At 48.5% G+C, this 72,089-nt stretch overlaps 2 protein-coding genes and 1 long non-coding RNA gene across 4 annotated transcripts in view; 1 reads left to right on the top strand and 2 right to left on the bottom strand.

Annotated features, from left to right (window-relative positions):
- The first annotated feature begins 37,283 nt into the window (after positions 1 to 37,283).
- On the top strand, positions 37,284 to 45,859 carry LOC133347160 (uncharacterized). 2 transcript variants are annotated; one of them, XR_009755688.1, is made up of 3 exons: positions 37,284 to 37,367; positions 39,495 to 39,616; positions 40,460 to 45,859. It is a non-coding gene; the product is annotated as an uncharacterized LOC133347160 (long non-coding RNA). The 2 variants fall into 2 exon arrangements; XR_009755689.1 differs by having other exon boundaries at positions 37,286 to 37,367; positions 39,533 to 39,616.
- Positions 45,860 to 52,013: 6,154 nt separating this feature from the next.
- LOC133347158 (homeobox protein six1-like) lies at positions 52,014 to 55,406 on the bottom strand. Its single transcript, XM_061559193.1, has 2 exons — positions 54,534 to 55,406; positions 52,014 to 53,269 (listed from the first exon to the last, which is right to left on the bottom strand). Exons 1-2 carry the CDS (start codon positions 55,091 to 55,093, stop codon positions 52,795 to 52,797), a joined length of 1,035 nt encoding a protein of 344 aa, XP_061415177.1. The 5' UTR covers positions 55,094 to 55,406; the 3' UTR covers positions 52,014 to 52,794.
- A 14,762-nt stretch (positions 55,407 to 70,168) lies between these two features.
- LOC133347157 (homeobox protein SIX4-like) overlaps positions 70,169 to 72,089 on the bottom strand; it is an 11,723-nt gene continuing 9,802 nt past the window's right edge. Inside the window, 1 exon segment of the mRNA XM_061559192.1 lies at positions 70,169 to 72,089. This exon segment is cut by the window's right edge and continues 1,827 nt beyond it. The gene's annotated coding sequence lies outside the window, so the exon portion shown is untranslated.

Raw genomic sequence — 72,089 nt, 5'->3', positions numbered from 1 at the left:
TGACGCATGCATTATCCATTCAGTGTTTCTGTAGAAGGCAAATGTATTGTTAGACTGGGGGGGGGGGGGGGGGGGGGCAACCAAAGATAATAAGACACATTTTTTCAAAATCGCTAAAACCCTTTCCACCCCCCCCACTTCCCTCAATATTTTCAGAGCCGCACTGCCCGTGAAAACGAGGCGGTGATGAGTAATACATAACGTGACCAGTGCCGGATTCTCCGAGTAGCAAAAGTAGCTACATATTTAGTAGCTACGGGCCCCGCACTTTCAAGCGCCCCGCGCTAAACGCTTTCAAGCTATCAATTCCGGTGCAGTGATTCTGCACTTGCTCTATTACTATAGTACTATACCGCCTTCAACTTTTACGAACGACTGTGTGTTTAAGGTTAGCGATTTATCGTATTATCTGGCTGTAATAGCAAGTGAAAAAAAGTAAAATTACTTTGCTACGCAAGTAAAGAATGTGTTTCAATATTTCGATTTAAAGTTTTCGTGACTGCAGGGATTCATCCTCTTGGTTCTTTTGGTAAAGTCACGTAGAAGGGAAATAATAAAATAATAAAAATAAAACATAATAATATAATAATATATTTTGCTTTCTTTTATTATTTTATTATTTCCCTTCTACGTGACTTTACCGAAAGAACCAAGAAGATGTTTTAATATTGATGTGTTTTATTTATGTATTTAGCGCCGCGTTTATAGCGTATGCTACAGACCCCGCACGAGCTTAATCGGGCACTGGTCACGACGCGGTCTTTGAAGAGCCCCCCACCCCTCCCCGCACGTTGGCCGACCCCCTTGTGTGAGAAGGATGGCGGCGGCCCGTGTCACACACGGCTTGTGTAGTGACAATTGTAGCCACACGATGGCAGTAAGATACAGCAATTGACGTCCAAAGGCGAATGTTCGTGCGACCACGAAGGTTGTCGCGGCAATCGCAGCTCTCCGATTTGTTTGGGTTTGTGCCCGTGCGCTCTTCTTGGTCGCCATGATGTCCGACGCTTCGCTCCACGTGCGTGTAACTTCCGCAGGAACTGTAATCTCCACGCGCTTGCGGCTCCTGCGGGGACATTCATTTACACGTGCTAAGGAGTGAAATAATTTTAACACTGAGGGCTTTCGCAACCAAATATTATCCAAAATAAAGGGTTTTTTTGGAGTTCGATCCCGTTAATTTATAAACAACACGTGCTACAAGCCGAGAGACCACGTCGGAGAGATATGTTTAAGGGTCGTTTACATCGATGAATATGTTGTACGTGAAACCAACATTTTCCTGGCGGAACTGCGTTTATGTATAGCTCATGCTTCTTTATAGTTTCCTATTTATAGGACATCATAATATATACTCTTAGTTTTTTTCGGTAAAGTCACGTAGGTAAAAAACAATAAAATAAAATATAATAATAAATGAAAATAAATCAATTAAATCACGACGTTTCGGAGGCAACACAAGTCTCCGTCTTCAGGTGGGACCATCACAGCTATACTAAGCTGTGACAGGTTGATTTATTTTAATTTAAATATTTTTTTAACCTACGTGACTTTACTGCAAAAACCTAAGAGTATGAATCCTTGCAGTCACGAAAGCTTCAAATCTAGAATCATAATATATATCATTTATGAACAAATGGAGTGTGGAGGAACGGTGGTTTGGGAGAAAAGTTATGGAAGGGGGTGGGAGTGCACGCCTAAGATATTTGGAAAAGGCAAGGGTTGCAGGATCACGTGAAGATTTGGACTTCGAGGTGACCGGTAGATGGCAGAATGAAGAGCGAATTCGTGAAACGGTCTGTGCGCACCTTTGGACATTGTCATCTCTGGGCATGCGTAATAGATTTTCACTCGGTACCCCAGTTTCAATCATGAACGCAAAACTCTCATAAACAAAGAAATTGGCCAAACATACAAACGCAGGACCTTCCCTGAGACTCGGTGGAGGCGGGCTGTTATTCTATACAGAGGGAGACAAATGTGGCTGTGTATCCCGTGGTTATACTGGTAGGAACGAAGTGGACCAGACCACCAATAGATTAATGTGTCCGTCCGTCCGTCCGTCCGTCCGTGGGAGGGGTGGTGTTGAGGGTGGTGTTGGAAATGAAAGACTACGAGTCTTTAAATCTCACAGCGTTTCTTGTCAAAACAAACACTTTTAATTAACGTTACACTAGAATACAGTAATTTTTTCTTTAACTCCTCTATACCCGGTCGATATCTCTGTACCGGTACTAAGTATTATTCCTACCAGCCCACCCCGCAGGGTCCTGTTTATCTAATCTCATTTCTTATTGTTGTTGCTGATGCCACGGCGCTATACAGTACAGTACACACACCACAGTGTTAGACAATGATCATCGATGGTATTCGCAACGGTGCATATTTGCAGAAAACAAATGTTCGCCAAATAAAAACATATGGCCACCTTTTTTGGCGGCGACTATATTTGATTGTTTTACGTGGTTAACTTTTTTTTATTTTCCACGCGAGTGACCCAAGGAGATATAATACGGCACGTGCCGAACGTGGCGCTTGTATCACCAGCCATCGCCATTCCTGCTCGAGTGATTAGTCCTGCCCAAGGCTTCGTGTCTATACGGCCAATGTACGTGATGTGTCACTTGCATATTTTTTCTAATCCATGTTTTCCCCTTCTTGTTTTCCAGTGTAATGTCAAGCGTGCACCCTCCAGTATTAAGCAACGCAAAACAAAACTACTTAGGGTCAATGTAGGCAACTATGAAATCAAAACACATTTTAAGATGTAAAGACAAAATACATAAAGTACTATGTATAAGATATGAAAGCAAAAAACATTAAATTGGGATTAATTGTAATGAAGCCAGCGAAGCAACATGAGCAATTTGAACAATTGGATGCAATTGGGAGAAGTATCCCAGGCAACGTTCTTGAGTAATATCATGGTCGTAGCTAATTGTGAGGACAGCCGACGTCTTTGAGAAAGGACGTGACACAGAAAGGGAGAGAGAATGGCACAATTCACAGCAAAGTTCCACTTAGATATAGACAACAATGAAGTACATTGTAAAGAATGTATCGGACTTTGATACGCACAGATACAAATGTGCCACATGCCGCTAATTACCCGTGATCATGAAACTTTTCGCGAAATTACTTGGGCACTCGCTGGTGATGTCGTCACGTGCAGAGGAAGCCTGCACCACCAGTCAACCGAAATAACAGCCAATTGACGAAAGAACGACAACTTAGTACGGCATACAATTGCGAGTTCTCCTTACTCACTAGGCGTGACTCTATTGGATCCGCAGAAGGCACGGGTTTATTATCATTACTACTACTACTACCATCACGGTCATTAAGGTCGTGAATTCAAAACACCAGCAGACGTACACACACGCGCGCACACACACGCACCCTAATCTCTTATCTCGCCACACCTGTTTCCACCGACGCTTCCGAAGTCGGAGTAATCTGTCGCAGGTAAGCGGGGCTGTAAATGTTTGTACGGGGTCTTTTCTTTTTTTTAAGGACTGCAGGATACTACAATGCACGTGCGCTCGTCATTTCTCGACGGCGATGTGCCCTGTTTATCTCGTCTGTCCATAGAGCGCAGTTGTCTTGCCTTGTCCGCAACATCATCGTCGTCGTCTTCTTGTTTCTTTCGGTAAAGTCACGTAGAAGGGAAATAATAAAATAATAGAAATAAAACATAATAAAATAATTCTCACGACGTTTCGGTCACAACGCAAGCAGCCGTCCTCAGGTGAAGGTCTGTCGGAAAGACGCTGTCTGTCGGAAAGACGCTGTCTTTCCGACAGACCTTCACCTGAGGACGGCTGCTTGCGTTGTGGCCGAAACGTCCCTTCTACGTGACTTCACCGAAAAAACCAAGAAGATAAATCCCTGCAGTCACAAAAGCTTTAAATCGAAATTATCTTCGTCGTCTTCGTCTTCGTCACCATTTGTTTGTATTTCACCGTGCATCGCGTCCTGCAGTCTTCGCTTTTATCTGGATGCTCCAAATTCAAAGCAGAGGAATCCGAAACAATTAGCTGGGAAATAACAATGGCAATAAACGATACAGAGACCCTAAACTGTGCTTGAGACTACTGTACTCGGCTCGGAGAAATAAAAAAAAAACAATTCTAGATATGGAGCAGAGTGATATCTGCTACGAAGAAGGGTAATTTCCTGAAATGGCGCCTATTAAACATCTTCATTTTCTAGCAGTTTAATTGACTCGCGTGTTGTTAATTTGTGATTGTACACCAGTGGTGTTCTTCATTGCAAGGCCCGCTGGCCACTGGCGGCCCCTTTTTAGCGCAGGCCCCCGACAAGAGACAACACGTGCGAAAACAGCGCCGCCCATCGTGCTGCCGTCAAACCCCGATGGTTTCAAAACTGCGTTGTCGGTTCTCGCACTGATGATGTCTTATCTAAAAATTTGTGAAGAACACCGTAGTGCACAACACCGCCAAGCAACTGCCAACAGCTGTCCTGCTTCTTGGTTTTTTCGGTCAAGTCACGTAGAAGGGAAACAATAAAATAATAATAAAACATAATAAAATAATTATCACGACGTTTCGGCCACAACGCAAGCAGCCGTCCTCAGGTGAAGAATGAAACACCATCATTCTTCACCTGAGGACGACTGCTTGCGTTGAATGAAACACCATCATTCTTCACCTGAGGACGGCTGCTTGCGTTGTGGCCGAAACGTCGTGAGAATTATTTTATTATGTTTTATTTTTATTATTTTATTATTTCCCTTCTACGTGACTTTACCGAAAGAACCAAGAAGATGAATCCCTGCAGTCACGAAAGCTTTAAATCGAAAAGCTGCCCTGCTGTTTATTTTTCGAGCGCGACACTTCATTTGCGAGCTGTCCGTCGGTTCCGAAGATGCCGGGCGCCCAAGCGGGGGGGGGGGGGGGGGCACGTACGAGCATTGGGGTCGGCCTCCTCACTTGCGCCAAAGCAGTTGCGATGGCGTGAGTTTATTTTGCTTCGTACCGGAAAAAAAGCCAGCGGCAGATTGTTTGGTTGTTGAAGCTGATCCCGGGCTCAAGAGCGCCAGCCCAGCGATGCATTCCAAGCTGCTCGTATTTTAAACGAGTCGCCGTGCAGCCAACGTACTAAGCACCCTGACCCCTTGTGTATTTAGTGTTGTGTTCTCGGCCTCCTAATGTGATTACGATGAAGGTATGAGTTGCTTGCTATTTGATACCCACCGTACAGTGTCTACTACATATGGATGGGGATTCATTTAGAAACGTGATGCATTTTTTTTTCTTCCCGGAACGCTGCTGCTAGGCTTGACCTCGGAGTAGTCACGGGGATACTCGGTGTCATAAGCTACTAACTACTACTACCACCTGTTTATAATAATGCTAATATTAGTATGTCCTATATTGCTATAGTCATATGAACAGATTTATACAACGTATATATATAGTAGTAGGGTTTAGCCCTTTTAAACTGGTACAAAACTGACACCTTTATTCAAGGCATCATGTTTGCAATAACCACAACACAAGTAGTCAATACATATATATTGCACGCAGTGGCATTGCGGACCGAGTAAGTCGAGACGTGCCAAAACAATTCCCCGGGAGCAGCGATCCTGACTCTTCCTCCTGTCCGGGAGTTGAGCAGTGCGAGGAACGCATCTCAACAAGCGTCGTCTGGATTCCACTTGCACGCAGCCACAGGACTCGAATGCGAGAGGGTACAACCGCTGAGTCTCGGTTGGCACTTCGTGTCACGGACGCTCGCTGCTGCTGCTGCCGCTACTGCGGCGCTGGGGCTCCGTGGTATGCGGGTAGCAGGTGGCAGAGTATCAAAATCCGTCGTCGTTGTTGTTACTCAGGAACTCTGCTCCCACGTCCACGCTCGTACCGCCTTCACCGATATGCGCACTGAGCAGCGTGACGAGGCTGTGGTCCGGCCAACCTCTCACGCACGCAACGAGGTGGTGGGGAGGACACACGGGGGGGGGGTGGGGTGGGGGGGATGTGCATTGCGTGCACGCGAACACTTTGGAACTATCGTCGAGCGCATTCGAATATTCATTCATCGCGCGTAGTCGGCGAAGGACCGTGTGACCTCGTGCGACGGCATTCGCATGAACCGCATCTTGGCTGCCGTGCGCCGGCGACTTTAGTGATTTGTTTTGATCCACGGAGCACGGGGGCTGACCACGGTGGGGGGGGGGGGGGGGGGAGACGACGCCATTCCTGTGAGGGTCGCAGTTCTCACTCCAAACGCCAACGGGCCAACGCAGTTTGCCGCTGGAGTTTGCGCACCAAGACGGGGCGACGGTGTCAAAAAAAGTGGCAGCCGTCTCCCTCGAACTAGGCCATTCGCATCGCTCGGAGATCGGTCGCAGATGCAACGGTGGCATTTGTGACGGACAACTTTAACCGAGAAGATGGATTCTGGCTCAGCAATCATTGGAAGGACGTAATAAACCATTTCGATACACATTAGGGTGTGTAGAATAATACATAGTGTGATATTAAATGTATAAGATATAGGTTGGTTTACAGCAATACAGTATATAATTTAATGTTGGGTTTATCTATGGCAGTATATAGTACGGTATATGCTCGTGTGATGTAAGAGAATAAGGTTTAGATGGAAGCATATTATAGAATTTTTACGAGGTAAAATTGTAATGTATTACTTGCTGTTAGTAACTCAGCTTATTATAGAGTATAGTAAGTATACTGATGGTGCGATGCAGTTTATACTTTAGTTTTTTATGTAGTTTATACTTTAGTTTTCTACGTGTTGTTGAGTAACTGCAGCTACATATCATTAACATTCCTTTCCTTTGTTAATGCTAATCCCTGCACCCCCCTTGGTTGCTGCTGATCCTGCATAATGCATGGGCATAATATGACTTTGACACCCCCCCGCCCAACGCCTACGCATTTTCCATGAATATGCTAAATCCCTCTTCACATGCACATTCTTTTTGTTAAGGCGCTCTTCAACCCCCAATGCAGCTTATATATAAGCTCCTAGTTTGGTAGTGTCTCATTCTTCACCTGAAGACGGCTGCTTGCGTTGTAGCCGAAACGTCGTGAGAATTGTTTTATTATGTTTTATTTTTATTATTTTATTACTTCCCTTCTACGTGACTTTACCGAAAGAAACAAGAAGATGAATCCCTGCAGTCACGAAAGCTTTAAATCGAAATTTGTGACGGAGTCGAGCCATCGGATGCCAAGAAGGCGCCTTTGGCATCGCATGCGGAAGGGCTGCGGCCGATCCGAATCGGCTCGAAGCAATGTCCAGGCCTCCGAAACCAAACAACAAAACTGTCGAGGCACAGCACTGGCGGATTCTCAATTTGGTGCCCAGACTTTATCGTTTCTGGGACCAAATGTGGTTCAAATTATAAAATAATCGCCGATTTTTTCTTTTTAAACAAAGCCAATAATTTCACGAATCACAATGAATTAACTTGGAGCACATTATAACACGAGTCTTTTTGGTCATGTTAAAGATTTGTGGGATGCTGCGTTGGCAGTGGTGCACAAACAACAACAACACTCCGAAATCACGTTGTCTTCAAAGGAGAATACATATCATGGGCGACGTTTCGGACAATGACCCTTCTCTGATCTGGAAGAAGTTTCTTGATGTATTATTATTATTATTTGTGCCTGTGCATCACTGCCAGTGCAGTATCGCAAATATTTTGCAAGATAAATTCACGTGTTTTATAGAATCGTCGTGTGCTTATAAAGACTGTGTTTGATGATTGTTTCAAAGCATCACAATGTTTTTTTAAAAACCGTTAATAATTCAACAATACAATAAGGTGACGTTGCTATCAATGGACCTTTAACATCGCGCACGGCGCAGCAATGTGATTAATATACAAGTGAATAACAACTAAATAAGTATTTGCTTTTATTATGTTCACCGTTTGCACCAAACGTGCCTGACATTTACTGAAAAGTACGCATTGGATATGCATTGGATGCACTGTGTGAACGTGTGACCTGGACCATTATGGATGCTCCAGCATAGGCTGGGCATAATCCTTTTAAAAGGCTTCTCTCCCCCCCCAAAAAACGAGCTAATATCACAGAAGTTCACCTTTTTGGATTCGGGTTACCGCTCGCGGTGAACCCAGTAATGTGATACGTTGCACTTTTCCCCATTTTCTTCTTCATTCCCAGCTGGGTTTGTTGTGGGCGTTTGGCAGGGGGTGGTGGTGGTGGGGGGGAGGGTGTGTGACGGGGGACGTGCGTTGGGAAACGGTGGCAACACAATGAGTGCAGTGATTCTTGCTTTCTGTTTTCCCCGAGTCCGAGTTCGGGTAGGAGGGCGCAGCGCAGCGAGATCACGTGACGCGTAGTTTGACTTCGCAGTCAAAGGTGCAACGTGTTCACCTTTCACAAATGTTTTCTTTGAATTAATCGAGCGGCGTTTGGTCTCGCTGCCGTGTCCCCGTGAGGCTTTAGGTGGCCACATTTAATTTCACCCATGTAATGTTGATTTATTACGCGGCGAATTTAAAGGACCTGCGTGCGTGGGGAGCGTCATGGGGAGCGGCATTGCAACGGTTTAGTGCAGTGCACTACGAACCCAGCGACGCGACTGACGGCCAGATGATCTGAATCGGTCCTGGGCATCCCCTAGGTCGGCTCGGCCTCAAATAAGTACCCGGTTGCGATGTGTAAATATCGCCACTGGGGAGACAAAGGCGGCTGGGCGCGGTGCTGGCCCTCAACCCACTCGTGTGCCGTGCCGGCCTTCATAGGTGCTCACTAACAGTACTTGCCCCAGCAGTCTGTTACAGGCTATACGGGGGATCTTTGTCTTTGTGTCGGTGAGACTCGGGGAAGTTACTGCAGTAATATGAGGTGTTTGGACGGAGGGGGGGGGGGGCGAATGGAATTTGTTCCATAGCTCGCAGCCTCTTCTTGCACACGCAGGGGAGACGCGAGGCAAAGGCAAACGAAGCAAATTCGTCGGGCCCCAAGCAGCTCAAGGGGCTCTGGCTTCATGGAACAACAAATGAAAGTTAGCTAAGTACCAGCTCTACAATTAAAATCCAAATAAACGTAAACAAACTAATTCAACTCTCTCATGGCTATCTTGTCCATCCCTTATCTAATTTCACCTTTTTGTTCTTGTCTTCATCACTCCAGTTTCACGACATCTGTTCCATCTGAATTTCCGACCTCCGATTAGCACGGTTGGCTACGTGCGGTGCGAAAGAAGTTCAACATACACACATACTTTAGCTTCTAATTTTGGTATGTCTCTATCTCTCATCTGTATATGATTTGCACGGGATGAAACGCGTCTTACAAATGTAAATTATTATAATATATTGTGTGATTGAGCAAGGTGGTGGTGGCTATGCACGTGGCATGTGATCCAGCACTGTGTAGGCAGTGAGGGTTGGTGAATTACTGCACAAATGATTGTGAAACTCCCTTCCCCCCAGAAGACGGCAGTACGGCAAGTGGACTAATCGCCGTCTGTTTTAATCTGTACGGGAATACAGCGTTACCCCCTCGCGCGCAAGGGTTTTCTCCCCGGGTTCTCTGGTTTTCGTGCTGCCGCATGTATAATGAACACTCATCATGAATTGTCTGAAAACATTTTAAAATAAAAAAAAAAACCCAGTGTAGAAGCCTTCTGTAAAAGAGTCCTGCAGCTCAGTGTGGCGTTTTTGGATTGAAATAAAGAAATCGGTTATTACAATTGTTATTTCAACTAGGAGTTTTCAAATTTAAATTGGGGTGCAGTGCTCTAAAACCATTTCTGCGTGGCAGGGGAGGTGAGGTGTGGGGGTGGGGTGCGAGCTATGAGCCAACAGCAGCACCACCTCTGTGCTCTTGCGTGAGTGGGGGGGGGCGTCTGTGCGTGTGAGATGAACAGTCGTAGATGATTGACGCTTGTAGGACGTGCACAGCGCCGTACGGAACGTCGTCAACTACCGAATGAATCACTGCGAGGCTGGAAGCGCAGTATGGAACAACAAGCAACGTCTGTGGACAAGCGGAATCATTGCAAAGCTGTAGGTAATTTTCAGATTTTAAAGTTACCAAGGAACTTTTATGTATTTTTTTAAACCAATGACACACCACGGTATATTGTCCTTCCCCCTGCACCTCCGATTCGCACGGTTGGCTATGGTACGGTGCGAACGAAGTTCAACATGCATCACATATGGAAAAGGGAATTAAAGGAACTGGAAAGGTATTAGAGAAGAAGTAAAATGGGAAAAAATGAGGAGAATGAACTGAGGAATGGGATGACAGGAGCGAGAAAGATGAAGATCAGGGCCTGGATGCTTCTGCACGGAACGGCGTCTGTTTTCCAAGGGGGCGGCTGCGAGCCGTTGGAACCGAAACTCGCTGGGTAACTGGCGAAACGCGATTTTCGGGAAGAAGTTCGGAAGACGTTTAATAATGGATAGCGACACCCACATAGACAATGGCGGAGCCAGGATTTCCATTGCGAGAGTCGTGTACCGTATACGCAACTGCGCACAATTCTGTGCGTCACTTATAACTGCTTTGCCGTTACTTATTGCCAAATATTGACTCAGACTATTGTCCTATCATCTCATAGAGTCCCTGGCACGTACTAATATGCTACACAGTGCCAGTGGGGGTCGCAGAATGCCGATTCATTACTAATACACCCCAATGATCAGATCGAAATCCCTAATTTCGATCGGATCATTGGGGGGGGGGGGGGGCACGTGCCACCCCACCCACACTCCACCCACTGGCTCCGCCAGTGGTTCACATGGAGGTGGGAGTAACGAATACAGAAGACTGACACGCTTCATTTAAAATCGCTCAAACTTTTTGATTTGCGCTCCAATTAATGTAATTATTTCGCCGGAATAGTCTTTCAATCCTAGAGAAGTGCCAGCCAAAAACCCCTCAAGAGACATATCACCTCGGCATTTTGTTACGTAAAAAGGCGGACTGTGAGAAGATGATGAACATGACGGCTGTCTATTATTCTCCGTTGCAGAGTGACGGATTCTCTCCCCGTGGAAATTCAAAGAACCTCGCCAGTGGTAGAAATTGGCCAGAACACCCCGGAACGCCGTGGTGGCAGTGGATATGTGAACCCTACGACTCCGCCCCGGAAGGAATGAAGGATTCGTTTGTTTTTTTTCTTTCTTTACTCGACTCACAGATAGACCCTTAGACTCGCCGAGAGACACACAGACGCGCACAGAAACCCACAGGCACGCACGGATACCCACAGACGCGCACAGACACCGACACACGGGAGCGAAGCTCTCCCTCCTAATCCTCCACAGATCTAGTGCACGGTCCAGATCTAGCGGGGGGAATCATGAGATACCCCAGTGGGTTCTTCCCATTTACAGCCCTGGGAACTGGCCAGACTCGACTGTGGTGCGGAAAAAAACATCGAGCTGGGACTCCTTTCCCGTGGGCATCGATGTGCAACACGCTGGCTTGCCAGCTGTATTTAGTCAGCAAAGTGTGGGCTGACACCATCTGTCCCTTCTGTATGACGGGGATATAATGTTGCCCCTTTTGCACGTGTGGGTTTTCTCCGGCTGCTCAGGCTTGCTCCCACATATATGCATGTTGCACTTCTTTCATACCGTACTTAGCCAAACGTGCTAATCGGAGGTGCGGTGGAAGGACAACACACGAAACACGAATACTAAAGTCACTGTTCTGCCGAAACCATGTTCACATTTCGGGAACTGCAGCTCGATTTGCGGTTCCGCGGCTACTGTGAGAAGCAATTCGCACGAATGACGCTAAAATCAAAACTCATCCTAAGAATTATGTTGCATCGTTTCACGTGAGCTCGTGGCCACTTGGAGCGTTCTGCCGAGGGTGCGAGTGGGGTAAACACTCGCGGGGGTTTTGTTTTTGTTGCTCCGCAGCCAGCCAGCAGCTGGAGTCACAAACCTTGCAGCTACTGCTCAATGAACTCTACGTGCTAAAAAAGAACAAATCGCGGTTGATTTGACAAACGGGCTGCACAATGTGCAAACATCGCTCGCCGGCGTTCGCTGATGACGATCAGCTGGGTGTTGGGGACAGGGCCGCAAGGCGAGTGGTCACAACCTGATTGAGATTGAGAGAGAGAAAGAGAAGCATCTCGGTTTAATGTTCGTGGGTTTTTTGTGTGTGACTCCTGCCAGCCATCCACGCTGCTAATGTCACAGTTGAACGCTGTCATTTGTCACCACGAGGTGGGGAAGCTTGTAAGTGGATGGCCGGTACATTAGTTGCGTGCACACCTGCACTTATTCAAATTGATAGATGGTTGTTTTTCTTCCTATCCCTCCCTCCCTCCCTGCCACCCCTCCCCTCCCCTCCTCACCCCCCCCCCCAATTAGCTCATTCTTACAATGCAGTGTACACATGGATGGAGGTGGATGATGAGGGGGTTTTGGGGAGGAGAGGGAGGTGAGGTATGAGGGTGGGTGGGGGAGGTGTGGAGAGGGCCTCTCGTTTGTGGGTCAAGGCAGTTCAAACCCATCTAAACCATTGCATTCTCTCTCAGATTGGTGGGAATATCAGTTGAGACAGGCACGCAGTGAGCGTGTGTGTGTGTTGGGAGCGGTAGTGTAGTGTTTAGAAGGGCTGCGCTACAATCTCAGCGACCTGAGTTCGATTCCCGCTCACGGCCATCACTGACGACGATTATCTGAATCGGTCCTGGGCCTCCCCTAGGTCGACTCAGCCTCAAATTGAAACCTGGTGTGTTGTATAAACGTCGTCACTGGGGAGACAAAGGCGGCCGGGCGTGGTGTTGACCACCTACTCTCTCGTGTACCGTGCTGGTCTTCATAGGTGCTCGCTAACAGCACTTTCCCTCACAGTCTACTAAGGTTATACGGGGGATATTTGTCTTTGTGCTCAATTATATTTTTTTAAACCTAGGACCATAAATTGTGCAGGAAACATTAAATGTAGGTATCTACTCAATTCCCAAAGCATCAGTTATCAGCCATGATCTGCCAACTGCTGGATGAAGGCTTCCAAAAGCCATCACCATCTCTCACCAAAGTACCAAAAGCATCACCAGATACATACAAAATGGAATAACCCTCCATACAAAACGTTACTAAACGCCACTGGTTTTGGTTTGTGGTCGTTTCTGTATTGGTGCTTTCGATGTTTGTAGAACGTTTAAGCTCTTGGCGATAAGCACACATCAACAAACGTCGTGAGAATTATTTTATTATGTTTTATTTTATTATTTTATTATTTCCATTCTACGTGACTTTACCGAAAGAACCAATACGAAGATGAATCCCTGCAGTCACGAAAGCTTTAAATCGAAAAATATCGACAGGCTGTTTGTATCCATCAATTTTTTTTTTTTTACAAATTGCAGTTTCAATTCCTTTCCTAATAATTTTCAGATCAACGCCCACTGGGTTCAATGGAAAATGTTGGACTCCTCAAACACAACTAAAAGCCAGACCGTGTTCCAGCGCAGGCTAATAGCGGTGTATCATTTTCAGTGTGTGTGTCACAATTAAAAATATGGTTTTAAGTTGCTGACAGCGATTGGATTATCAGACTGAGTGATGGACGTGGGCGTTGGAAGAGTGAACACGCGTTGATCGTAGGTGCTCTCACAGCGGCCGAATTCACTTTAAATCACATTCATCCTGAATGATCAACTTTAATTCACAATAAAGACACACGCTTTTGTCACGCTGACTTTGCAGCGGTTCACAAGCAGATATAACAAAAAAAGAACACATTCGGCAATTACACTATGGCCCCAAATGGAATATATATACTGTAAATCCTGGTTTAACGCGTTTGATGCATTCCCGAAAAGCGCCGCGTGAAGTGAAAAACGCGTTTTAGCGAAAAAATAAATCCCCGTAAATGATGTACGGATACAGTTTGGCGAGATACGATGTTAGGCACACGCAGTGAGATGGCGGCACAAAATAACTGAGGACACGTCCCCGCGTGACTGTATCCTTCCGCTCAGCCCACGCAGCGCAAGAAAGTAGTTTGTCGACATCCGCTCAGAAACCGCGTTAAAAAGGTTGCGTTCCGCGTTATAAAAGGTGCCCGTTCTGCGTTGAGCGAAACGTGTCTCGTCATGAAAGAAGCGCTTTATAACGAGAACGCGTGGGTGTTAACACCATGCGTTTGGCGAGGACTTGCCGTAGAATAGATGACGTTTCGGGCATTGACCCTTCTTTATAGCAGACATTTTCTTTGAGATGTCCGTTCGTCCAAACTTTTGAGACGTCGAAAGAGGTTACACGTGGATTAGAGTATATTCACATGTTAGTGGCATCGTATAAACTGTAAATAAAAGCATGTCTAGAAAGGGTTGATGGTCTCTTGTTAACAATTGTGTCTCTGTGGCGACCGTAAGTGATGACACGTGCCCCAGAGGACGTAGAACCGAGGAGATGGAGCGATGAAATCAGTTCGCGTTGCAGGTGCTGGGTGGACTGTTGCATCCCCCGGGTTCGCGGGAGCTAGGGGAGGTCTTCATTCAAAAGTGGATTAACCATAGGCTGACGATATAGATGATGATCCATTTTTTTACACGCTTTTTATGAACTCACTCTGTCTGTTGTATCCTCAAATATTGTAACTAAATTTGTACCCACTTCCCAATGTGGTATCGACTGCAAGCTTGGTATACTTATGTCATACTGATGACAATACTATATTCTATCATTAACAAAAAATATATATAAAATTTTTAACATTCTTTTTTACATGTTATGTTTCGGCCTGGATCTAATTGTCCACGATTGACGTTGGCTGTAAATCACCACGGTCCCTTACGTTGTGGCAAGCTTCGGGGCCTACTTCCTAGAGTCGTGCAATTCTTCCTTTACTAGTAGGGTACATTTCATTAAAGCGTGTTTTAAAAAAAGTTTTTTTAAGGTATTACTTTTTTACGTGAAAGCGCCGGTTTTGATCATCATAGTTCCAGTTGCTGCACTGCATTCAAGGAGGCAATCTGTAAAACCCAGCTGTAAATTAAAACACCCATGAAGCCCACATTGATTGTAAGTCTGTACTGCAGAGCTATACTCTGCATGGTTTGGTTCGATTGGCTTAGTTTCGCCCCGTATGTTAATGCGTCTATAGTTACACGAGCACTAGTGCACTGACAAACACGTAACGGTGAGCGTTGTGTCAATGCATCAGAAGGCCATTCGTAGTTAATTAGAACCCAAATTCAGGCGACTCATTCGCCGTTTGTCAAATCGCACTGAATGCGACTGAATCTCATCAGACTTGGTAAGCTAAGACGTTTGAACCTGGTCAGTGCTTCGATGGGTGGATCACCAGGGCTTACCAGGTTTTGGAGGTTTTAGCTGTGAGGTGGCCAGGAGATGGCAGGACAACAATGGGCGATTTAATCCATCGGCGTGGAGTGTTATCCCCTCTCGTATGAATGGATGTTCTCCGGCCTCTCCACTTTTCTCGCATATGACAAACTCATGACTAATATTGGCCAAACATATGAATGCTGCAGGACTATGGGAAACTTGAGAGTCTATGAGGCTTTCCTGTGCATGTAAAGGAAACGACTATGCGTGGTGTATGAAGGTAGAGCGGTGGCATTGTGGTTAACACACTGCCCGCTGATCTCAACAAACCTGAGTTCAACTCCCGGCCACGGTTAACACCAGAGGCGAGTGACATCACCTGGCCCTACACTGGTGCCCAGCGTGGTGAAGTATAGTCAAACGAATCTTACGGCCAACACGGCATCGGTGAAGGCTTCATACGGCCGTGGTTTCACAGGCGGGTTGTAAATTACACATTTCAAATAATAATTGCTCGCATTTTTATTTTATAGGATAATGCGGAATAATGCAAACGTCATACCGACGGCCGGGCGGTAAGCGGGAATGAACGCACTTAACATCACGGAATATAATTCACTCGTAAAATGATTACGGGATATTCTATATCGGCCCAAATGAACTTGTGTATGTTAATTACCCGCCATCTGCCAAAATAGATCGCGTGCTCCAGGCGAGGAGGACTCTTTTATCTTCCCACTGTAATGAAACTTAATCCAATGAGCAAGGCATTTGCCAGATAAATCATGGGGCCGTTTTTAACTGTATTATCTTAATCTGATAATCGGGACAGCGAGGCATCTCTGAATGTGCGTTGTGTGGATGTACGAGGCGATGTGGCATGCATGCAGCGAGGCGCTGGCGATGGCTCTTGTTGCTCTATGATTTTTACGCGCGCACGCATACACACACACACGCACACACACACACACATACACACACGCACACACACGCACACACACGCGCACACACGCACACACATGCACACACATACACACGCACGCGCACACACGCGCACACATACACATACACGCACACACACGCGCACATATACACACACACGCACACACACGCGCACACATACACACACGCACACACACACACATACACACACACGCACACACACGCGCACACACGCGCACACACGCACACACACACACACGCACACACGCACACGCGCACGCACGCACACACACGCGCACGCACACACGCACACACACGCACACACGCGCACGCGCACACACGCACACGCGCACACACACACACACGCACACACGCACGCACACGCGCGCACGCGCACACACGCACACGCGCACACACACACACACGCACGCACACACGCACACACACGCACACACGCACGCACACGCGCGCACGCGCACACACGCACACGCGCACACACACACGCACACGCGCACATACAAACACACACACGCACGCACACACGCACACACGCGCGCACGCACCGCTCGCTACGCGGCGGAGACATTATTCGAGGGCGTCCACCGCGGTAGACGGGAGCGATCAAGTCCGCCGCGTGTTCAGGTCTCCAGGTGGTCGCAGGACCGCGAGATCATTGAGCAACGGCTCTTGGGGAGTTGTCTTCGTCCAGCGGTGGAGTGAACACGACCCATGATGATGGAGACGATGCGATCGATTGCAATCTCGCGTTACGTTACACACATTTACAGATGCTCAAGCGAACGTGTGCGTGTGTGTGGGGAGCGGTGGCGCAGTGGTTAGCACGCTGCGCTACGAACCCTGCCACCAGAGTTAGATTCCCGCTCAAGGTCAACACCAGTGACGTTTATCTGAACCGGTCCTGGGCCTCCCCTAGTTTGACTCAGGCTCAAATGAGTACCTGGTGTGGTGTGTAAACATCGCCGCTAGGGAGACAAAGGCGGTCAGGCGTGGTGCTGGCCACCCATCCCCTCGTGTGCCGTGCCGGCCTTCATAGGTGCTCGCTAACAGCGCTTGCCCCAACAACCTGTTAAGGCTGTACGGGGGAATATTTGTCTCTGTGTAATTGTGTATATTTGATGGCATTTGCAACACAGTTAGAGACAATTCAATTCGACTACTGTTGTTGTTGTTGTCGGATGGCAGCGGCAGGGGACCGTGCGAGGCAGAGTTGCAGCGGTGGGAGGGAGAGGGGTCTTCATCCAGCAATGGAACAATCATGCCCACCGCCGACGATTTATTATCTTTGTGCAAACGCGGTGGTGCTAGTGGGATTGTTCTCTGCTGCTGCTGTTGTTTAATATTGAGGCACGAGCGCTTTGTTGAAATTGCAATCCTTTTTAATAGGTAAAGGATCGGAGTGGCGGGGAGGGAACTAGTAGAGAAATAACTAAACAATGAATTCCACCCCATAGCCCCCCCACCCCATGCAACGTTTGCTCGGTGTTCTATTGCACCCGCGCCTGCTGCTCCCTCCCTCCCCTCCCTCCCCTCCCCTCCCCACCACCTCCCTCCCCACCACCTCCACCCGCACCAACTCCCTCCCTCCCTCCCACCACCTCCACTCCCTCCCTCCCTCCCACCACCTCCACCCCCTCCCTCCCCACCACCTCCCCCTCCTCCCACCACCTCCCCTCCCTCCCTCCCTCCCTCCCCACCACCTCCTTCCCTCCCCACCACCTCCACCCCCTCCCTCCCCACCACCTCCCCTCCCCACCACCTCCACCCCCACCACCTCTCTTCTCCCCTCCCCACCACCTCCACCCCCGGCAGCCCCCGCCCGCCCGCAGCGCAGCGCTCGCCCCCCTGGTCCTTCTCAAGCAGGAGTGGCTTAAGAATCGTTTCCACGGGATTTATTTCAGCGACTCGCAACCGCCAGTGAAACCCGAGCCACCGGACCACGGCTTCCTCTTAAATAACTCTGCTGGCCGAGTGCGCGCCCGATGCCTTCTCCTCCTCCTCCTCCCAAGTACAGTCTCGTGTGACGCAACCCGCGAACAATGTACAATTTGTTGTGTAAATTCAGACACATTCATCACTTAATGCTGGCAGAAAGCGCGTTCCGGCCGCTGTTTTATTTCTGTGCGTGCGTGTGCATGCACGCACGTATGTGTGCGTGCACAGCGTCGGGTTCACGTACGTACCGCATGTCGTTGTGTATGGGATATTGCACAGCCCTTTGTCGCTTACAAAGCCAAGCCACGCTAGTGCGATTGTGGCCATGCAAGTTCAACTATAGACCGTATAGTGAACCCAAAGATCCACACACAGTTGCATGTAGTAGAGCACGCAAGTCTGCGCTCCTTCGACGGAGAAGGAATGAGCGAAACGACTCTCTCGCTCTCTCGCTCTCTCTCTCGAGGCCCCCTCGTGGCTGCCAGACCCCCTCGACATTGGCATTAAGCACCTGAACATATTTCGGCCACGGGCAAGACTTTTGACTTTTAAACAACTTTTATTGCAAAAGCACTGGAGGCGATTTCAATATGAAATACACAAAGTTACCAGCAAACAAATGAAAATAAACGCTACGAATCCACGCGCTGTGGCGCTAACAGCACCGCGCACAACACGAAAGAAAAGTCACGTGGTGGTGGTGGTGGTGGTCATCGCGCACGCCACGGTGACGAGCGAGCGCTTCAGAAGGTGAACACCACGAGGGTGCCGTCCACGCTGGTACAGAGAGAGGCTTTTCCGGCTCCCCAGCGTTCGAAGAAGACGCGCTGCACATCACCGACATGTGTGTGTGTGGTGATATTGAGCCCCGTGACAACGCCGTCGAAAGGGTTGTTCGAACCATACTTGACCCAGCTTATGGGTTCAGTGCGGCTTTGGTAGGTTCGTAGAGGGTGAAGCGGACAGAACCGGAGCTCGTACCGTCAGATCACTGGACACTCGTGTTAGTCGTGGCCTGGACTCGAACTCGAATTTCTGGTGCTCACAGCGCATTGGGCGAACCGCTGCGTCACTCACCGCCCCGTCCACGTCGTGTTGTGGGCCACGTGCAATGTATTAACGATCACCGCGAGTTGCTCAACAAACACGTGTTTGTTGTTCCGCGTGCTCAATGTCATCGATGCTGCTAATTCGGGCGCCACGTGGCGCGCGCGCCTCCGATCCAGCGTTTTGGAAGCAAGGGTTGGTGGATAACGCAGAGATTAGGAACACTCACAATCTCCGCGATGTGGCCTATGAGATGACCGTACAGCTTGTGGATTCGGAGCTTTGCATGGTATTCGCTTGTGTACGTGGTAGGGGTTTTCTGTGGGCACTCTGGGTTTCTATCCAGTGCATTCAAACAATTTCCTGAAATTGAACTGGCCAAACAATCCCCAATGTCGGACACTACTAAAAGTATCGCGACCCGGGAGGCGTCGCTGGGCGAATACAATCGTCATCATCAGTTAGGCACCGTGGTTGTATAATCTACCCTCATCAAACATCATCTGCCTTCGTTAATCCACTGCTGGATGAAAGCCTCAAGCCGCGATGCAATCTATACCATCATGCCGTCCATGAACATTCACACGGCTCACCCAAGTTCATGCGTATTGCGCTATACCCTACAGGCGCAGTTTTTATATTTAGTCCTACAACCAACCACGGGATTTAACTTGTGAGAGTAGCAAACGGAAATGGGTTCAAGTTATTTATATATAAGATGCTTTCCGAATAGACCTTCTATACAGCGCAGGTCTATTCTGATGCATCCACAGAGCGAGGGACACACGGGAACGCGTGCGGACAGACACGTGGGCTCAGTGCGGGGTTTTTCTTTTTTTGCGTTGGCAACGCGTATTTGTTGAGATGTGTGTGTGGGTGTGTGGGTGTGTGCGTGTGTGTGTGTGCGTGCGTGTGTGTCTCCAGTCTGTTAAGGCTATGCGCGGGATCTTTGTCTCTGTTTGTGTGTCTGTGTGTGCGTCTGTGTGTGTGTCTCTGTGTGTGTATGTGTGTCTCTGTGTGTATGTGTGTCTGTGTGTGTGTGTCGGTGTGGGCGTGGGGAGAGGTGGTGTAGCAGTGAGCGCGCTGCGCTACGTGTCCAGTGACTCGGGTTCGATTCCCGCTCACGGACAACACCGGTGACGATTATCTGAACCGGTCCTGGGCCGCCTCCCCTAGGTCGACTCAGCTTGAAACGAGTACCTGGTCCGGTGTGTACACATCGCCACTGGGGAAACAAAGGCGGTCTGGCGTGGTGCTGGCCACCCACCCCCTCGTGTGCCGTGCCGGCCTTCGCAGGTGCTCGCTAACAGCACTTGCCCCTACAGTCTGTTAAAGCTATGCGGGGGATCTTTATCTTCGTGTTTTTGGGCAGCAGCGATAGTGCAGTGGTTAGCACTGCACTGCGATACGAACCCGGGTATCCGAGTTCAATATTTGAATCGGTATTGGGTATGCTCTAGGTCGACTCAGCCATAAATGAGTACCTGGTGCGGTGTGTAAACATTTGTTCTGGGCAGACAAAGGCGGCCGGGCGTGGTGTTGGCCACACCACGCCCTCGTATGGGCCTTATGGGGGGAATCTTCGTCCTTTGTGTGTACCTGCGTGTACCTGCGTGTGTGTGTGCGTGTCTGTCTGTCTGTCTCTGTGTGTGTGTGCGTGTCTGTCTGTCTGTCTCTGTGTGTGTGTGCGTGTCTGTCTGTCTGTCTCTGTGTGTGTGTGCGTGTCTGTCTGTCTCTGTGTGTGTGCGTGTCTGTCTGTCTCTGTGTGTGTGTGTGCGTGTCTGTCTGTCTGTGTCTGGCTGTCTGTGTGTGTGTCTGGCTGTCTCTGTGTGTGTGTGCGTGTCTGTCTGTCTCTGTGTGTGTGTCTGTCTGTGTGTGTGTGTCTGTCTGTCTGTGTGTGTGTCTGTCTGTCTCTCTGTGTGTGTGTGCGTGTCTGTCTGTCTCTCTGTGTGCGTGTGCGTGTCTGTCTGTCTCTGTGTGTCTGTCTCTGTGTGTGTGTCTGGCTGTCTGTCTGTGTGTGTGTGTGTGCAGTCAGTCTTCCGTGCACTCACTCTTCCCATGAGGGTGAAGAATTGTCGGATTGAGAGTCTGGTTTCGCCCGCTTCCTGCGCTCAATACGAAGGCAGCCGTGTGCGACCGCGTGTGTGTGTGCGGTGTTGTGTGTGCGGTGTTGTGTGTGTGTGTGCGGTGTTGTGTGTGTGTGTGCGGTGTTGTGTGTGCGTGTGCGTCGCGGAGGAAAACCTCCGTGACGCACAAACACCTGCCGCATTGACGAAGCGAGGACTCCGTGATTCGGGTCGCCTCGGGTTTCCTCGGCGCAGAAGACACCAACACACCAACACACAACGCGCGCGAGTGCGAGAAGTCGACGCCAAGCAGCTTTGCCGTACCAGCGTGGTGCGTCCGCTTTGCCTTGCGATGGTCTTCGTCGCAAGGCCTCTGGTGGCCTCTGGTGGCCTCTGGTGGCCTTTAGTGGGGGGCCCGTGACGTGCGGCCCCCCGACAACACACAACTCGTGACAACACCGCCCCCCCCCCATCATCGTGCTGCTGTCAAACCCCCAATAGATTTCAGATGTGTGGCGGCCCTCACAGTGATGCTGTCTTATCGGACCCCCCCCCCCCCCTCTGAAAATGAGTGAAGAACACTGGTTTAGCTTCATCACGACCGCCACTGGCTCTTCTTCTAATGATTGCTGTTGTTGTTGAACGCGTATCAGAGCCGCTGCTTAATTGCACACGCGATATTTTACCGGCTTTGAGCAGGGATTTTCGGCGTAAGGCACTACCACTGTACTGCCACTTTATAAAATAGAGGTGATTGCTGTTACTACAAGGTACGCCTATCTCTACTACAGTGTAATTCCCTTATTATTAAATAATGTATTCCTATAATCCTAATGAGAATGTTTCTAAGACAATAACACTACCCGCTCATGTGGCGAGATGGATGTGGCTGGGTGTCAAACTCATTTACGGAACAAAGTTCCGGACTGTCTACAATGCTTATTTTAACAAGTTTGCGTGCAATCAGCGACATGACGCGTGTTTTAATTGATCAGAAAAAACACGGATACATTTTGGAGTAACTATCGGCGACGTAGTGGTTAGGGCGCTGAGAAACCATCCTACGTGAGTTCGATTCCCTCGCACGGCTAACGTCAGTGGCGAGTGATAATGTGAAGCAATCATGAGCACACTTCCCCTTCTGCTCAACCCGCACCGCCGATTAGCATGGTTGGCTGGGCAGGGTGCAAAATAAGACCAGCATACATACACACAACCTCCCACTGACCAGCGTTGTGAAACTATTATTATATTATTTTATTATGTTTTATTTTTATTATTTTATTATTTCCATTCTACGTGACTTTACCGAAAGAACCAAGAAGATGAATCCCTGCCGTCACGAAAGCTTTAAATCGAAATTTAGGTCGCATAACTTACAGAGAGAGAGAGGAGAGAGGGGGTCCTTGTCTGTAACATTTGAGAGTTCACCGCGCAGAATTGATTCCAATCAACCCGACTCTGCTCACGAGACACCGCGTGCCAAAAGCGCATCTAGAATGAGCTTGAAGTGAATCAATGCCGCCGAAATCATGCACTCTCAGCAGAAAGCCGTGCGGGTCGTGAATATTTTTTGGTGTGGAGAAACGGGTATGTGAAGGAGACATTGTCCGATTGCTTATCTAGCGTTGTTAAAGGTCAAACAGACGCACGCAAGAATATTTTTTTTTATACTTGAGGAATCCGATGAGCTGTAAGGCAGTTTTTTCACATGTTTGGTCAAACGGACTTGAACCAAACGACCCCGATGACCGATACCGAGTGGGTGAGGCCTTCATCCAGCAGTGCATACTGTACATGATGATCGTGTTTACATCTTCATCATCATAATAATACCTTTCGTCCGTGACACACTACGAAAATGGCAGTGGATTCAATGATGGATGGAAAAACAAATATCGACGGGACCGGGGGAAAAAAATAAAATAAAGAATTGGAAATAAAATTAAAAGGATAGAAAATTAGCAAATACACGGGAACAAAGGTTCACGAAAGTTGAGGATGGGAAGCAAGAGGCTGCACAGGGGAGCTCGCGGTAGACGATGTTGGCAGTCACTCAGAGAGGAATAGCTTTGCCAGGGCAGAAGAGAGCCGCGTGGAGCAGCGTCTGTATTCACAGTGGGCGGGGCGAGAGGAGTGCTCGAGAGTGGGATCAGCCACGCGTAAGTTCGCGATTCACGTGAGGATACTGGAGCCGATCTTCACGTCGCGAGATAATGCAGCAACGAAGTTAATAACGAACCGCGTCGTCTTCAGCGGGCAATGCGGCCTGCGGGTAGTGCTGGCAACGCAGCCTTGCCCTACGTTGAACTTCTTTCGCACCGTACCTAGCCAACCGCGCTCACCGAAGGTGGCTGTGGCCGCATGGTGCGTGCGTGTGTGTAAGTGAGACACCAACTGTGCAGACGGCTGTCCTCCCTCCCCTCCCCCATCGCCTCCCTTTGATCTCTATCGCCCCGCTTCCTCTAGGCGCAACACCGCTGCCGTGCGTTCGTAAAGGCGTCCTCGCGCCGCGTGTTTTGCGCGGTGCGCAATGACATCGGCCCAGGTTCACGTGCGGCGGCTGAGTGAGATGGAGGGTAGCAGCGCTGGACCGTGGCGAGGGATAGCGACGGAGCCGGAGCGGCGGCGGCAGTGTTGGTGGCGAGAGAGACTTCCATCCAGCGGTGGATAGACAACGACAATCGACGACGCTCGATGATGACCAATGGCGTTTACGTGGAAGGCACGCACGGCTTTCGCGAGTCGAGGACCATGATCGCTTTGAGAGAGAAAGAGAGAGAGACCCCCCGAGTGTAAACACGGCGTGCCTGCGCGTGGAGCTCACTGGCGCGCGAGCAGATGCCGGTGCACGCATGCCCCCCCCCCCCCCCCCATGCATAGAACCAAAACAAGTGGGGTGACATTTACCTGCAGTGCGCGTTGCGCGATGATGTAATGTGTGGCTGGAATGGGAGACGCCAGTGTGTGGCGGGGGGGGGGGGGGTCCTCCACTTTGCAGGCCCCACGCACAAGGAGCCCCCGTTCATACCAAAGCTAAACTTTGCAGCGAGCGCACTCGCTCCGTCTCAATGTCAAATGTGCGTGAATGGAAGGGGGTAGACGCGCAAAATTGCCGTGTTACACAAAACGCTGTTCATTCATTGGAAATCGTTGTCACTACCCATCTAACGCGATGGAACTCCCCTACACTCACCCCACGCCCCCCCCCCCCCATCACTCACTGCATGCAGCAAGCAGCCTGCTTCGATTAGTGGATTGTAAGATGCTCTAATAAGTAAGACGCACCCGTAACTTTTGCCCGGTGTCTGTAAAGTTACTGTGTACAAATCTGGTTACACACACACGCACGAACACACGATACAGCTACAGGATTATAATGTGCACGCCCAGGGTTTTCTTGATATGATGCAAGGGAAATTAAAGAGGTGCGCGCTCTGACCTGGAGAATGAGGCATTGGTGTGCAATTAAATGGTTAATCATCATATGTTGTGCTTGTTCATGGTTTCAGTCGAATGTATCATGCGGTGGCCAGGAGATGACCGAAGAACAATCTGTTATTGGCTCTAGCCGTGCGAGGCTTTGAGTGTAGCCCCCTCGTGTGCGTGGGTTTACTCCAGGTTTTCTCCCATTATAGATACTCTTTGGTTCTTTCGGTAAAGTCACGGAGGTAGAAAAAATAATAGATCACGACGTTTCGATCGTTGTTGCGAGCGAAACGTCGTGAGCTATTATTTATTCTACCTCCGTGACTTTACCGAGAGAATCAAAGAGTATGGATTCCTGCAGTTACGAAAGCTTCAAATCAAGACTCATTCATAGAATTGACCAAACTTACCAATGCAGGATCCTTCTGAAAGTTTTTGCGATTCAGGCGAGGCTTTCCTGTGTAAAAATATTGCGTCCTTATGAATAGTTGGTTATATTTTCTGGTTCCTTCGGTAAAGTGACGTGGACAGAAGAAAAAATCATAAAGAGCGCGACGTTTTGGTCGCAACACAAGCGACCGAAACGTCGTGTTCTTTTATCATTTTTTCTACCCACGTGACTTTACCGAAAGAACCAGAGAGTATAGATTCCTGCGGTCACGAAAGCTTCAAATCGAGATTGATTGGTTGGTTGTTTGCTGCCATACGACAGTGAACTCACCGTAATGTTGAACACTTTATCCGAGTTAATTTTTTTATAAATTTAGTACGCGGGTTTCGCCGCTGAGCGAATCGTCAAACTCGTCGAATGAGAATTGCGGGCGGGCTGACGAAGCAGCTCCGAACATCTTGCAGACACTCGGGCACCTTGAGGCGGATCTTGGATGTCTGGTGAAGAGGACGGATGAACAAGGAGACCAGGAACCATTTTAAAATGGATTGAACACCTTAGCAAGGGGCTGATATCATCGGGAAATAGAAAGAAATAAAAGATAGGAGGAGCGAGTCGCGGGGATTGTGATGGATAAAAGCATTGAACGTCGGGCCACCGTTGCGTTTTGCATTAGTTTAACATCTAAATACAACGGCGTATGCAGTGGCTGTACAAATACAATGTGATATGCGCATCATGCAGACGGTGGTATATACAGCACACGCTGCAACGTACTTGCAATTCATTTAATTCGTGGAAGTTTCATACGAGAAACAGCAAAGTCAGGCGGAGTGTGCGTAGTGAGTTTAGAGTCAAAGCTGACCAATCAGCACCTTCGGATGTTGACAGGGGGCCAATACAGCGCGTCGAGGGTTCGACAGCCAACCAATGATAACAGAGTATTCTAAGAAATGCGGCGCCGAAGCCAATTTAGTGCTATTTTAGTTTAACAGCAAGCACTGGAATGTTTTTATTAACTGAAATGAATGTTGCAATTGTAATGCTGTGTGTACGTTATCAATAGCAATGGACATCGTGCACTATTAGAGACCCGGAGTGCGCTCTCGGGGTCTCGGGGTCTCGGAATGGGACTTGATTTTGTTTAACCGGTTTAAACTCAGGAGGCTACAGGATGGGTCTAAATCCGCACCTACGATGAGCACGTTTGGCTACGTACGGTGCCAAAGAAGTTCAGCGTACTGTACATTTGCGAGAGTGACCTGGGGCATTCGTCTGCCAGTAGGGTGCGATGTCTGCTATGTGCTGTATCTCATCCTAGAATTTCACCCGTGTTCGGAAGTACGCTCGCGAACAGAGCGAAACGGCGCGGACGTCCAAAATAAACACCTCGTTTGAGACCCAAACATCGCACCTCCTGGCGTTGTTATTCTTCGAATACACCGGTGGAACCACCAAATGCATCAGAACGTCAAATAAGTTCCACATACCTACAACAGGCCGACGCACACATCTGCTCCATGAATGGAAATTCAAGGCAAGCCACATTGTGGCCACTTGTAAAAGCGCTCCTTCGACGGAGGAGGAAGAGCCAAACTACACGAACTCTCTCTCCTGAAGCCCTCTCGTGGCTGGCAGAGCTCGAAATTTGCATTAAACTCCTGGATAGTTGACCATGCGCAAAAATAGAATACAGGGACTCCTCTACTTATGGACATTTGATGTAAGAACTTTCAGAGAAACAAACAAACCTGGTCCGTATGTCCAGTTGCCTGTTCGGACCGAGAGTTATAAGTTGAACCGCCGCGCAATAGATGGTGGTGATGGCATCTAGATCTGCAGAACATCAAGAACGAGTGGTATCTACATCTACAGGAGATTATATACATGTTCAAGCCATTCCCCGTGTTTAGTGTGCATGCTGAACAACATGTTTGGAATCTACAGAAGTCAAGCTGGACTTATAAACAAATCGACTTACAAACAGACCTCTGGAACACCATTGGAACCTCATTTGCCAATAAAAAATATGATAATTGTTTTTTTACCCTTCTATCTGGCAACAAAACTGACACCTTTTTTTTACAAGGAGTCATGTTTGCATAGACCGCAATACCTGCAGCCATAATGTTTTTTACTGGCAAACGAGGTTCCAATGGTCCAACCCATGTGAGACTAGGCTCTGAAGAAAGCTGTCTCGGGTGTGGACCAATCGACCTCTGGAATATAACCCGTTCGTAAGTAGAGGAGTCCCACTACAATTGTTACGTGTAAACCCAAATTGAGTTCACAATGCTCCGCACTATCCTGGAGGCAGTGGGCGATTGTAACCTGCGTCAGGACTTCCCATGGTCATACCCGATACACGGGAGTCGCTGCGATTAACAAAAACAATCCGCATTGCAACTGTGAGCATCGTGAATAATAGTTACCCGTTATATTCACTCCGCGTCCGATGACGTTCTTGACTGGAAACATCTAAACTCGATCTCACCTTATCATCCATAATAGAGGTTTTTTGGGTTTTTTGGGTTACATCGCGTAATTACTGGCGAAACGTCGTACTCAGATTGTAAATGTTGTGGCTTTGCTCTGTGGCTTTGCTCTCCAACACACCGGTGTGCTGTACTATTGACGAATTGGCACGTTCTGTTTACGTGACAACCCTTACTCATTGGCTGTGTCGGGTGGTGGTGGGTTTTAACGACACATTTATACATTTACGCGATCTAACCCAAAACACCTCGATTATCGATCTCACCTCGTTGCTATTGGCATACGGCAGACGGAGAGAGATCCAGATTGCTCATACGAAAAGTAAACACTTTTCCATCGCGAATTAGAATCAGAATCAGAAACGGTTTTAATCGCCATGTAAGTTTGCACAAACAAGGAATTCACTATGGCGGGACGGTGCATACATTGAACAAGTAGGAATCTTAACTTATATAAAAGTTATACACTCTAACTATACTAACGTTACAAAGTATAAGTAATACCAAAGGGCTAAAATCTTTAAAATTATGAATAAGTAGACCTTATAAAATGCGAATGTAAAATGTTAATTAGCCGTATTAAACAATCTTAAAATACAAAAATACAAATAAGATTACACGTTGTAAGTATGGAAAGGTGTAATTATGTAGATAAAATGTTATAGTAAGTGTAACAGTCATTTTAAGTGTAAAAGTCATTTTAAGCCCTTGGCCTTGTTGAGGAGGCCAACAGCAGATGGGAACAAAACTGTTTTTATGACGTGAGGTTTTGGTCTTGATGGACCGCAGCCTTCTGCCGGAGGGGAGTAGCTGGAACAGAGAGTATCCAGGGTGCGAGGAATCGTCCGCAATCTTCCTCGCTCGCTTCAGGGTCCTCAAAGTGTGCAGGTCCTCAAGGGTTGGTAGATTACAGCCAATCACCTTCTCAGCAGTGCGGATGATACGCTGCAGTCTGCTCTTGTCCTTGGCAGTTGCAGCAGCGTACCAGACGGTGATGGAGGAGGTGAGGATGGACTGAATGATAGCTGTATAGAAGCACACCATCATTGTCTTTGGCAGATTAAATTTCTTCAGCTGCCGTAGGAAGTACATTCTCTGTTGAGCTCTCTTGATAAGGGAGCTGATGTTCAGTTCCCACTTGAGGTCCTGGGAAAGAATAGTGCCCAGGAAGCGGAAGGACTCAACATTGGTGACTGGGGAGTCGCACAGGGTGATGGGGGTGAGTGGGGCTGTATTCTTCCTGAAGTCCACAACCATCTCCACTGTCTTAAGAGCATTAAGCTCCAGGTTGTTCTGGCTACACCAGGTCACCAGGTTGTCAGCTTCCCTCCTATAGTCAGACTCATCCCCATCAGAGATTAGCCCAATGAGGGTGGTGTCGTCCGCAAACTTCAAGAGTTTGACAGACTGGTGGCTGGAGGTGCAGCTGTTGGTGTACAGGGTGAATAGCAGAGGGGAAAGGACGCAGCCCTGAGGAGATCCGGTGCTGATTGACCTGGCGGCAGAAACTTGTGATCCCAGTTTGACACACTGCTTCCTGTCAGACAGGAAGCAGTGTGATGATGATCACGGGGAGATTTATTTTGTTGACAAAGTTTTGAGATGGGTTGCTGGCAAGATACTCTTGCGTATATATTGGTATGGAAAGGAAAATAAATGCATATCTCCAAATGATTACTGGAGAGGAGCAGTCCCGGCTGTCGGAAATCAACCGGCGCAAACTGATCTACTTTGGGAACATCGGGGGTAGAGATGTAAATAACCGAGTAAACTGTCATGGAAAGAATGGTGGTGGTGGCTCACTACAGAAGGAGATGACCAGCGAGGAGATGGATAGCTGGGGTGAGACGGGTCAACGGCAAATCCGCTGCTGAGCACTTGAAACGATCCGTGGATGGAGGAGGGCTTCTGAAAATGCTACTGCGGCCATCAACATTCAGACACGAACACATTGATTTAACTCACTTCGGTTGCTGTGTCTGGTTGTTTCACGCTTTGATTTGAATGTTTAAAAACATAGGCTGTTTGCAATTTTGTTTGCACGTTCACGTGCATAGTGAGAGAGTTGAAGAGTTGCTTTTTTGCATTTTTGTAAAATAAAGACAACTGGATAGACACTAAATCGAGTGTCTGGAGCTTCATCGTCAACATCTGAGTCTGTCTCGCGCTGTTCAAAATGTTCAACGTGCTGCTTCGTGCGTGAGAGGTCACCCGACACGCGGCCAGCATATTGCATTCAAGGAGGGATGGTGGCCGACGGAGGAGACCGGCGACTTAATGATCCCCGAAGGAGACCGGCGAGCCCCAGAGGACGGGGTCTGTGAATCGTGACATGGCAGAACCGCAGGGGTGATGGAGCCCGCGTGGGGAGGCCTTCATCCCAACCGGCGGCGAGACAGGCGAGCTCACTCGCCCCGTTTATGTCTTCGCGACGAACTCAACCTCTTTCGCCGGGCCTACGCTCCCCAATGTACGACCGGTGCACCCTGAACTTTGCAGTATTTCTATTTGCTCACGTCGTCCATCGCACACTGAGATCCATGGATGAATTGCGCCTTGTACATGCAAATTATTATGATTATTAGATATACAATGGGTCACCACGAATATATAACGATGTAGACCCCAGGGCTCCATCATATTCAACGTCGATGTCGCAGCGCCGCTACTGAAAGTACTCAGAACGGATCGCGAGAGTTGCATGTTAAACACATTCCTACTGCGGAGGGAGCTGGTAGGAACGTTGGGTTGCTCGGTCAATGGCCTGCAGGGTCAACGGCGGCGTGGTGTATTCCGCAAATATGCCCGACTGTGAGGGCGGGCACAAGCCGGCGTGAGTAGGTTAAACGTTGAGTTTTATAAGGGCACCACGGGGTGACCAGCCCCTCCCCACCCTGCCCAGCCCCACCCCTCCCACCCCCCACCCAGCCCCACCCTCCCCACCCAGCCCATCACACCCAGCCCCTCCCTCCCCACCCAGCCCCTCCCTGCACGACGGACGGACACAATAATCCCCTGTGGGCTGGTGGAACCAGTGGGTTCCTACCAGTATAACTTGCCCGTGACCGAGGGCGATCGTGTCAGTGGGGATGAGTGTGTGGGGAGCGGCAGTGCAGCCATCAGCACGCTGCGCTACGAACGCTAATTTCTTATAGAGCTGCTTTTAGCGTTTGTTGTACGATTAGCACGGTGCGAAATAAGTTCAACGTACATACGTACAATATACAACCCGGCCACCCGGGTTCGATTCCCGCTCACGACCACCAACACCCGTCACGATTGTTTGAACCCTAGGTCGACTCAACCTCAAATCAGTACCTGGTGCCATTTGTAAAACATCTGGCCACCCGCCCGTGGTGCCGGGCTCAATAGAAATTCGCGCACAGCACTTGGTCCAACAGTTTGTGAAGGCTATACGGGGGATCTTTGTCTTTTGTGCGCGTGTGTCTGCGAGCGTGTGTGCGTGCGTGTGTGTGTGTGTGCGCACGCTACGTTGCAGTGCGGCTAAGTGTCACGGGGATATGGTTTCAACGTAAATCCCTGCATGGAAGCCTTTTGCGCTTTTGGTAACATGACACGGAGCCGTGACCTTTTTGTTTGAGAGCCTCACAATAACGCAGCTTGACCTTTGGGGCTGGGCGGAACGGCGCGGAATCTCAGCTCCGGGCGCTAGACTCAAGTAGCAGTAGCAGCAGTGGCATCAGCAGCAGTAGCACCAGCAGCAGTAGCTGCAGCAGCAGTAGCCGCAGCAGCAGTAGCATCAGCAGCAGTAGCATAACGCGCGTTAAACAGGACTGGTGGACACCGCTGATATTCCGCGTGCGTAGCGCAATCAGTTCATGACTGTGGCTGCAAGTATGCATGGGTTTGCGTGTGTATACTTTGTGTGGCGAGCGGTGGCGCAGCGGTGAGCGCATTGCGCTTCGAACCGCTCACGGCCACCAACACCTGTGATTATTATCGGAACCGATCCCGGACCTCCCCTCGGTCGAGTATCTTGTGCGGTGTGTAAACATCAGTACTGGGGAGACAAAGGCGGTCGGGCGTGGCGCTGGGCACCCACCCCCTCGTGCGCCGTGCCGGCCTTCGTAAGTGCTCGCGAACAGCACTTGCCTCAAGAGTCGGCTAAGGCTACACCGGGGGAATCTTTGTCTTTGTTTCGCGGAGTGTTTTCGTAGCCGCAGTTTTATTTTGGACCGAGACGTTGTCCCCCAGCGCTCCCCGCACGCCCTGTGCGCAGAATGCAGCGCGAAGCTCGAGGAGGATAAACACGCGCGTGCTTGAGTCACGACAGTATGTTAATGCGGCGTGCGAATTCGCACGAGAGCAGACGCAGCTTTGAGAGCGAATCGTCAGTCAAATATGAGAGCGATTTTAAGGGCAGATTTTAATCCAGAAATGAGCAGGGCCCGTTACGCACGCCGGTTTAACGGTGACTTGTTTGTACACATAGTGTGTGTGTTGTGTGTGTGTGTGCTGTGTGTGTGTGTGCTGTGTGTGTGTCTTTGTGAGGAACGGTAGTGTCGTGGTTATCGCACTCTGCCACGACCCCGGCCAACTGAGTTCGATTTCCGCTCACGGCCATCATCAGTGGCAAATATCTGAACCGGTGATGGGTCTCCCCGAGGTCGGCTCAGCCTTAAATTAGTTCCTGGCACGGTGTGTAAAACATCAGCACTGGGGAAACAAAGGCGTGCCCGCGCGTGATGCTGGCCACCCATTCCGGCCTTCATAGATGCCGCTTTATTTGAAGTTTGCCTGTTCTACCCGTGGACGCTTGGATTTTTCTCCGGGTCATCCGCGTTTTCCCTGCACAATTACAATCAACGTGGATTTAGAGTATTTGGCGCCTATAAATTTCCACATGACGAAAAGCCACTTCGTTGAGCTATCCTTTGTGACCAGGTCGTTCCTGAAAAAAAAAGCTATACAGCTCAGTGGACCTTACCTGGTAAAATAAAAAAAATAGTTAAGTTAAGATAGTTAAGTTACATTAACATCACTTGCCCCAACAGTCTGTGCAAGGCTACACGAGGAATCGTGGTCGGTGTGTGTGTGCGCGCGTGTGTGTGCGAACATTGGTGACCGAGTTGAGACACTTGGGAAGTCCATTTAATCACGGGTGAATGAAAACCAGAATCTAACCCCAAGTGCTTTGAGCCGGCGCCTAGCTCAGAGTATCTGACCCCTGAACCAACCCGGCCACCGTTTGGCGCGTTCCCAAACCCGCGTGCCTTGCCTGGCTTCTCAGCGCGTTCGTTCATACACAATGGGCCAGATGCTCACCTTAACGTTTCGGGCGATGGGCTTTCTTCATAGCACATACACAGAGAGGCCAGAAAGACATATTGGACAATACAGGTTCGAGTTTGCACTTAATGCCATGGGGGGCCTGATGATAATTACATTTGAACAATGTTTCTGATAACCAGTTTTCTGTTGTTGTTAAAGAAGCATATGAATGTGTATCTAAATACATATTTAAGAGTGATAGTTGTTGGCGTGAGTGATTGAATTTGTGACTTTAAAACTTCTATAGAACTCGCATTTATCGCCCGTATCAGCACTGTGTCGTGATTGGGTGGCACGGGCGGCAACGCAGTGGTCCATTCTCTGCGCTGTCGTGAACGCCAAGATGTGAGTTGGATTCCCGACCACGGCAATTATCAGTGGCGAACCGGACCTGGATTCGGCTTTCTCCAACTCGCACTGACCATGTGTGGTGAAGTAAGGTCAAAGAACCCCCCACCTCCCCCCCCAACCCCCCACAGGGGCTTCATCCAGCAGTGGATTGACAAAGTGGTACAATTATTAATTAGAGTGCTTTCCGACTTTTTGCGTACGCCCTTTAACAGCAACCGTTCCGCTTCGCAAGATCGAATCAACGTACGCAGGGACCCAAATTAAAGGTTCACCGTTTCCCGACATCCGCCCTGTACCTTTTTGGCTAAAATGCGCGTTCGCAAACGCGGCGGCATTGTGGCTCTGAGCGCCCGGCCCTGTTTATAACGAGGCCGGTGGGCGCTGTCGGACGTGAACGCGAGCCGATTGACGCGCGCTAATTTACACTCGACCGGACTGCTGTGTAAACGTCTCTCTTCTTGGTTCTTTCGGTAAAGTCACGTAGAAGGGAAGTAATAAAATAATAAAAACAAAACGTAATAAAATAATATAATTCTCACGACAGCGTTGTGGCCGAAACGTCGTGAGAATTATATTATTTTATTACGTTTTGTTTTTATTATTTTATTACTTCCCTTCTACGTGACTTTACCGAAAGAACCAAGAAGATGAATCCCTGCAGTCACGAAAGCTTGAAATCGAAACGTCTCTCTGTTTCGACGCTATAGGCTCGTGCCGTAAATCTGGGAGGTATGACCATTCACCCTCCGCACCCCACCTCTGCTCTCGGCGCTTCGATTATTGTCAGACGCGAATTAAGACGTGCATGGTGCATTTCACACGGGAGCATGCAGAGATTCAGGGGTGGAGCGGTGGTTGGCGCACTGTGGCGGAAACTCGACGACTCCAGTACTATGCCGGGCCACGGCCAGCCACGGATGTCATCAGCAGCGAGTGATGTCTGCGTGGTGAAGTATGGTCAGACAACCTCAATCACCGGATACATACAGCCTCCATGCAGCAGTGAGTTTAAAGAGGTTGTGGACGTCAATCAAAGTACGCGGGACGCATTATGTATGGCTGGCATAGTTACGCCTTGCTGACCAAAGATGTGATAAATGTTATATTACTCTACTGTATACACGACCGCGACTGAGTGGCGTCCACTCGAAGGTTGTTTTGTAAGCGCAGGAATCTGACTCACAAACGGGCTCCAGTGAAATGTGAGCGCCCCTGGTTAGGGGTCCGGGGGTTGATCGGTTTTATTCAAGAAACAGGGCCAGCCAACACAGAGCTGCGTTGCTTGGTGCCTCGCGCTACGCACTTAAAAAAAAACTAAACGGGTAACACGAGTAAAAATATAAGCATCATCTATCCACTGCTGGATGAGAGCCTTTGTCGCCATCTCACTGCCAGGTCAACAATTGCATCTATCCTTACCTCCTGCACACACAGACAGACAGACACACACACACGACTGTCTAAAGTCTAAACGAAACCTTGGGCACTGCAAACACATGTAATGATATAGATAGTTTTGGATATCACAATGTCTCAATGTTAATGTCACGTACAGGAGTGTGTGGCGAATTCCGCATTTAAACCGTGACCAATGCAACCGGACTTTGGATGTGTCAATGTTCCTGGAAACGTTGTTGATGTTGTGGAAATGTTGTGGCGTTGTTGCCCATGCTGTTTCAAAGTAGGCCAGCGATTACCATTGCGAGTCGAATAGCCAGACATTCGTGTCGCTCGCAATGCACCCAGGTTATTACGCATCGCAAATGCTCGGGCAGAGCGCGTGTTGCTATTAAACGGTTGCGAGCCAGGCGATAGCTCGGGGAGAGACAGACAGCGAGGAGACTTTGACTTTTAAACAACTTTTATTGCCGCCAGCAGAAAAAGCACTGGTGGCGATTTCAATATGAAATACAGTCACCAGCAAACAAAAGAAAACGAACGTTACAAATCGACGCGCTGTGGCGCTGAAAGCACCGCGCACAACACAAAAGAAAAGTCACGTGGTGGTTGTGGTGGTCATCGCGCACGCCACGGTGACGAGCGAGCGCTTTCAGAAGGTGAACACGAGGGTGCCGTCCACGCTGGTGCAGAGGGCTTTTCCGGCTCCCCAACGTTCGAAGAAGACGTGCACATCACCAACGTGCGTGTGGTATGCGTGCTCCAGCCGGAGCCGCGCCTTAAGCGAGGAGAGGGCGACGAGTAGAAGGGAGGATCGGTGGGGGGCGGGGGGCGGTGCGCCTGGAGTCAAGTTAGTGGAATCGAAGATGTATTGAGTTACGGAGCTAACATGAACGCGGGACACGTGACGGCCCTGCGTGATGACCGAGCAAACCTAACCCCGGACCGCACCACTCTCCCTAGCTTTACTATTTGTACGCATTCGCTCGTTCGCGCGCGCCCGTACGCGTGTGTTTGTGTGTGTGTCGCGCGGAGAGCGGTAGTGTAGCGGTTAGCGCGCTGCGCTATGAACCCAGAGACACGGGTTCGATTCCCGCTCACGGCCAACACCAGTGACGATTATCTGAACCGGTCCTGGGCCTCCCCTAGGTCGACTCAGCCTTAAATGAGTACCTGGTGCGGTGTGCAAACATCGCCACTGCGGAGACAAAGGCGGTCGGGCGTGGTGCTGGCCACCCACCCCCTCGTGTGCCGTTCCGGCCTTTATAGGTGCTCGCTAACAGCACTTGCCCCTACAGTCTGTTAAGGCTATACGGGGGATCTTTGTCTTTGTTTGTGTCGCGCGGCCTATTCTGCCATCGCTATTACCGTGCTAAGTCATTACTCTACAGCGCCTCTGTAAATCCCACTTCTGTTGGGACGAAAGCATCCCCACGCCATGTTAATCATTCCCATACTTCACCACGTTGGCCAATGAGAGGTTACAGTTAAGGGTCGGTGTTGGGGGGGGGGGAGTGGTTTGGCGAGGTGGCCCATCACCGGTGCAGCTTCATTACTTTGGGACGTCCGTGTGGTTTAGCGCGGTCTGGCCAACCACAACGCCACCGCTCCACCCTTGACACAACACGTGGACCTCAACACAGTCAGGTGTGTGTCTGTGTGTATATATATATCTACGGTGCATTACAGGCCTCTGAGACGAGAGGTTCTATTTTTCAATTCCAAATTCAAAAGACTCGTTGGCCAAACATCGTCATGTTGCCCGGATCCTCCTCGCTCGCCCTGAGAGTGGCAGTGCGCGAGCCCTTCCCTCTGTTCTATTTAAACCGGCTGGCCAAATGTCACCTCTGAAAATCTGTCCGCGGGTCACAGTGGCGCAATGTTGAGCGCACTGCGATTTGAACCGGGGCCACCTAAGTTCGATTCCCGACCCTTCCACGCTGGACATCTGTGATAAGGGGCTTCATAGCTCATCGGATTTTTCCAGTCTAAAATCAATATTTTAATTCTGATTTAATAAAATTAAAACTGTTGCGACAGGACCGTCCATAGGTGGGTGTGGGGCCCCGGGAAAATCCCTCCGTGTGGACTTCCCCCGACGCCTTCCAACTAAACCTCAAGTGTTACATCTGACACCGTGACGTCGAAGCGTGGTCTCCCCTCCCCCACTCCCCAAAGTTCGGGGCCCGGGACGGTCGCCCCGATTCGCCGCATCCTAGGGACGGCTTTGGTTGCGAGTGATATGTGAACTGGTTGCCGCCCGCGCTCCAACTCACCAAATCACACTTGACCAGCGTGGTGATGTATGGTCAAACCACCACCATGACCGACACGGCGTGGATGATGCCTTCATCCAGCAGTGGAATGACAACGGGCTGCTGTGTGTGTATTCTTTTCTAATTACAAATCCGCACGTGCGACGAATGTGGCACATTTTTTAAAAGTGTACTCACAAGTATACTTACTAGCCGGGTGACATTCCCAACAACAGCAGCTGCGGAATTACCAACGATGTCAACAGCAAGCTGTCAGGGCAATGGGTTACAGCAACGACAAGAAGAGGCGGGAGGACCGCCACACTGCAACGCGCACAGCATCATTGACATACCCCGCTCATTGCTGCTCGATGTGGCCATGCAGAGTGGTGGCATCGGCGGTACCGTGGGTAGGAAACGGCGGTTGCAGCGGGCGCCTCGGGCACCCTTACAGAGGTATGGATTTCGATTTAAAGCTTTCGTGACAGCAGGGATTCATCTTCTTGGTTCTTTCGGTAAAGTCACGTAGAATGGAAATAAAAAAAAAATACAAATAAAAATAAAACATAATAAAATAATTCTCACGACGTTTCGGCCACAATGCTTGCAAGCATTGTGGCCGGCTGTGTTGATCTCACCTGATGACGGTTGCTTGTGTTGCGATCCGAACGTCGTGATCTATTATTTTCATTCTACGTGACTTTACCGAAAGAATCAAGAAGAAGAGGTATGGATGTGAGATGGAGGGGGGGTGGGGGTGCTGAGGAGCGGTGGTGCAGTGGTTAGCGCGCTGCGTAGGCAAACCCGCGACCCGAGTTCGATTCCCGCTCACGGTCAACATCAGCGACGAGTATCTGAATTGGTCCTGGGCCTCCCCTAGGTCAACTCAGCCTCGAGCACTTGCTGCGATGTGTAATTGTCGCCACTGGTGCTGGCCACCCACCCCACTCGTGTGCCTTGCCGGCCCTCATTGGTGCTCGCTAACAGCACTTGCCTCAACATTCTGTCGAGGCTACACGGGGTGAAATTTGTCTTTGGGGTGTGCTAATGAGGGGCGGGCAAGGTAGAGGAGGAGGGAGGGACTGTTAACGCAATTGTTGTAAACGAAGCAAGCCGAGTGTCCATCTACCAGTGTCTCTCTACGAGTGTCTCTCTACGAGTGTCTCTCTACGAGTGTCTATCTACCAGTGTCTATCTACGAGTGTCTCTCTACGAGTGTCTATCTACGAGTGTTTCTCTATGAGTGTCTCTCTACGAGTGTCTCTCTACGAGTGTCTATCTACGAGTGTCTATCTACGAGTGTCTATCTACCAGTATCTATCTAGGAGTGTCTATCTACGAGTGTCTATCTACGGCTCTGGGCATCGGGGCGTCAGGGACTCGGGGCTCCACCGCCGTGGCTACAAGATACCCGGGGTGGGGGTGGGGGGGTTACCCCGCGCTCTCTGACAACCTTTAAATCCCGACTGAGAGTCTGAAAATAAACCGCGTGGCGCAGCCTGGTGCGGCGTCGGGAGCCTTTTTAAGGACTTGACCTGACCCGAGCGTGACACGGAGGCCGAATTGGTCGCATGCAGTTTAACACGTGGCAGGCTTTCACGACCAAATATCGTCCATAATAGAAGTAGTTTTTTTGCGGGGGTTAGATCGCTTAAATATATAAATGTGTCGTTGAAACCCGCCACCACCCGACACAGCCAACTAGTAAGGGTTGTCACGTAATCAGAACGTGGCCAATTCGTCACTAGTACAGCACACCGGTGTAGTGTATAGTGTAGTGTATAGTAGTGTATAGTAGTGTAGTGTATTGTGTATAGTAGTGTATAGTGTAGTGTATAGTGTAGTATACTAGTACAGCACACCGGTGTGTTGGAGTACGACGTTTCGCCAGTAATTACAACTAGCTTCATCAGGCGACAGCCAGGTTTGTGGAGAAGTCCACCTGTTTCGTTCCTTATATATATTCCTTATATATAATGAACGTGACAACCCTTACTAGTTGGCTGTGTCGGGTGGTGGCGGGTTTCAACGACACATTTACATATTTACGCGATCTAACCCCCCCTCCAAAAAAACCCTCTATCATGGTTGCATACCGTATCGCGGTTATACCGTGCTTAATCGCGCAGGATGGCACGTGGAATACTTGTGGTGTCCGTGTGAGTTGTCAACAATGGTGCTGGCCACCCACCCCCTCGTGTGCCGTGCCGGTCTTCTTCGGTGCTTGCTAACGACACTTGCCCCACCAGTCTGTGAAGGCCACACGGGGGTTTCCCCCACCTCCGATTAGCGCGGTTGGCTACGTTCGGTGGCGAAAGAAGTTCAACATGGGTACGTCTTCGTCAAACGTGTCTATAGAACTAGGTGCTGTAGCTGAATTGTTATGTGTTAGCACGGACAGAAGAACATGCAACACAGGCGTTTTATCTGGCGTGATGAAATATGTCGAGGTTACGTGTGTGTCGTGGTTTTAAAGGTGTGTGGACTACGTAGGGTTCAACTCAGACTTGCGCTTGGAAAAGTGAAATTTCAATTTGCCGGGGATGGCATTCCCCCCTCTCGATGTGATACTTTTGGTTGCAGAAAGCAGCAGCTGAGAATGCGATTCCTTATTGCTACAGGCAGCCCGGGATCCCCGCCTCGACACCACGACTCTCCCGATCGACTGCGGTGCTTTTTTTTTATTTAACTCCGTTGAGCATCCAGTGAGTATTGAGGCATTGCTATTCATCTCGCATTGTTTGTTTAACAGCAGTGAAACCAAGCGAGGCATATCCTTGGAAAGAACAAACTATAATTTTGAGAGGCACTCTATTGCGCGTAAATATATACTTTAATCATCATCATCATCATCAGCTATGATCAATCCACTGCTGGATGAAGGGCTTCCCAATCCATCATCATCTTAGGGTGGGAGGTCCTTTTTGAATGCTTGTACATAAATCACGCATGTAACAATGCATCGATTCATCTATTCAAGTAAAATCTTAAGCTGCACGCATTGCGAGTGCCTGTATGTATAGATTGCTGTACGATTTCACACTTGTATTTGATTGGTTCACGTGAATTATGTGGCCTTTAAAGGTGTTGTCATACACGCACCGCAAGAATGAACGTGAAAACCCCATCGATTACTCAATCGTGAACCAGAATCGCAATGATTAATTGGACGAAACAATTCGCTGACACTGCCTTGACGAGCGGTGCACAAGCGCGTATAACGAAACACATTGGTCAATAGCATTGCCCTCGAGCAAGTAAAATGTAACATACAATCGGTGACGTTTCGGGCGACTGACCTTCTACGACCATGAATCGAATCGCAGAGGTGAACAATGCGTTCCACGCCTCTGAATCAACGCCGTGGGGAACTGAAATTGATCACGTGCCGCTCTGAAGACGCATTCATTCATTCATTACCGAAATGAATCGGCTTCTTAGAAAAAAAAAAACGACCCCACTGAACTTGCCAACGATCATGCACGTGAATAAACCTGTTGTGTGCTATACATCCTCTCCGCTTGTGTTTCACGCTTGTGATCCTGTAGGTCGCACGCGCCGCCGGCTCCGAATACTCCACGCCGGGGACTTGGCGGTGGCGGTGGCAGTGCGCGCAGCAGTTTCAGCGCCGCGACTTGAACATCGAATAACAACAACATCGAACAACAATGAACATGGAACCACATGAATATCAAACAACACAAACATCAAACAACTTGAACATTGAACCACATGAACATCAAACAACATGAACATCGAACAACAATGAACATCGAACCACATGAACATCAAACAACACGAACATCTAACAACACGAACATCAAACAACATGAACATTGAACCACATGAACATCGAAACACATAAACATCAACAACATGAACATGGAATCACATGAACATCAAACAACACGAACATCAAACAACATTAACATGGAACCACATGAACATCAACAACATGAACATCAACAACATGAACACGGAATCACATGAACATCAAACAACACGAACATCAAACAACATGAACATTGAACCACATGAACATCAAACAACACGAACATCGAACAACATGAACATGGAATCACATGAACATCAAACAACACGAACATCAAACAACATTAACATTGAACCACATGAACATCAACAACATGAACATTGAACCACATGAACATCAAACAACATGAACATCAAACAACATGAACATTGAACCACATGAACATCAAACAACATGAACATGGAACCACATGAACATCAAACAACATGAACATCAACAACATGAACATGGAACCACATGAACATCAAACAACACGAACATTAACAACATGAACATGAAATCACATGAACATGGAACCACATGAACGCGTTACACGTGAACGTGTGGAGGCGGCCCTGCAGATGTTGCCTCGCGCCACCGCTTGCCGGAGGGAGACCTTCACTCGAGAAGAGCCCCCACCCCCCCTCCTTTATCGGGGGGTATTTGGCCTACTCTTCCACGCCGGTCAGACGGCTTGGAGGAGAGTCGGAATGAGAATCAGAATATTTATTTGGAGGAATCCGATCAGCTATGAATCTGCTTTTGTCACAGATGTCCAGCAGTTTTCACAAAAAACGTCCAGTAGTTGGAGTACCCACACTTTACCCCACCGCACGCAACCGATCGATCGACTGATCGTGGTGGAGTTGTTTATCCTCTTGGGTGGACAGTGAGAGGTTGCGGTGTGTGTGTGTGTGTGTGGGGGGGGGGGTTGGATAAACTTGAAAGAATGCTTCAACTACCACGACGGGAGATCGATCCGGCGACCTCTGGATTGCAGGTGCAGCGTGCTCGACATTGTAATGCGAGTGGGAGCGCGCACAAGAGGGGATTTCTGCCATTGTGATCATAATCTCGATGCTTCCAGCATGCCTTGCGTGTCACAAGATATCACCGTACCGCGTGTATAATGCACACCACCAGTCTTTAAAAAAATATACCCGTTAGCACTCCTCTGAATGAGGATTTTTTTCATCATTTACATAAGGTTTTAGAATTGGTTCAACGTAATGCTAAATATCACCGTAGGATGTTTCTGGCATATTCCACTGAGACAAAAACACAACGGTACTACAATTGCCCAAATGTATCTGCTATGAAGAAGGGCTAATGCCCGAAACGTCGCCTGTTGTTGTGTTTTCCTTTCAGGGCAGTATTTGAGATGTTTTTTTTTTTTTAAACGTGATTCTTTTTTGTTTACAATTCTCTCTCGTTGCCGTTCACGAACGTGTCCGACAGTGAAATGAAAGATGGCATTTAAATCATGGCCTGAAATGTAATCGTGGCACCACATTTCAATGAGGGCATTGACCACCACTGGTAATAACAATAATATATATTTAAAAAATAAACTTCGGACCTCCCGCGCACATGCACCAAACGTGGAGTGGAAATCGCCCTTTAGCGCACCTCCCTGCGATACAGTAGCTAACCCTGCGGTGTTTGCTAATCACTATCAAACCGCACACGTGCCGTACGCACTGCGTCACGTCAAACCGTATATACGTCTCACGGTGGCGTCACCGGTAAACAACAACAGAAGCCGGTCATGCCTTCTGTTGGACGTGTAATCACACGTGTGTGGGTGTGTGGGTGGGTTTTTTGTGCTTTTTATAAAGGGTAGACGTATACGTTTTAGTCGAAGCTACCGATGTTATTTTATACGAGAATATATTTGTTATTTGCAGTCCCTTGTCACACATCCACTGCTGGATGAAGGCCTCCCCATACCGTGTCGGTCTTTTGGGGCGAGGGGCGGGTGGTGCTTGTTTGACCATACTTCACCGCGTAGGTCAGTGCAAGTTGATATTAGAGAGGCGGGGGGGGGGCAACCCAAGACGGCATTAAGATATCACTCGTCGTGGATTTAAGTCGTGGCCTGCAATCTCACTTCGACTGCACGGTTCTGTCCAAGCTGCATCGAGGAAGCATGCTAACCACTGCGCCACCCGCTCCACCTCCTCAATATCCTATTTCATACATTATTTTCAGTGACTGCAATCGATTTACGAACGCCGCGCGTGTGTGTGTCTGATACAGTGAAATAATAGCCCGTGTGTCTATACATATATGAAGACCTCACCATTTCTATCAGATCCGTTCCACGCGTCCGCACAATTGCTATGTTGTCTCTGAACGTGCTTGTGTTGTGCGATCCGTGTGATCTCCCTTCTGTCACTTGGTGCAATCCCAAGCATGCACCTTCGCCATGCTTCTGCGCGCAAGTTTTGAGCTTTCATTCCACCCTCCCTCCTCGTCAGAGTCCACTTTTCCGATCCAGATAAACGAGAGGAGCACAGCGTTTGCATCCGTGCACTGCCCCTTACGGCATGAAGATCGCATCCCTGTCAACCCATACGGTTTGCCCGTATTCTCTTGTCCAAGGAAATTAAGTTTTTCGGTCCATACAGTCGTTTCAATACGGGCAAAATGTATGTGTCTATTTGTTTGTGTTTCTCCCTTGTGACGGGACTTTGTGGGACGAACGTTGCGAGTTATAAGGGGCACGGGGTGACCAATACGCTCTGAATTGGTCTGTAATAAGGAACGCACTGATTAGGGGTTGAGAGGCATGAAGATCGGTTCTCTTTTCAATGTTCAAATCACACTTGAACACGTCTTTGTTTACTGCTGCAGCGTTTGGAGCCGACTGCACGAATGAGGCTGCATGAAGTTGAAACTGTTGTCACTGTTACTGGCATCATCGCGCCCTGTACCTTCGCTGATGTTGTAAGCGTGACTGTCAGCGGTCACGCTCACCCGGTCGCTGTTGTGTTCACCTCCATACCCGTGGCCGTGTGGCGTGTTGTGTCGTGTTGTGTCTCTATGATGTTCGCGCTGGTCGTATGGTGTTTGTGTGGTGTCTCGTACCATTGCAGATGGTGATGTAGTTCGCAATCTTCAGCATTGTTTAGGGTTGCGATTTTCATGGTTGACGCTTTATAAAAGAAACGTGAATGATATTACCGCTTCAATATGCATCACGACGGGGAGAAGCGATGCATCGGTCCCAGCTTGTGTTGACCAGCATGCCCCGGACTGAATGCATATAGATGTTTGGCAGCTGTGTGGCTATAGTGATGGTTATAACCGTCGTGTAGCAGACCTCGACGCTTTTTACTACATAATCGGTAAAAAAAAACACACAGTCGTCAATAACACTGTGGTAATTGAAATACATTTTTTTTATAATAGGCGACGTTTCGGGCAATGGTCCTCCATAGCACTTAAAACAATAATTTATGGAAATTAAATGTACATATGTATGTTGAACTTCTTTTGCATCGTACATAGCCAACCCTGATAATCGGAGGTGCGGGGGAAGGAAAACACACGAAACACAAAAAGGAGTTCGAAAAAAAACGAGTTTTCAATCGAGATTTAAAAGTACATAGCTCTGGTGGCTTCCTAATATCGGAGAGAAGAACATTCCAGACGGCCGCAGAAGCGCATCAGAACGCGTGTGGTGCAGCGACCGTCTATGATACTATGGACAAGGACTATTGCCCGAAACGCCGAATGAGAGTATTTGTTGTGCAGTACTTCGAACGCAGCAGCAAAATCACCAAATAATGTGTAAAACAAAGTCGGATTGGTATAACGGATGCTTCTCATATTTGATGTATTTACATCCCCGTGTGCAAGAGGGTGTCAATTGTATACGTGCATAGCAACCCACGTATCGTTCATTCTTCATTATTTCGTTTACCTTGAAAGTTAAATCAAGTTAATGCAATATACATATAATGGAGGGGGCGGGGGGGGGGAGTGGAGGAGCGGTGGTGCAGTGGTTAGCGCACCACGCCCGTTCGATTCCCGGCCACGGCTAGCAGGGGTGGCGATTGACATCTGAACCGGTCCCGGGGCCTTTTCTTCCGACCCGAGTCTGGGCTGAGGGACCTCCCCTCGCCTCCCACTCACCCCATAACCGGCACGATGCGTGGGGGAGAGCCTTCATCACTGCCCCCCGCTGGATAGACACGGAGTTGTGCGCGTTTACATATATACGTATGGACATCGACTTTCTCTTGTAGACAATAGCGTTTAACGTACGTGGACATATCATGGCATTGACGTATACAGCACGAGCGATGTTTACGTGGAGACATGTACGTATGTATTTTTTTCCCCATGAAATAGTCTGTAAGGCGTTATTTTGTAAGCCTGCAGCGAATGTTAAGGCAATTGCAGTCGGCCGTGATTGTGGAGGCACAGGCTGAATAAATCGTTGCCTAAATGAATACACACACACGTATCATTTAGCAAACAAAGTATACATGTGATGTGTTTATTGAAATATCAAAAGGGGTTAAATATATTGTGCCGTTTTTGTGCCGTCAGTTAATGAATCCCTCATTTAAGCAGCGGCGCTTATTGATGTATTTATTGGGCGAGTAATGTTTTTGTTTTATAATGATGGTGATGATAATAATATATACTCCTTCAGTATTATTTAACATAGCCCTGCACAACCCTCCATTCTATTCGTGAAGGAGGCGTATGACAGACATTCGATGAGTGGCCCACAGGTCTCAACTATTGCCAGCTCATCTTGGGGAAAAGCTGACACGAGATTTAAACGTAGCGAGTGAATTTGAGTACGAGTAGCACAAGCTCGCAACGCCTTCGTTCAGAGAAAACATATATAACAGCAGAAATTTCGGGAAACCGGCCCCCTTCATATAAAGCAGCGATGTATACAAATATATCTATATAAATATACATGTATATGTATATGAAGAAGGGGCGTTGACCGAAACGTTGCCTATGTACACGTGTTTTTCCTCTTTGGCGGGGGAGTGTTATTCACGCACGCGTTACGGTGTTTGTTATTTGTGATGTGCAGCGATAGCAGACACGGATTCGCAGCAAAGCGACCCATGCTTCGGTTTGTAGCGTGGAAAAATTGGCTTCTTCTTGTTGGTGGTGGTATTATAGAAGGAGTTTAGCTCCCGTGAGTTGACAGTCGCGTTAAGTGACCCCCGACCGATGGGAAATACAACGATGATCAACGAGGCAACTGAAAACGGTGGCATACATCGACACTTCAATACGGAGAGCAACAACGACTGGGTTTCAAGAATGTCACGAGTGTTAGTCAACTTAATTTTCAAACCCATCGGATGTTACCACGATGTTCTCAAATATGTTAGTCAAATCGGCTGCTCTTCAAAGATTTAAAAACAAATGCAACGGTTTATGAATAGTTTTCGAATTATTGGTCAACAATGTTGGTATTTTTTTGATGCAGGCTGCTCTGAACCTTCGTCCTGCACACCTGAGGCTACCCAAGTTCGATTCCCGGCCCACGGCTAACATCAGTGGCGAGTGGTATTTGAACCGGTCTTGGACTCACCACGTGACCAACCCGCACTGATCAGTGTGGTGATGTATAGTGGAGTGACCCTCATGACCCATTGAAGGCCTCCTTCACCCACTGAGGGAGGCCTTCATCCCGAAGTGTTGTTTTTATATTATAAAGGGCTTCACACTACGTACACGACACAGTGGACGCCGCGACGAGCTTTTCTGAGTGGACTCCCCCACGGCGCGTGAAACCTTCGCTTGCGGTGACCTCGTTCGGAAAGTGGTTGAATGAGACTAAACAGTCGAGGACATTTCGACGGTGCAGACGAATGTACGTGCGCCGTACGGGTCCCTCGCTCCGACGCGTCATTTTAAACAAGAGATGACCACGGTTGCGAAACATGGCGTTGGTTGGTTGCTGAAATAAAATGTTCCAATTTTTTTTCTAATGGAAGAGCCTCTCTCTCTCTCTCTGTCGCGGAGGGGAGAATGCATGCCACGAAAGCTGCGCCGCCACGATCGGTGCTCATTGGTGCCACAATCAAGTCGCGTTTCCTGCGCTCGTTCCTTTTGAATGCACACTTAAGCGAAGCCGTAGAATAAAGATGCAAGTTTGTTCGTGTTAGACACGTTCACGTTGATATGACAAAGATCCCTCGTATCGCCTGTAACAGACTGTTGGAGGCAAGTGCTGTTAGCGAGCACCTATGAAGGCTACAAAGATCCCCCATATAGCCTCAACAGACTGTAGGGGCAAGTGCTGTTAGCGAGCACCTATGAAGGCCGGCACGGCGCACGAGGGGGTGGGGTGACCAGCACCACGCCCCGGCCGTCTTTGTTTCCCCAGCGACGATGTTTTTGCACACCGCACCAGGTACCCATTTGAGACTGAGTCGATCTAGAGGATGTCCAGACCTGGTTTCAGATAATCGTCACTGGTTTTGGCCTTGAGCGGGAATCGAACTCGGTTCACCAGGTTAGTAGCGCAGGCTGCTAACCGCTACACTCCCGCTCCCCACACATACATATATATACACATACACACCACACACACTGGGTGGAATATTACACAACCTTCTTTAAAAAAATAAATAAACTTGTACCTCCAGTACCCTACTGCAAGGAAGTTCCTTTTAAGGCAATACTACGGCACGAAGATGGTGGTTTTTTGTTGTTGTATTTGAATGACGCCAACTCACAGCTATGATACGCGGCACGTACTCAGGGGTGCGCACTGAGGATCCTTCTCCACGGTTGGGTCCTGTTGGCTTTCCGGACCAATATGAAGCCGGCAGCAGTTGTCTAAGCAAGCAAACTCTCTTTTCCACTTTCTATCTCGCGCCCTGAACTTTGCTCCGCAAGTCTCTGCACGATGACGAAGAGGCCCATTTCCCGAAACGTCGTTAATTTTACATGTATGTATATATTCTAGGGCAGTGCTATTGACCTGTGAGAGTTTTTTGTGTGTTCGCAATTGGTTGTTGGGTCAGATTTCGTAAGTACAATGTGTGTCGGACACTATCCTCCACGCTCTGCACATTCGACTGACGGTGGCGAAATGACCCAAAATGTCATTACGAATGACAATTTTTTGCTCGTGCATGTCCACACGTGTTTTGCGTTTTATGTTGTTGTCATTTGTGCGTATTCATCCACTTCCAGCGGCAGTATCACGACACAATTCTGGCCATAGGAATCGAGTCTGTACACGAAGTGAAAAATGCGATGGGTTCTACCAAAGTTCGCCAGCGGACAGGAGGGCATCACGGAAGTAAGTGCTGCAGTCTGTGCCAAGGATGAGGCCGTTTACAGGTGAATAGGGTGATCTGGCACCTGTACGTTGATTGTTTAGATTATAATAACAAAAATAACAACTCGCTTGTCGCTACTGACGCATCATCCATTGAGATTTGAACCTTGTGACGGGACCCCGAGGTCCCATAAGCCCCCGGCTCTCGCACAAACTGCGTTGCGACGTCATTGTATGCCTGTTGAAGGCGAACGACACGGCGATCTGTTCCTCTCGATCGAGCGCTACCCGATGCGCTAATCAAAGTTTCAAGATTTTGTTTATGACTACGGAAATTTTGGCAACGACGGCTGCTTGGTGAAGAACGAGAGGATTGATTTCTGGTGGGTCGCGGCGTTTATGAGCGCCGTGGGACGGAGTCCCCAAAAATAAATACATGAATTACGATTTTGACTTCCGTTAATTCGGGAACCCGGGGTCCCGCCATAAGGTTAATTTAAAACTCTCCGTTCCGTTCATCTATTCGTTCACAACCTCGCATTGATCAGCGTGGTGAAGTATGGTCAAACAGCCTCTTGCCCCCTCGCCCATCCGCCGTAGAACGGCACGCATTTTGGAGGCCTTCATCCAGCAGTGGATTGACATGCATACTCTATATAGACTAAGACGGTCCGTACGTGTCAGTTGGCTGGCCACTTAAAATGCCATAAATTTGGTGTTTTGGGAAAAAAGGCCTCAATTTGGTTTAGAGTAAGGTAGAGTGGATCAAGTGTTAGTTGTGTCAAATACAAACGTGGGTAGCGTCCCAATAGTATAACACGCCCTGTAAAACGATGAGGAAATGCATCAGACGGAGCGGGTGGCTGGGGTAGAAATTCATACGGTGGCCACACTCGCATCTCCTGTTGTCTAGCAATCACATTTGGCCTGCCAGATAGTGAGACTCCGCAAGCCAGATAGTGACTTGAAGCAAAGAATCAGTTCTTTGCGAGTGACATTCAAGCAATGTCGCATTGTGTTTATATCTACAGATAGACTGTTCGATAGTCGTACATCGAGTTCGTGGCTTTGTATAGTCGCGAACTGTGATCTGTGTGTAGGTGGTGCTGTGTGTGTAGGTAGTGCTGTGTGTGTAGGTAGTACTGTGTGTGTAGGTAGTACTGTGTGTGTAGGTAGTGCTGCGTGTGTAGGTAGTGCTGTGTGTGTAGGTAGCGCTGTGTGTGTAGGTAGTGCTGTGTGTGTAGGTAGTGCTGTGTGTGTAGGTAGTGCTGTGTGTAGGTAGTGCTGTGTGTGTAGGAAGTGCTATGTGTGTAGGTAGTGCTGTGTGTGTAGATAGTGCTGTGTTTGTAGGTAGTGCTGTGTGTGTAGGTAGTGCTGTGTGTGTAGGTAGTACTGTGTGTGTAGGTAGTGCTGTGTGTGTAGGTAGTGCTGTGTGTAGGTAGTACTGTGTGTGTAGGTAGTACTGTGTGTGTAGGTAGTGCTGTGTGTGTAGGTAGTGCTGTGTGTGTAGGTAGCGCTGTGTGTAGGTAGTGCTGTGTGTGTAGGTGGTGCTGTGTGTGTAGGTAGTGCTGTGTGTGTAGGTAGTGCTGTGTGTAGGTAGTGCTGTGTGTGTAGGTAGTGCTGTGTGTAGGTAGTGCTGTGTGTGTAGGTAGTGCTGTGTGTAGGAAGTGCTGTGTGTGTAGGTAGTGCTGTGTGTGTAGGTAGTGCTGTGTGTGTAGGTAGTGCTGTGTGTGTAGGTGGTGCTGTGTGTGTAGGTAGTGCTGTGTGTAGGTAGTACTGTGTGTGTAGGTAGTGCTGTGTGTGTAGGTAGTGCTGTGTGTATGTAGTACTGTGTGTGTAGGTAGTGCTGTGTGTAGGTAGTGCTGTGTGTGTAGGTAGTACTGTGTGTGTAGGTAGTGCTGTGTGTGTAGGTAGTGCTGTGTGTAGGTAGTACTGTGTGTGTAGGTAGTACTGTGTGTGTAGGTAGTGCTGTGTGTAGGTAGTGCTGTGTGTGTAGGTAGCGCTGTGTGTAGGTAGTGCTGTGTGTGTAGGTAGTGCTGTGTGTGTAGGTAGTGTTGTGTGTGTAGGTAGTGCTGTGTGTGTAGGTAGTGCTGTGTGTGTAGGTAGTGCTGTGTGTGTAGGTAGTGTTGTGTGTGTAGGTAGTGCTGTGTGTAGGTAGTACTGTGTGTGTAGGTAGTGCTGTGTGTAGGTAGTGCTGTGTGTAGGTAGTGCTGTGTGTAGGTAGTGCTATGTGTGTAGGTAGTACTGTGTGTGTAGGTAGTGCTGTGTGTAGGTGGTGCTGTGTGTGTAGGTAGTGCTGTGTGTGTAGGTAGTACTGTGTGTGTAGGTAGTGCTGTGTGTAGGTAGTGCTGTGTGTAGGTAGTGCTGTGTGTAGGTAGTGCTGTGTGTGTAGGTAGTACTGTGTGTGTAGGTAGTGTTGTGTGTAGGTGGTGCTGTGTGTGTAGGTAGTGCTGTGTGTGTAGGTAGTACTGTGTGTGTAGGTAGTGCTGTGTGTAGGTAGTGCTGTGTGTGTAGGTAGTGCTGTGTGTGTAGGTGGTGCTGTGTGTGTAGGTAGTACTGTGTGTGTAGGTAGTGTTGTGTGTGTAGGTAGTGCTGTGTGTGTAGGTAGTGCTGTGTGTAGGTAGTTCTGTGTGTGTAGGTAGTGCTGTGTGTGTAGGTAGTGCTGTGTGTGTAGGTGGTGCTGTGTGTGTAGGTACGTGCGTGTTGTGTATGTGGGTAAGTACGTGCTGTGTGTAGGTAGTACGTGCTGTGTGTAGGTAGTGCTGTGTGTAGGTAGTGCTGTGTGTGTAGGTAGTGCTGTGTGTGTAGGTAGTGCTGTGTGTAGGTAGTGCTGTGTGTGTAAGTAGTGCTCTGCGTGTAGGTAAGTACGTGCTGTGTGTGTAGGTAGTACGTGCTGTGTGTCGGTGCGACGTATGTGTAGGTAGTGCTGTGTGTGTAGGTAGTGCTGTGTGTAGGTAGTGCTGTGTGTAGGTAGTACGTGCTGTGTGTAGGTAGTGCTGTGTGTGTAGGTAGTACGTGCTGTGTGTAGGTGGTGCTGTGTGTGTAGGTAGTACGTGCTGTGTGTGTAGGTAGTACGTGCTGTGTGTCGGTGCGACGTATGTGTGTAGGTAGTACGTGCTGTGTGTAGGTATAGGTGCGACGTATGTGTGTACACGCGCTGGGCTACTTGAACGGTGGCGCTCTCCGCAGTGCGAGCAGTCTCGCGTGCTTTACGCGCGACATCCAGAGGCCCTGGCTGTCTCTGTCTGCGAACCTCGTTCATTGCGTGAGCCATGATTATCATGATTGTCATGATTATTATGGTTGCTACGGCTCCTCTATTTAAACCGTATGGGCGGTAAACAGCGTCAGTGGGGGGTGGGGGTTCTTTTCTCTCTCTCTTACATCGTGCAACTGCGGAGAATAAATTGTCCCCGAATTAACAAAAGTTGTGAAACGTTTGCGTCCGAGTGAGTGAACGCGTTACGAACACGCTCCGTGCGCCGTTGAGCCTGGCGTGGTTTGCGGTACGCGCGAGTGGCGAGCGAGTGGTGATAATTTTTTCGCGATTTAAAATCTATAGAAATTAACAACAACATTAACAACAACGAATGCGGACGCCGTTGTGCGTGTTTGTTTCCGTGGTTAGGATCGTGATGATACTCGTTTTTATTTCCCGCACCATTATAATTACGGGATTCATCCTACGCATGGAATGTAATTTAATTTTTGGTTTATTTTACGTGGGAATTAGTGGTATTTCTCTCTCTCTTCCTTATGCGAGGGCGTATCTATGCCAGCGATATTTAGTGAAGTGCCATTCTATTCTGTATGCTTGCGTATGATGTCAGCGATATGTTGAGGAGCTTTAATGTCAATGTCGAGGTCTACGAGACAAGAAAGGGCTTCAGGAGAGAGTCGGTGTTGATTTGCGATTCCTACTCCTCCTCCGTCGATGGAGCTACATTGGTTTACCAAATGGTCCATAAAAGTGCGATTATCGAAACGAATGGGGATATAATAATTAAAGACACACTTTTTTCGTATCAGTATGGATTTTATTATAAAAAAAGACTTTAAAGTAATCTGTGTCTACACATTTGAACAAAAAGCGCCTCTTTTTTCACTATAATCCACACATAAGCATTATTTTACATTGACGGCTGCACGATTTTTTTTATCATTATTTTGTCGCAACAGCAAATAAATATCCATGATGACCACAGCACATGTGCTTTTAAAACACACGCTTAAGGTTCAGCTGTTTGTTTTTTTTACTTCCAAAAGCGTTGAACATTTCCAAAATATGAATGCCACCACTGTAACAGTGCTACTATGAAGTCTAAGGATGCGTGCCATGTTATGCTCAAGTGCCTGCTAAAAGTTGGTTTAAGCCACGAGTTTATACCCTGAAGCGGTACGCTCTCAACTAAACAGCTGAATAATGTAAAAGTGTAAAATCCCGGGCTTACTCCAAGGGTCTTGTCAGTAATGCGTTAAAGACGACTGTGCAGCCTCTATAGGGGACGACATGAATAACCTATAGAGAGACACGTCTGACTTATTTCATAAATGCGAGCCGATGAAAGTGTCGTACCTTTAATCCGATTTCCTACAGTAGCTCTTATTCCACGTTGGGGCTGCTTGTAAATAAACCGTAGCCCGTGCCGCAAGCGTCACGTGCCCACGGCCCCTTTTTGCAAATCGGCCCGAGCCGGCCCGGCCTGATGACGATCATGAACGATCGAGAGTGCGCACGCACAGACACACACACACACACACGAAGCAGCACGCTACACCGTAGCGCGCCGGGACACCTATCCGATGTTGACGAGGCTAGACGAGATGGAGTGCATCATGGAGTCCTGTAGAGCGTGCTGCTGCTGCTGCTGGTGCTGCTGCTGGTGGAGTTGCTGCTGCTGCTGTTGCTGCAAGCCGGTCCCCGCGCCTCCCGACGGGGCCGGCACGCCCGGGTTGGGTGGCAAACCGGCGTAGCTGAGGGCTCCTCCGCCGTGCTGAGACATGTGGCTTTGGTGCTGGTGCTGAGCCAGAGCCTGGTGCTGCTGCTGGTGGTGCTGGTGGCTCAGCGACTGGTGGTGCTGGTGATGGGCGTGGTGGTGATGTGGCGTCTGGAGTAGAAGAGGAGGACTCACGCCGCCGTGGTCGGGCGTGTGATCGGGCGACTTCTCGTCGTCCGAGCTGCTCAGGAGGCTGCGGGCTCCGTTAAGCGGCGACAGGAGCTGCGTCGGGGCCGTTCCGGACGAGTTGCTGTTTGTGTTTTCGCTGTTCTCCCTGGAGGGAGGGGAGCGTGTGAGAGAACGGCGCGTTAATGGTTTCCGTTTGAAAATGAATGTGCCCATTTATTGGACCCTCTCCGCGGTAGTAGGCAAGCTGTGACGACCCCGCTGATACAAAGAAATACATACATATATACCGCACACGATATTTAGACGGGCATGCTTCGAGTGACTTGGAGAACCGTTCGGGTGATTAATTGCGCAGAGAGTGTGGAGAGAACATATTATCGCTTAAACGGGCGCTTAATAACGACAGTGACCTCAAAATTCGTAGCGCAGAGAGGACACTGAGATCGTATTTTTTTTAAGTATATAGTGCTTCATTAAACGTTATTAGTACGTTTCTTACCATTCTGTTTTTTGTTTAAGCAGAGTTTACTACACCCAGAAGACCTGGGTAAGATGAATTTAAATAAACACTCTGCATGTGTTAAGTATCGGTCAAAGTATTCATGTAAAGTATTTTGTTCGAGAAAGCCCCGAGTTCGTTGTGAACGAATGTGTCTACCATTAGATATTCACGTCGCGTGCCAGGCTCCTGTATGAAATCACAATTGTCAGTTACGTAATAATCACAGCATTTAAACCATGTAACGTACTTCTAGAGCGTGTTGTGTTTAATTCACTAAGCTCAAAACGCTTTGGAGCATTGCGCCGCGGTTAGGTTAACGCACGCAAATTAGTATCATTCTTTTTTTTAGAAATACGTCTTTAGTAACTTAATTCATTTAGAAGTGTGCAATTTGTTCGTTACCTCGTGTGTTGCTATTCTAACTTAGAATCGTTATCCAAATAATTACGCATGGACAAAGGTGCGTTCCTCTTGCTGGGAAATATGGTCTAGCAGTACATTTATTTCTGTGGAACATGCACACCAACGGATACGAAGACGGCATGCTAACGCAAACCTGCTAATCAGATCGTGTACATATACGCGTAAATAATAACCCCACAGCACTCAACCAAACTCACGGAATACTTCAAATGAAGCATTCAAAAACAAAATCCACGAAATGGAACCGTAACAACAACAAACAATAACCACGCATTGAAGACACGTTGCGCGTGCAGCCCCCCAAAATGCCCCGAGCGTCAATGCGGGGCCAGCGTTTGTCAACGTTTCGAAGCGACCTTCCTGCCACTACGCAGCAGCCGTATCTGACAACCGCGCGATCAGGGAGGGGGGGGTGGGTGGGTGGCGGACAGCGAACGAGCCGAGATCTCCGCGCGCGCCCCGACCGAGTGCGATCCTCCATCACCTCTCTTTGGCCTCCGCGGCGCGGTCGCGCTGTCGACGGTTCTTGAACCAGTTGCTGACTTGCGTGGTGGTCAACCCCGTCGCCTCGGCCAACTCGCGCTTCTCGCGCGGGGACGGGTACGGGTTGTGCGCGTACCACTCGCGCAGCACGCCCCGCGACTTCTCCTTGAAGCAGTAGCTCGTCTCCTCGCCGTCCCAGATGGTCCTCGGCAGCGGGAACTTGCGCCGCACCCGGTACTTGCCCACGGCGCCCAGGGGCCTTCCGCGCAGTTTCTCCGCCTCCATGTAGTGCGCCTTGAGCCACAGCTGCTGCAGCTTGGGGTGGTTGTGCGGCGAAAATTGGTGGCTCTCCAGGATCTTGTACAGCTCGCGGAAGTTGCCCCGGTGGAAGGCCACCACGGCCTTGGCCTTGAGCACGCTCTCGTTCTTGTGCAGGTGCTCGCACGCGGGCAGCGACCACAGGAAGCGTCCCAGGCGCTCGATGTTGCCTCCCTGCTGCAGCACCTCGCACACGCACGCCACCTGCTCCTGCGTGAAGCCGAACGAGGGCAGCATGGACATCGTCCACGGGGTTCCCTTCTCGGGCGTAGAAAGTAAAAAAAAAAAACTTAGAGGAGGTCGAGCGACGGAACTCCCCGACGTTGAATCTTGCGGGCGAGCGAACGACGAACGAACGAGCGGACGCGACACGATCGCTCCTCTTTCGGTCGACTTTCTGGGGCGTCCCCGCCGCGACTTGCGTGCGACTGCGTTGCGAGTTGCGCGCGCGCGTGTGCGCTCCTTCTCTGGCACAGCCACAAGAGCCACGGGCGGGTTGATGGGACGGCGCTGGGACGGGCTGGGGTTAGTAGCCAGTGCCCGGGCAAAGGGGATTGGTCGGAGCGCGATCACAGACGCGGCGCAGGCCCGGGTAACTGGTTCGTCTCCCCGCGGAGCCTCCCCGAAACCCGACACCCGCCCAGCTGTCGCTACGTCCCCCCCGCCCGCCCGCCCGCCCGCGGCGCCACCGCCGACACATCAGCCCAGGGCCCAGGGAAAATATTATTATTACTACCCATAAAACGGAACAGATACAGTGTGTGTATAAAAAAAAAAAGTTGTAAATAATGGGTGGAGGTGGAGAGGGGTGGGGGGCCGAGAAGGACGCGGTGGGGTGGAGGAAGTTCCATGGAGATTCTTGCCGTGTAGAACACGAGCACGTTCAGTTTTTTGCGCATTACATTTTTTTTCGGATAATTTTTTTAGCACGTTTCGACTCGATTTGTGCCATGTGTCGCATCTTCTTCACGAGTTGCCCCACCCCCCACCCACAAACTCCCTCCCCGTAGTTTTGTTTAGCGTTCGGGAATTGTTAGACTCCTTCGTTTGGATGGTACCTGGGGGCTCGTGTTAGCCATTGGTGGATTCGTTGCGCTCGTATCGGTAAGGCACACAGAGGTGTCACGCTCTTGCTGTATTGAGGATTGAGGACGGGCCGAGGAGCGATTGTGGGAAACCCCAAGCTCAGGACCACATCGTAGACCAGTGGTTCTCAAACATTATTTTTTAGCTTACTGTGCCCCCCATGTTGAATTGTGTTTCAACCGAGCACCCCCTCGTCTGACCAACGTGGTTCTGAGAAATGAATGCATGAACAATGAACATCAATATTCTAATCACATTGTCCATTTTGTGAGGTATCCTAACTAGCGAGTTACTGCAAGCGAATAAAAGCAAATCGAACGAACGCTCTGCGTGCGTGAGGTCATTTGTTCTCGCTCGCTGGTTACTCTTGGATACCACACTGTTTACCATCAATGAGTTTAGAAACGTATTTAATATCGTCCCAGGTTACCATTTACATTTCGATGTTATCGAAGTTATCGTATATTGGCAGATTCATACGTAATTACGCGTGATATAATTTCGCACATTTACACATCATCCTCACCAACCCCCTAGGACGTTGATACCTACCCACACAGAGGTCTGCATATCCCCGTTAGAGAACCACGCGCACCTTCAACGGAGGAGGAATAGCAACACCCCACGAACTCTCTCTCTCTCCCCCAAAGCCCTTTCGTCGTGAACACATTGCTGCCGTGGCATCTAATAGACGATATCTCAACACAGGATTCCGACGCTAAAGCAAGGCCAAGGTTCGAATTGACGTCAGTCTCCCGTGTGCGCCGTGGCGAGCAATGACTTCTGATCACGCCAAACTCCGCGTGAGATGTTCAAGTTCAGGTGCTCGCACGCCGCCACTCTTCCAAAGGGTAGCGCACATACGCCGTGGAGTCGAGTGTGTTTACGTGATTACTCGTAATGTCACGTGTTAGACACTTGTGTGCAGGCAGCTGTCTGGACAGTCACGATTCGAATTTCATAATCGTCAGTCATCAGCCATTATGAAAAGCTTCCGCTGGTTCAAGGCCTCCCCTAAGCCACCCAGGACATCTCACAAATGTGAATGCAGTCTGTACTGTATTTGAACACATATACAAGGCTAAACGGCTCGATGTATGTAACATGAAGTGTTGTAAACTATAGACTTGTTTGGAAACAAATAATAATTGTTCGTTCTCGCATTGAAACCGTTACGTCATTGCTGACTCCAGTATTCTCCGAATTATGAGAGCCACTTTTTTCGGGACGTAATTGTCGTGTATTCCGTTGCGGGAAACACGAAAAATCCATTCTCTCGGGGAGTGTCCAGGATAGGAATGCGCAAATTTCATCGCTCCATTGCTCGCACGTGAGATGAATTAAGCCAGCAACACCATTACACGTGTAATTTATTGTCGTGTTCATCATTGGCGCTTCATTAACGTTACACAAACATTCGTTCCGACTTAAAATGTGTCTTCCGCGAAGAAACACGCACGGGTGAAAAAGTTTCGGCCGTGGGGGGGGGGGGGAGAGGGGGGCAACTGAATTTTCTCGAGTGAACTCAATAAATTAATAATACACCTCCGTTCCCTTACTGGAACGCACAAGTGGCAATGGAACACATTGCAGGACGTCAGCCCACAGGCTTTACAGACCGATCATATGCAGCAGCATCTGGTCCGCACCAGTGTCGACATTTTTTGAGTGTCACCAGCAGCGTCCGGCTTGTTAAAACGAGTACAAATGAGTGTTTTTGAGACTCTAAGTGCGGGATTGTCTTTTTGAACTCGAGGCGAGGAGGGATGTGGAAGGGGGGGGGGGTGACGCGGTGGGGGGAGGAGGCTGTGGGGGTTGCACACGCGTCTCTTTGTCTTCCGCGAAGACGCTACCGGTAACTTTTACGCATTCGCTCAAACATCCACTCGTTCATACTCGGTGGCCCCAGTGGCGCTCGCTGCGTGGTGGGTTACTCGAGTGGACGCGCACGAGGCTACTCAACGCAGGGCGCGTTCGTAAATAAATAAATAATATCCCATACACGTGCGCTGCGTGTCGCTCACGTGCAGGCAATTATGTGCATGTCACATGCACACGTGTGCGTGTGTGCGTGTGTGCGTGCGTGCGCATGACACATCCACGCGTGTATGATGGAGGTCATAGTTTAAAAACCAGGAGAAATGACCGTGCTTGCGAGCCGCTTGAAAACGAAAACATCTGCGTAATATTCCACATCCCTATGTGTGTGTGCCTTTTTTTGTTGCTGTTGTTGGAATTTTTGCCGAAGTTTAAGTTATGTTTCAGTTTTCCTGCACCATTGGCAACGCCGCGTTCATCATCGTTGGGTGGTGAATGGTCCCGAGTGAACATGCAACGTCGCGCCAACGTTCGTATGTGGTTGGAACCCTGGGGTTAACGTTGGCCCAACGTTCCATGCTTACTGGCGCATTGCTTTATTCTTTTTTTTTTTGGTTCGTAGTTTGCATGTTTAGTCACGCGTTAACGCGGAGAGGATCGATTCGTTTGCGTAGAGCCGTAAAAAAAAACCCCACGAGAATCCATCACATTCTCAAGATTAGCCGACTGCGGGCATCCGTAAATTCGCTCCGCGTAGCGCATCGACTCGGTTGAATTCCCAGTCCCTTCGTGAGCCCACTGCTTGATGAACGCCTCCTCGCGCCGTGTCGATCACACGAGGGGGAGGTATGTCTGGCGAGTGCAGGTTGGGGGCTGGTGGCCACGACCGGTTTCAGACATCACTCGCCACTGATGTTCGCAGTGGCTGCGATTTCATTTTTTTTTTGACTGAGGTCGTCCGTGGTCACAGCGCCGCACTGCGCCACTGCTCCACCCAACTCGCTGAAAAAACCCCGCGACGTTTCACCACTCAAATACTGGTAGTTCAATCATGAATCGATGCTACCGACAATTGACGACTCCACAATATGCGTGCGTGCGTATGTTGTGCAAGCGCGGCCTTGTTGACCATCCACTGTGGGATGGGAGCCTGTACAGCGACTTCGAAGTCGTTGATGGGACACCTCTAATTTCCTGCCATCGTCTCTTTTCCCCAACGTATTTATCATTATTATTCTCATCATCATCATCATCGACATTACACCTTGGCAAGTGCTGTTTGGTGCTGGCCCCTTGGCGTCAGCGATCTTTGGGCCTGCGCGCGGCCACTGTGAATGGCAACAGCGATTGATTTGCGCGAACGGGAGGAAATCAAGAACAATTAAAATATCGGTTGTTTAGATCCTCCATAAAACACGGCCGTTCACACGGCCAATGTCGAGCACAGATGTAAGAGTGCGCAAAGAAGCGCGGAGAGATGCATGCTTGGAATTACGCTGAGAGCCCGACGGATGAAGGACCAGATTCGAGAACGTACGCAGTTCACCGACACAACTCAAACTGTTAAGGGAAGTGAGCGCGTTTGGGCACGACGCGAAGGGGATGATGATGATCGTCGGTTGAGACTAATAACGGAGTGGCAGCCAAGGAGTGGAAACGCATCCACAAATACATCCGCGGGTTTCGTGCGCCGGGTGCTGGCCGCGGTTTCGGGAGACCTTTAATCCAGCAGAGGATTGATCATGGCTGCTGCTGCTGCTGATGATGGTGGTGGTGATGTTTGCCCACTTGCGTAGCAGCCACGGGCAGTGGCGAGCGAGCGAGTTGCACTCGTGCGTCAGTGAGCCCATCGCTATTGCAGGTCTGTTCCTGCGCCGCGACGAGACGATGGGGGCGGCTATCGGGTTACGCCTAATGGCTTTCCCAGCTCGGCCCGAACCACCCCACTTCAAGCGGAGGAGGAGGAGGAGCGGTAGGGCCGCTCCTAAATCCTCTTGATTGTTCCAATATGTCCAAGCGAGAGGCGACGGTGAAATTATAGCGGATCCCCGAGACAAGCGCCGCCCCTGATGTCTTCACTAGACAAACACACGGGCGAGGGAGGAGCAGCAGGAGGAGGGGGGGGGGCACTGTCGGACAATCGATGCCTCTCGCATTTCCTCATCGGAATTAATTGACCACAGCAGAGCTACTGCATGGGTTTTATTTAGTGAATATATATACCGGCTTTGCTGTGACAGCTATCCGATGTGTTTTCGGGTTGTACCGCTAGTTAGTGTGTTGCTCGGCACGACGTCCGACGTTTCGCTTCCACGTCCTGGGAGGTTCCGTTTGCCGAAGAAGCTCCCCGCACGTGGAGCAAGAACGTCTGAGAACAAATTGGCCAGCGCACCACCTCAACGAGGCTCAACGTCAGTCGGGAATTAGCGAAGCGGTCCTGGACCCCACGACTCGGCCTTAAACGAGCACCCGGCGCGGCGTGCAAACAGCACCAGTGGGGGAGACAAAGGCGGCTGGGCGTGGTGGCAGGTCACACTACGCCGCCTCGAGTACCGCGCCAGCCTTCATCGGGGCCCACTTACCGCATTGGCCCTAACAGCCTGCGGCGGTTACGTAGGGGTAAGGGAGTGGGTCTTTGCGTTCACGTGGTAACATCAACTGGTTGCACCCAAAAAATAAAAATACAATACTGCTGCACGTTACATTTCAAGTTTAACAGAAATGAAATAAAAACTCCCTACCCCCCCCCCCCCCCCAGATCCAAACATTTTGGATCACCGCACCGAGAGTGGCTGCTGGCGTGCTCGACACTGTCAACTGAGTCTTATTGGTGCGAATTCGCTGAAAAATTACCGGCAACAATGGTTTTTATGTGTGCGTATATTTTCCCGTGTGCTTCTAATTGGATTGCATTCCAGTGACGTCCGAGAAACCTTACCCCTCACGTCCTCTGCTCAGTGCAGGGCAGTGCAGGCTGCTGTAACCACAATCCTCATAAAAAAAGAACCCTAACCCACGTGCCTAAGGATCCATTATCATGATCATCAGCCACGGTCAATCCGCTACTGGATGAAGGCTAACCCCCAAGCAGCCGCCACATCTCACGATCCTGCAATATGAAGGTCCACCCAGGCACACTGTATACGAGCTGAGCTGATTGAATCGCTCCATCTCCTGCTCAACGAGGTCCCCTAGGACGCCTTCCATTCACTGGCTGCCATTCCGTAATACATTCTTGACCATTGGGCCACCATCCCTTCTAAAGACCCATGGGATAAAACAAAACCAGCAAAAAACTACTCGTACGAATGCTGTGTTCCATCTTGGGACACGTGGACTCTTCATGAACTGCGTGATTGGGGCATCTCTTTGGCTTCCAGAGTGCACGTTGTACTTTCGGCGAGCAGCAAGCAATCTGCCACTTTGCAGAGGCCTGGAGTGCGGGTGTCAGTGCTAAACCTGAACGTGCGGATGCCCTTTTGTTGACCGCAACGCGTTTTAAAATGAGCACAATCGCGGCTTAATCTCTCCCTCGATATTCTCTGGAGCGCTGCTATAGCGACTGGCTTGGAGGAGGTCACTACCACGGGCGTTCAAGCTAAGCCTGTCCATAACTAATCCTAAATTATTGTATCCTATGTTCCTATAACCGTATCATCGAACACGTTTTTTTATATATATATACACACACACGATAAGAACAAAATACAAGGTGAGATGGATGAGGCGTGCCAACACAAATTATTTCCGTTCTGAGCCGTTCCGGCTGAAATGTCGGGCAGACCTGTCCCACCAGAAGATGAAGTGCTCTCGAGCCCAGGAGTGCGTGTGCTGCCCCTATAGTTCGCGTGGCACACTGCGCGTTACGTTCATTCACTTCGTTTTCTGCTGCGTAAAAAAGGAAAAATCACAGAGTCAAAGTGGTTCCCTGCTCAAATCGGCATTGAGGTGGTAGTAATCCCCTGTTTAACAGCCCTCATCCAGTGGTGAAACATTCCACATTTCCATGGGGGGACAGCTGTTGACTTAAATTTTGACTTAAAACTTTCGTGACTGCAGGAATTCACATTCTTTGGTTCTTTCGGTCAAGTCACGTACAAAGAAATAACTGTTGGCTTCCCCACGAAGTTGTCCGAACTGTATCTACCACGCATGGATTATGGGCCGAGTCAACCTCCAAATCAGGTTTCGAATTCGCCACCACTGATTTCTAAGGGCCGTCGTTCTCTCTTCCCAACGGGTGATTGGGCAGTGTCACAAGTGATGGCCTCGTACACGAGAGCGAACAGTTCAAAGAATGCAATTCGTGTGTTGAAATCGTTGGGAGACGTGGACCGGCGTTGAATAAAGTGTTCTTCTCTCTTCTAGATGTGAAGCTTTCGTGACTGCAAGGATTCATACTCTTAGTTCTTTCGGTAAAGTCACGTGACTATACCGAAAGAACTACGGGTATGTTTTTCTCTCTGTTATTTATGTTGTTTTAGTGGGCGCTATCTAATACATGGCTCACAACTGTATGGAGCTCGCGAAGGGCTACGGCTGTGCGCAGACACCCGAGGAGGAGGAGGAGCGCATTGCGAACGAGTAGCTTTGGGTGGTCGCAGTTTTAATTAAATTACTTATTCATCCATTTGTATTTTTTGTATTTCTGCCTTTGGCCAGACTGTGGTATTATTTGGTGTTAGAACCGCCGCTGGTAGGATGATTGATACTGCGTGGGGAGTGGGGGGGGAAGTTTGGTCGCGGTGTTTTGTTTGGGAACACGTCACCACAAGTGACCGGGTCCACGTGATTCTGATTGGGTTTTGCGGGAGCATGGCAAGGGCTTGCCCGTCAATCTAGAGCAGCGTTCCTCGAACTTTTTTTGGCCCCCGGACCAGTCAGCCGATGCAAACATTTCCGTGGACAATCCAGCCTACAACCGCTGGCGACAAAACGCATTCACTTCTCTGAAAATGGCAGTAATACAAAATTAATCATATGACCGTAAAATAAAAATATATTTTTCACGCAACTGTAAGGTATTTCTACGGAGGGGGTGCGGGGACATTTAGATCTTAGGGTTAGAGTCGTTTAATCAGGGTAGTTTACCTAACTTCATTTTGAAATTAAATATTACGAGTAAAATACGAATTAATGTCCTGAATAAAAAGCGTCAACAATTTCCGGATCAAGCTGAGTTTGCATCACAGCACCGCGGAACACCTGGAGGACCCATCTTCTTGGTTCTTTCGGTAAAGTCACGTAGAATGGAAATAATAAAATAATAAAAAATAAAACATAATAAAACAATTCTCACGACGTATCGGCCACAATGCAAGTAACCGTCCTCAGGTGAAGAAAAAGGTCTGTCTTCTCGGGTTTATTTTTTTTTCCCATTCTACGTGACTTTACCGAAAGAACCAATAAGATGAATCCCTGTAGTCACGAAAGCTTTAAACCTGGAGGACCGTTACGGATTACCGGTGGCCCTTGGACCACACTCTGAGAAACCACTGATCGAGACGAAATATATTTTATTTGTTTTATGGATGGTTGGAGACATGCCTGTTGTTACAGTCCCTACTTCCCAGAGGTTCAGTGTCAGTGACTCAGTGTGAGGAATTTTTTCCAGGCTTTAAGGACTGCCCTCGTAGCATGGGTGTCACGACTATCGCCCCATAGACCGTTCGTCAATCCACTGCTGGATGAGGGCCTCCCCATGCCCGAGTGGATCGTGAGGGTTGTTTGACCGGACTTCACTGCGCTAGCCAACGCGGGTTGGTGAAGATGGTGGACGTAGAAGTTAGAACCTAGTACAGTACAACAATGGACGTTTGCTGCACTAACTTCTGCCGACGTTGTTGACCTGCATCAGCTTATAAAAGTTATAAACTATAATATTCAAACTCTTAGTTCTTTCGGTAAAGTCACGTAGGTAAAAAAGTGGATTTATATTTATTTATTTATTACTATTTTTTTATATATATTTTTTAAAATTTTCATTTCATTTTTTATTTACGTGACTTTACCGAAAGAACTAAGAGTATGAATCCTTGCAGTCACGAAAGCTTCAAATCTAAAATATAATATTCAAGATTATCACGCATCCAAATACCTCTTCTTTTAAATGGCCTCTGGAAAGAGCAACAGGCTACAATTGTATGTTTAATTTCGTGAGCCATTCCACGGGATCAGGGGCGGAGTCTGCATGTTCCACCAGACTACACTTCTTCTTGGTTCTTTCGGTAAAGTCACGTAGAAGGGAAATAATAAAATAATAAAAATAAAACATAATAAAATACAATTCTCACGACGTTTCGGCCACAACGCAAGCAGCCGTCCTCAGGCGAAGAACAGGTCTGTCGGGAAGACAGACACTGTCTTCCCGACAGACCTGTTCTTCGCCTGAGGACGGCTTCCCGACAGACCTGTTCTTCACCTGAGGACGGCTGCTTGCGTTGTGGCCGAAACGTCGTGAGAATTATTTGTTTTATTTTTATTATTTTATTATTTCCCTTCCACGTGACTTTACCGAAAGAACCAAGAAGATGAATCCCTGCAGTCACGAAAGCTTTAAATCGAAATCAGACTAAACTTGTTGTGTTGTGCAGTCGTCTGTGATGTACCTGTTCGTGTTCACCTCGCCGCTTCCGCAGTTTGGTGGAGTCGTTGACCATTCCAGTCCCGTCACGGCACGTGCCGAAGAATTGGGTACATGCTGCAGCTTGGTAATGTTTTTTCCAGACGTCCCGTAGCGTCGCGAGTTGCCATAATGGAGCCTTGTCGAGGCTACGCGACACGCCACCGTGTTGGCGATGTCACCACTCTATAGTGGTCGAATGTGTCACAGAGCCCTCATATGAAAACTGCAGGACCTGACTATATTTTATAACTAATTTTTGTGTTTAGTTTGTTGTCCTTTCCCCACACCTCCGATTAGCATGGCTGGCTAGATAGAGTGCGAAAGAAGTTCAACATATGCGTTCCATTAATTCAGGAAATATCTACACCTTGTCCCATGTAATGCTGATAATAATGCACTTATATATCCAGGAGAGCCGCACCGAGTCATCGGACTCTTTTATCAGAAGGGTTCTGCATTAGATTATTTCAAGCTGCTGTCAGCGAATTAATGCTAAGTGTTTATACAAGGAGGAAACCGGAGCACCCGGAAGAAAACCCACGAGTGCGAGGGAGCAACACTCGATCCCCATATAGATGGAATCAGATCGCGATGAGTTCACGTGCTGTACCGCCTTCTTCCGGCGAGCCAGGGTGTGGCACCTCGACGCCTACAGGATGGAAGTTTCACAACATTCCCATAATCAACCAACCGTCGCCTCCACAGTGCAGGGTTCGAGGCGTTCTTGTTGTTCTTGTTGTCGGGATATAGTTGAGAGCAGTCACCGCTGTCGTCGGGGTAGAGAGAAGCCAGGGCCGCTCCTTCGTCGGGTCTTACAAATACCATCCAGGATCAATTCTGCCTAGCTTCTGAGATCTGATGCGATCGGGCACATTCTATTGTCCCATTTTGGAATGCAATAATGGGTAGAACGCCATATGCATTCGATGGCTTTCCGATGGGCTCCTGCGAGCTGTAGGGACAGCCCTGATCTTTACAGCTTGAGTGCTGGGGTGGGGGTAGGGTTGTGAGTGCAGGGAAGGCAGCAAAGGGACTGCTGGTGGTGCCGTATCATGTTTTTAAGAGTCCCCATGACGCACAGCACTTATTCGACATAAATGATTAATGTTAATGAAATGCAGTCTCATACACTTAATAACATTCTTACAGTGTCGGGGCAACATTTTAATGTTGTTAAAAGCGATAATGCAATACGACGTACGAGTCTTTAAAATATATATTTATTTTAATACTGCACTCGTTCTGAAATAATTTTCCGTCGACGCGATGCGATACAAACGAAAAAGAAATACATTACCACTGACCGGTGACATCATGAGAACGTAACAGTCTGCGAGCATCGATACATATAAAAATATATGAATGCATATTCTGATGATCATTTACGGTTTCAACTGTAAGTTGTCATCTACCTTTGTTTAATGTTAACATCGTCAGTCTGGTAAATCCCTGTTTATTTAAATACTGTAGATAATATTGATACGTTTCAAAGTGACGTGTCAATAAGGCAAGACTTACTCTTTGGTTCTTTCGGGAAAGTCACGTAGAAAGGGAAAATAATAAATTGAATAACAGCACACGACGTTTCGATTGCAACACAAGCAACCATCATCAGGTACAAATGAAAGAGAAAACAAACATAGTAAACTTAGAAATATAATGCAATACAACACAGAGAGTCGGCTAACATAGCAGTCAACACCCCACCTGTTTGGTTACGTTCTTACAAAGATTGCTAAGTTTCCATAATTTAATTTATTATTTTCTCTTTCTACGTGACTTTACCGAAAGAACCAACGAGTAATTCCTGCAGTCACGAAAGCTCCAAATCAAGTTTGAAGGCAAGAATATCCATTTATCAAGCACCGGTTCAACAACTTTTTTACCAAGTAAGGCCCACTGAGCTATGTAGCTGTTTGCAGAGGTGACCTGGCCAACAAATGACAGCTCAACAAAGTGGCTTATCACGTGGAAATGTATAGCAGCCAAATACTCTAAACTCACGTTGTTTCTAAATGTGGGGGGAAAAACCGGAGGACCCGGAGAAAAATCCACGCGACCACGGGGAGAACATGCAAACTCCAAATATACAGAAGGCGTCAGTGTCGGAATTGAACCCACGACATCCTGCATACCAGGCGAGGGAGTTAACATCTTGCCGCCGCGGTGCCCTTCAAGATGTAACAAGATCGAAAAATAATGTGCAAACTCGTATCATCGTACACTTGACGAATTGGCAATTCCACATTTAAAGTAATTTGCCACGTGCAATATAGTATATCTCAGGGATTCATTTCAGCCGGAGCTGTCCGGAGCTGAGTTTGATCAAATATCCCTCCCCCCCCACCTCCCTCATCACTGTCGAGGGAAAGGGGGGGGGGGAGTTGGAATGGGAGGACAGGGGGCGAGGAGGGGGCAGGGTAAAACATGTAACCCTGCTATGTTTTATTGCACCATCACAATGTTAATGCTCATATGGGGGTCTGTTACTTAAACCCTTTCTCATTCCGGTACATCTGCAAGTTGCAGGGTGGGTCCCATTCACTGATGAATCTCGGAACGTGCAAGCGGTCAGCATTCATTTTATTTTGAGAGGCTTAGCACTGTCGTTTTTAAAGACATTGTACTCAGCGCAGAGAAAAGTAGTAACACGGCTGCACTCTATGTGGCACCAAATTGTGCAACACGCCCTCCCGCATGGCCTTGTGGGAACCTGGGTACGCGTTTTTGACCTGAAGACATACCGATAAAGTTATGTTATTTTAGTTTTTTTACAATGTTGTTCCAACGACGTACACATACGTACGTCGTTGGAACGGAATAGGAAGACAAGAGGAAAGGGTTAAGATAATTTTTGTGATACGTTTTGGTGAAAAACACGAGTCACAGTTGGCTATCTCATGCACTCGATGTTTCTCAATGAGAGTTGGTACCAAAATATTGCTCACGACGAGGCCCTAGGAGTGCCTCTTCCGCCAGGTTGCGTTGCGCTGCTTTGAGAGCTACTGTCGTGCATTTGTGCCAAACGTTCGCGTGGTCTACACGCGCGCCGTGCAATTTGCATCGAGCGCACACGATTTTAGATGTCTCGAGACGAGGGAAAAGGTTCGGAAAATACATTTCGCTACGACAACGACGGATTGGATTTGTTTAAAATGACGGCAAGAGCATTCGTCTCAAAAAGTGGTGCGATTCTGCAGAATGTCCTCAACCATTGTTTTCCAAACCTGTGGTTCAAAAGTCCAGTGGGAAGAGGTTCGCAGAATAATAGTAATCATGGTTTCAGCTTGTAACGTGCTGCGCAGTGTTCGCTCACTCACAACGAGAGTGTGACGAGGAACCGCAGACAAGCGGAAAGGGCAGCCAGGTGGTGAGCCAGTGCCAGCAATTGCCCAAGTTCAGCGGTCCCCTATATATTAAGATGTATTTCAACCAATTAATGAATGTTTACATGTGGGAGGAAACTGGAGCGGCTCTGAAATAACTCACGTGTGTGAGGGGGCACCACTTTATCTCATACAGAGATAAATAATATTTTTCCTCTACAGCCTTTTCTTGGCGACCCAGGGTAATGGCACCTCCTCTTGTCAACGGGAAGGGAGTTACACAACATTTGTGTAATCTGCCAACACTCGTCTCCACAGTGAGGGATTACAAGGCCACCTGCATAGCCACCGCTGCTCAGCTAAACAGAAACGAATTTCTTTCACAAAAACACTGCATTCTTTACTGCATTTGGGTCTTAAAAACAATAACCTCAGGGAGATCTTTCCTTACCCATAATTGTTTCGATATTAAATTAGCGTGGTAGTCTGTAATTGAAACCATTAATTGTATTTATTTTACCAGGCACTGAGCTATGTGGCCCTTTATCAGAAGCGACCTGGCCGTAAATGATAGCTCAACGAAGTGCCTTATCACGTGGAAATTTATAGCAGCCAAATACTCTAAAACGCATGTTTCCAAATGTGGAGTGAAAAACCGGAGGACCACAGGGAGAACATGCAAACTCTAAATATACAGCAGGCGTCAGGGGTCGGGATCGAACCCACAACCTCCTGCATACTCGGCAAGGGAGTTAACACCTCGCCACCGCGGCGCCCCTATTAGGGTAGGGAACCACCAATCAATCTAGAATATCTACCAATATGAGCCTTGCTCTTCCATCATCACTCTTGTATAGGCCTGTTTTGTGAGCTTCATTAACATTCATGAAACCTCGTATCCAAGTAAGCCGAACGTTCGCATTTTTAAATACGTGGGGTACATCGACAGTGGTTGTATACCTCGAAAACGTGTCAGTGCTACAGTGGTTTCACAGCTGCACTGCTTGATAGAAGGATTCGCAGTGGGTACAATTACAGCCAAGGCTATGGCAGATAGATCATCTTTCCATTGGCTCCATACCGAGTACAGTCTGTCCCAGGCCAAGTGTGACCGCCACACATCCACGTAAAATGACCCTGGCCACCACGTTCCAAGTGTGAGGCGACAATGCGTTCAGAGTAATTGCCTCGTCCAACACGCGCAGTCAGCCTGTGGATGGGTAGACAAAAATACCCACTCTGGAGCTCGTTCTCGCAGGGAGGCCCTTCCTGGCAGCAGTGGCGAGAGCAGTTCAATTGCAGGGCCGCACCTTTGACACATTCGACATTTCGTGAGTGTAGGTACACGTCGATTGTACCGCTGTCTGGACTTAACATTTAAACAGGCTGTAAAAAATAACAATGGTGCTAAAAACACACGACGCCGTATTGCTAAAAACCGAATAAAAAAATATACGGTAAAACAATCACGTGGATGCAGTTTTCCTGAAAATATTAATTTCGTATACATTCTGAAAGCTATGTTTAGCCACCAGACTGCTATTGCTACATGGGCTTTTCTTTTTATTCGGTTGCATTTCGAGCTATTTGGGAATCTTTAGTGGCACCCAGAGACACCGCTGTACCAATTTCTTGGGCCAAAAACCCCGCTTCCGATGACTATTTTATGCTCAGAAGTAGAAGTCATTTTCTGCCGAAATGAGCATGGTGGTGGCACTCATCTCCTCTTTACAGCCCTGAGCCAGTGGTGGAAATTCCACATTCCTACAGCAGGAACGGGTCTGCCCATAGAACAACCACTGTTGACTTCCCCACAAAGTGGTACTAATTTTCATCACCTCGGAGCGGTAATGGGGCCGAGTGAACACTCACCCAGGATTTGAACTCGCAACCTCGCGATTGTGAGCCGCTCGATTTAACCGCTTAGCCACCTGGTTGGCAACCCCTGAGAGACCTCTAACTAATGTGACTTTCGTTACAAGGAATGTATGCAAGTTCATTGTTTCGGAAATATTGCAGTGCACCCAATTTGACTGACTGCGCCAAGATGCCAACGGAATGGATATTTGATTTTTTCTCAACTGTATTTTCATAACGACTAATCAAACGTCAGTTCTGTCGTGCGATTCGTGCACGGTGCCATGAGCCCCTCTAACCCGAGATTGATTTCCAGCTATGACCGTACATCAGCGGCGAGCGACATGTGAACCGGTCCTGAACTACCCCCTTCACCAATCCGCATTGACCAATGTGGTGAAGTCAGCGAAACCCTCATGACCGGCACACCGTGCGGAGGTCTTCATCCATCCATTGGTTGGCAGAGGGCCTGGCAATAGGATTAATATGGATTTGAAGCTTTCGTGACTGCAGGAATCCATACTCTTTGGTTCTTTCGGTAACGTCACGTCGGTAGAAAATAATAGATCACGACGTTTCGATCGCAACACAAGCAATCATCATGAGGTGAGATCGACGCAGCAGGGAAACTGCTCCTTAGTCAGCTCCTTCGTCAGCAGTTCCCCGGCTGTGTTGATCTCACCTGATGACGGTTGCTTGTGTTGCGATCCGAACGTCGTGATCTATTATTTTCTACCTACGTGACTTTACCGAAAGAACCAAAGAATGTTATTCGTGAGATGAATGCTGATAATGCCTAGTGAAGAATGTTAAAGGGAAGCCACACACCTGGGTATAAGTATCTCGATCGGTACGCAAAAGCATGCCGTGCGACAACTTGTCACATGAGCCCAAACCAGAAACGTCACTTCTCGCCACCACCTGAGGTGGCATTGCTCGATTGGTTCCAATTTTTTTGATGTGGCCCACAACAGCCATAACCATTTGATATGAGCGGGGTTGTCAAATGATAGACTTCTCGTTGGCCATGTACATGTCAGCACCAGTGATCCTATGATCACTGTTTCATTGCTTTTATGGCTTTATTTTGGTGATTTTTGAAAAGTTTTTCGGTTTGGCCATGTTTGTTTGTTGTAGTACAGAGTTAGACTGATGGCCTTAATCTAAGTTGTCTTGTGGTTGTTTGACTTGCATCCCACTGGGATTTTTGCACACAGCGTTGGTGTACGGTGCTTTTTATTCAATATTTTGCTGTCTTTTCTTGGATTTTCTGTTTGCACATAGTCACTTTAAGATGTTTTCTTGTTCATGTTTTTGTTTTTTTTTTGTTGCGGTTGCACCCGATTCAAGAGCCGAATGGCTCACAGGGCTATACCTAATCAATGAAACTTGAAACCAGTAAAGTTTTGGTAAGTGCCGTGGTACCCGTTTTTTGCTGTGGCCTATGGACTCATGCTGCTGTCAAAATCCTTTCGTATTCCCATCCACACGAGCCGCACGGGGGTAGGGTAGCTAGGGGAGTCCCAATTAGTGAGTGGTGCTTGGTTTTCATCGGTCAAAATAAAAAAAAACGATCCGCATAATTCACCCTGTTGAATGGAGAAATTCGCAGATTAAAAAACTACCGTGATTTCTGTCCGAAGTGTTGTGCCACATCCCAACCCCGTGTGAATATGGAGACACCTACAGCTTCCAGAGTGGTGTGTGTCCCTGCCAATACGTACTCCTGTCAAGGTGGGCATTGGAGACTAATGTTGTTTAAAGAAAAGTTTAAACTGCCCTTCAAGTCTATTAATCACCTTTCAAAATGCATCTCTTTGTGCCCATCTTCAAACAAACATGCAATAACATACACCTTCAGCTGAAATGTGCAAAAACGTTGGGACATTTCAGTCCAATACTGATATAAAGACTATAAAAGATGGTCACTTATCCCTAGGAATGTGACCTATATCTAAAATCCAAACCCGGACATATTTCTGAGCCAGCCTAGGTCTATTAAAACGGTGCAGTGTACTGTAATTAAATTCAAAACAATTACACCATCAGATCTACCACAGATGACAATTCCAGGATAGGTGGCAAACTTAGCTATTCGAAGTCTATGACGACCTCTTAGTACCATTACCAGCAGCTGTTGCCAAGCAGGCTTACACCAACCCAGGGTTTTGACATGTTCTGGGCTCTTGTCAAGTAGGCCACAGAATCTGCATCGTATCTTGCCCGTGTGCAGAATTGGGGCGAGCCTTCACAATCCCTCATGAGCCTCCTAGGATGATCTTTGAAATAGCATAAGCACCAAAGAGTTGTGGTTTTGCCACTTCGGCTGAGGCTAGAATCATCTTCTACTGAGGCAAGGCATGAACCGTCTTGGCAGAGAGGTTTGTTCGAAGCTTTGGTTTTGCAAAAGCTTGATATACTTGAAATAACATGCTAATACGATAATGCACCGCATAATAATAATAATAATAAAAAAAAATTCGAGCAGATGTTTACATTGCTTCAAATAAAACTATTTATATTGGTA

The sequence above is a fragment of the Lethenteron reissneri genome, chromosome 25, assembly GCF_015708825.2.
Source record: "Lethenteron reissneri isolate LAM-NWPU_2019-01 chromosome 25, ASM1570882v1, whole genome shotgun sequence".
NCBI lineage: Eukaryota > Metazoa > Chordata > Hyperoartia > Petromyzontiformes > Petromyzontidae > Lethenteron > Lethenteron reissneri.
This window is presented reverse-complemented; position numbering and strand designations above follow the sequence as displayed.

Excerpts from the sequence above, each read along its gene's own strand:
- LOC133347158 (XM_061559193.1), bottom strand. The coding sequence starts at position 55,093 with ATGTCCATGCTGCCCTCGTTCGGCTTCACGCAGGAGCAGGTGGCGTGC. Across the intron at positions 53,270-54,533 it reads GCCGCGGAGGCCAAAGAGAG|GGAGAACAGCGAAAACACAA; the intron begins GTGATGGAGGAT and ends CCCTCCCTCCAG.